The 72,089-nt window shown below is 34.5% G+C and overlaps 2 protein-coding genes and 4 pseudogenes across 2 annotated transcripts; 5 read left to right on the top strand and 1 right to left on the bottom strand.

Moving 5' to 3' along the window:
* Positions 1 to 7,666: 7,666 nt before the first annotated feature.
* Positions 7,667 to 8,619, top strand: LOC124228557 (olfactory receptor 8K3-like; annotated as a pseudogene).
* Positions 8,620 to 16,846: 8,227 nt separating this feature from the next.
* Positions 16,847 to 17,784, top strand: LOC124229338 (olfactory receptor 8K3-like; annotated as a pseudogene).
* A 9,255-nt stretch (positions 17,785 to 27,039) lies between these two features.
* On the top strand, positions 27,040 to 27,964 carry LOC124229444 (olfactory receptor 8K3-like; annotated as a pseudogene).
* Positions 27,965 to 34,716: 6,752 nt separating this feature from the next.
* On the top strand, positions 34,717 to 35,588 carry LOC124228556 (olfactory receptor 8K3-like; annotated as a pseudogene).
* An 11,088-nt stretch (positions 35,589 to 46,676) lies between these two features.
* On the bottom strand, positions 46,677 to 47,615 carry LOC124228488 (olfactory receptor 1052-like). The gene has a single exon (XM_046643027.1). The coding sequence runs from the start codon at positions 47,613 to 47,615 to the stop codon at positions 46,677 to 46,679; it is 939 nt and encodes a 312-aa protein (XP_046498983.1).
* Positions 47,616 to 64,859: 17,244 nt separating this feature from the next.
* Positions 64,860 to 65,749, top strand: LOC124229375 (olfactory receptor 8K1-like). Its single transcript, XM_046644563.1, is given in 2 exon segments — positions 64,860 to 65,703; positions 65,706 to 65,749. Coding segments are annotated over 2 exon segments (888 nt in total).
* Positions 65,750 to 72,089: the final 6,340 nt, after the last annotated feature.

The following is a 72,089-nucleotide window of genomic DNA, read 5'->3' as shown; positions in this document are numbered from 1 at the left end:
GGTTAAGTTTGTCAAGCTCCACTTTGGTGTTCAGGGTTCATGGGTTTGGATCCTGGGTGTGCACCTGGAACACTCATCAGCCATGCTGTGGCAGTGACTCACATACAAAACAGAGGAAGATTGGCAAAGATGTGAGCTCCAGGTTAATCTTCCTCAAGCAAGAAAAATAATAAAGAAGAAGATTGGTGACAGATGTTAGCTCAGGGTGAATCTTCCTCAGCAAAAAATGAAAAATTATGTCATGAGTACACCTATGGACAGACAGACCAATAAAAGACATAAAAATAGAGTCCAAAAATAGACTCGCATGTGTAATTTAACTTGATTTGAAATAAAGCCTCCACTACAATGTAATGAGGAAAGAAGGGCTTCTCAGAAAACTGACCCAATTGAATTAGGTCAATTCATTGAAAACATGAACCTTACTCATTTGTTTGAATTATATGTAAAAATTAATTGAGATATATTATGAATATAAATATGAAAGCTAAAACCACAAAATTTCTTCAAAAAAGGAAAATAGTATCTTCATGACTTGGGAAAAGCAAAAATTCATTAAGAAGGGTACAAAAATAATAACATTAAAGTTAGATAACTAGCACTCATCCAAAATAAAAACTTACATTGATTCAAAATGCAGTAAGGGGAGTGAAAAAGAAATCTTAAGAGAACACATTTGAAACGCGTACACCCTACAAAGTAGTGATATCAGAAATTTGTAAAAACAAAACAAAACACAACAACAGTAAAACAACAATATATTGCCTAAATCCTAAAATCAGTATGATCAAGACAGTCAATCTATTGAGGAAAAAAAAGGACAAGACACCTGAAGAAATATTTCACAAAAGAGGATATCCAAACAGCCAAAAAATACATGAATGTGTTAAAAAAATAATTAATCATTAGATAAATGCAGGACTATACTGTGATATCACTACACAATCACCAGGATGGCTAAAATTCAAAAGTTTGTTTCAACAACAATTCAAAGTGTTGATGAGAATGTAGAGAAACTAAAATTCTTTTCCTTTCTTGAGGGAGTGTACATTGCTATAAATCTTTGGGAGAAAATGTCATGGTAAATACTAAATTTTAGTATGTGTATCCTCTATGATGCAGCAATTCCATTCTTGAGTATTGATGGCCACTGGAGGATAATTAATAGAGTTTTCTTGGCAGATGTAGTCATCATAGATGTTCAATGCTTATCAAGGGTGGATTGGGTAAATATATAAAGGACTTTTCAAAAAAATGTATTCTACACAAGAATTTTAAGAAGAAGAGGGAGAGAAGGAGGATGAGGAGGAGGGGGATAAAGATGAATGGATGTCATATTAAGTGAAAGACACCAGTCTTCCTAAATATTACACCCATATATGCAAATACAAATGATCCTGAACTGTACTCATGAGATCTGGGCGTTTGACATGTTATACATTTTGTTTCAGAATGTGGTACAGTTAAAGAAGTATTGCATGTAAGCAAGAATGCAAGATTGATTTCATATTTGAAAACCAAATGCATAAATTAACTAAGTGAAAAGAAAAAATAAAATAGGTTTACAATAAAATTCAGCTCCACTTTGCAACAAACTGTCTAGCAGAGCAGAACAGAAAAATACAGTTCTATAAATGATATCTATAAAAGTCCTACATATAGGGGAAAGACTGAATAGTTTGAGCACAGAAGATATTTATGGCAGTTAAAATACTATGTATAATATTATGATGATGGATACAAATCATTGCATTTAAAAGACCTCCATAAAACCTGTAATGTAATGTTGAGAAATTGAAAATTTTCCGTCTGAAATTGGTCCCGAGACTAGGAGACTCAATCTCACCACTTATATTCAGTGCATATTGGACATTGTAGCTGGTTCACTACGATAAGATAAGAAATAAAACATATAAAGGTAGGAAATCACAAACTTCCATTTTCTTTTTGGTAAATGCTATGATTAAATACATAAAGAAAAATCTATAAATAACTTATTAGAAATTATAAGTGAATTTATCAAATTTTCTGAATACAAAATAAACTTAGAAAATCAACTTTATTTCTACATCCTACCCACAACTGCAAAATAAAATTGAAGGAAATATAACATTAATGAAACCATTAAAAAAAATAAACCCAATTTAGGAATATGTCTAATAAAAAAAATCTAAGACTTCGGTAATGATATGTATAACTTTTAGTGAAGTATTTAAAACAGATAATGAAAATCTACACAAAATATGTTCATGGAATGGATCAATGTCCAATATCTTTAAATACATCTATAGTTTCAATATCATCCCAACATAAATCGTTTGTTTTTGTCTTCTTCCCTCCTTTTTTCATCCTTCCTTAATTTTTTTATGTCTTTCTTCTTCCTTTTGAAGTTTGAAAACTGATTGCAAAATTTATTCATAAAGGCAAAACACCAAAAATAGCAAAGATAATCCTGAAGAAAGGGAATAAAGTTGCAGGAGTTACACTACCAGATGCCATAGACTACTATACAGCTATAGTAATCAAGAAAAGATTTTCCTGAGGACAGACAGGCTGATCAATGGAACAGAATAGTGACTCCAGAAACAGCTGCAGACATAAACTGATATCTAATTCATGATAGAGGCCTCATTATTTTTCAAAAGAATAAAGAATAATCTTTTCAGTAAATGCTATTGGGTAACTTGTATATTTGTTTTGAGAAAAAAGTAATGTAGACACCTACACATACCCTATACAGAATCAATTCTGCCAGGATTAAAGATATAAATGTTCAATGCAAACAATAAACCTGTTTGATGAAAACAGTGGGCATCTTTGTAATATTGGAATATGTACAAATTTTCAAACAGAACACACAAAGCAATAACTATGTAAAATTTAAAAAAATTAATTGAACAATTTCAAGAAACTCTGTTCATCAAAATTAATAATGTGAAAAGGGAAACTCTCATAGTGAGAGAGGATATTTTTATCAGACTGCATAATCAGACATATATCTGACAGAGAACTCATATGCAAAATATAAAAATAACTCTTACAGATAAATAAATAGTTGACATGAAATACAATACAAATATGACAAAAGACATGAACAAGCACTTTTCAAAGGGAAGTATCTGTTAAACACATGAAAGTCTCTCAATTTCATTCAGTATTAGGATAATGCAAAATAAAACCACAGTGATACCCATAAACATCATCCAGAGTGGCTAGAAGGAAAATAATGGAAAACATTAAATCTTGACAAAGATATTGAGCAATAATAGCTATTTGCACAGCTAGTAGGAATACACATTGTTGTAAACACCCTGGAAATTCATTTGAAAGTATTTACCAATGCTGAATATGCCTACCCTATGACTCAGCAATTTCACTGCAAACAATATACCCAAATAGAAATACATTCAAGAGTAAGCCAATCTAGATTGAATACTGTTGTGGGAAAATGGGTATGAAAGTAGCTGTTTGTAATTACCATTATCAGGAATTTTTCATGTATAACAGGGCAATAATTTTATAAATTGTAAATGATTATATTTAATAAATACTTGACAAAAGCCAATATTTATTTTATAAAGCCCCCAAAATGTGAAAAAAAGTTTTATGTTTATCAAAACAGAGAACGCAATAGAATGTCTATAATATCACTAATTATAAAACCTCCAAATTGGGGGGAAGGCCCTGTGGCCGAGAGATTAAGTTCACAGGCTCCGCTTTGGAGGCCCAGGGTTTTGCTAGTTCGGATCCTGGGCACGGACATGGCACTGCCCATTAAGCCATGCTGAGGCGGCATCCCACATGCCACAACTAGAAAGACCCACAACTAAAAATATACAACTATGCACCAGGGGGCTTTGGGGCAAAAAAGGAAAGCTAAAAAAAATCTTAAAAAAAAAAACCCTCCAAATTAGAACAAATTCTAATATTCAATGATAGAATAATAGCTAACTAATTGATGGTATACTCATAAAAAGGAATTGTACACAAAAATGAGAATGAACAACCTGGAACTGTGTATAAGAATATATCAAGTGAAAGAGCTCATATGCAAAAAAATAACATGTATAGGATTTCTTTTATACAAAGTAACAAAAATAGGTGAAAATAATCTATGAGGTTAGAAGTCAGAATAGTGGTTAATTGTGTAATTGTATGTGCGTGTGTGTGTGCATGTCTGTGCATGTAACGGGACAGTTTATGGTAGAAAGGGGAATGAAAGATTCTTCTGGGGTCTTGATAATCTTTTATGTTATTTTTGTTGTTGCGATTGCCCTTTAATTTCGATTCTGATTACACAGATATGGTAAGCTTTTAAAAATTTATTTATGATATATGTGTTTGTAAATATGTACATTAAACTTCAGTAATAAATTAAAACACCACAAAGGAGAAAAGAGCTACAAATATATATTATTTTCCTTTTTGACTTTTTAAAACAATGTAGTGAGCGTTGTTCAAACATTTCTTCATTATGTCCTCAGCCGTAAAGTCATAAAAGGCTACTGTATTACAAGAAGATGATTAAGTGTTGAAAGAAAAATTAAAATACCTGTCTTACAGATACAATATTTTAATTTAAGATCTCTGAGTCGCAGTAGGAAAGACTTAACAAAGAGAAACTATGGAAGGGTATCTAACATCACTTCATTTGTATGGATAACAAAGCCATCCTGTATAATTAGCAGCTATCCTATTGCCTTTGTTTGAAGCTTTCAAATGTGTTAGGCATAATTAACAAATTGCATTTTTTCTCCTAAAGGAGGGCCTCAAAGGAGAATAGAAAGCCATAAATTGTTCTCGTTGGGTTATGTTAAGGACACATGGGGAGCACAGAAGGATTGCTAGTTAGAGATGAGTAGACTACACCTGTTTCTGTGACTCAGCATTCCAGTGACTCTTCATGACCCATCTCTAATTTAAACTGTAGTCTCTGATACCCTATCTGGGTGATTTAGCCATGGCATTAACAATGTTCTTCGATAACTGAAGTTTCTGGGCTAGTATGTTGCTGTCAACACCTTTACTATGATTTTTTTTTTTTGAGGAAGATTGGCCCTGACCTAACTACGCCAATCCTCCTCTTTTTGCTGAGAAAGACTGGCTCTGAGCTAACACCCATGCCCATCTTCCTCTACTTTATATGTAGGACGCCTACCACAGCATGGCATGCCAAGAGATGCCATGTCCTCACCCAGGATCTGAACTGGCGAACCCTGGGCCGCTGAGAAGTGGAACGTGTGAACTTAACCACTGAGCCACTGAGCTGGCCCCACTATGATTTTTTATGAAAGCTAGACATTTATTTTGAAGCAGTTTCTTGGTATTCTTTGAATAGTGAAAAAAAATGCAACCTCTGAAAAGACGGTTGGTGTTGTTATGAAACTCCAGTTCTATGTCCTTAAAATTTTCATGATTATTTTCTTTCACTTGGACCCTTAATCAAGATGTCAAATATGATGCTGTTATTTGTAGTTATTCATAGTTAATCTGATTTGTTTCAGAAATTTTAACCTCGAATAATAACAGATTTCCATACTGTTTTCCAGTTACATCTAAATTAAAAGGATTACATCAATATTTTACAATCCTCAAAATTTCTCTGTTTCACATATGCCATGTGTTTCCCAAATTTACCAATATCATTGAAAGGATTAATCTCATTTGCAAATCCCCACTTTCAGTTGGAGGCGAGGCCAAAGCAAAATATAAGTATCCATTTCACTATCTAGATCCTCCATCACACCATAATGACTGATTAGGAAGAAGGCTGCCTATCCTTTTTTGGTTACAAGTCTTGGAAGAGTCTTTGAAATGTCATGAACTTATCTCTTGAATGACCAAATGCACGTTTATGGAGATTGGAACTAAGATTAAAATCTGCACAAACACAGATTTAAACAAAGAACAGTCTCTTCGAAATTATGAAAGAAGAATATGTATTTTACTTAAAATTAAGGTGTCTCTTCCACTCCATATTTATTTAATAGCTTTTTCTAATATTCTCTTTATTCCCAATCAAAAATTACTTTGGTGTTTAAATATATGCATTTAAATGCATATTTTACTGATCTCTCATTGTAGGAAACATATATTGTCTTTATTTTCATGTTGAAAGCTGTATTTAGCAGAGGAACAGAAGCAGGACTGAGAAATGATTTAATTTCTCTAACATCTACACTTAGAGTGGTTTTCCAATAAAAGCCCAATGCTAAGCTCTGCCCAGTGTATTTTTTACATGTTCTAAGAGTCTTGAAAGAAAAACAAAAGTTCGAAATACCAGAACCAGGTCATCCTCAATAATCATATAAAATAACGTAAATATAAATAGAACCATGTAAAAAAGTTTAGTGCTTTACATAGAATTCTAAAGATGGTGAGGAAAACATCTCATACCTTTTCTCACATGTACAAGATTGGTATTTATGAGCATGGATGAAGAAAAGACCACGGTTTTTTCAACATCTCATTTATTCAGTCAGATGAGATTTATAATGCTTTTTCTATCCACTAAAATTATGTCTTGATAATTTATTCAATGATCGTGAACAATCTACAACCAATCTGTTTTTTGTCACTATGGATTTGCCTAGTACAGATATTTCATATAACAGAATTGTACAATATATGGCTTTTTATACCTAGCTTCTTGCACTTAGCATAATGTCTTAAAGGGTCATTCTTATTGTGGCATGTATCAATATCTCTTTCCTTTTATGACATTAATATTCTATGTTATTGATTTAAAACATTTATTATCCATTCAATTGGGTGTTTAGGTTGTTTCTACCTTTTGATTATTATTAATAATGCTACTATGAAGATTTACCTACAAGTTTTTGTTTGAACATCTGTGTCTTTTAATGCTTTTGGGTATACACCTGAGAATGCAAATGCTAGATCATATCGGTGATTCTATGGCAAACTTCTTGAGTAAACATCAAACAGTTTTCAAAGTGACTGCACCATTTTACACTCCCAACAAAAATGAACAAAGATTCTAATTCCCCCCCTCCCTTGTCAGCACTTGTAATTTTCTTTTTTTTTTTTATAGCCATCCTAGGGATTGAGAGGTAGTGTCTCACTGTGATTTTGATTTGCGTTTCTGTAACTAATAGGATTGAGCATCTTTTATCTGCTTATTTGCAATTTGTGTGTGTTCTGTAGAAATGCCTATTGAAGTATTTTGCCTGTTTTTTAATTTGGTTTTCTTCTCTTTTTGTTGTTGATCTGTAAGAGTCCTTTGTATATTCTCTATTTTAGATCCTTACCACATACATGATTTGTAATTTTTTTCATTGTGTGGGTCATCTTTACATTCTTTGATAATGTCCTTTGATGAACAAAAAGCTCATCTGTTTTTTTTAAATTTTGATAAAGTGTAATTTATGTATTTTTATGTTTGTTTTTTGTGCTTTTGGTGTCATATCTAAAAAACCATCAAAAGCTTAGCTGACCTGGGAATGAGAACATTGAGCTGACAGGTGTTACAGTAGCCAATTAAAGCAACAAGCCATAAATGAAAGATTTAAGACTTTAATCATACGTTACAGCAGTAACCTCAATCATACCTCCTGCAAGTCAATGATTATTTTTATATTTATTCCCAGTATAGGTTTCCCAGTGTACTATATATATATATATATATATATATAGTATAGTATATATGGCCTGCATAAATAAAAATAATATGACCATGTTGAATAAATTCATTCTAATGGAAATCATGGGCCTCCCTCAGCTGCAGGCTCCATTATTTGGATTCTTCCTTATTGTTTATGTGGTGTCAGTAGTGGGCAATGTAGGCTTGATCATCCTCACCAAGATAGACTCTAGGCTGAAAACATCCATTACTTTTTCCTCAGATACCTGGCTTTCACTCATCTTGGCTATTCAAAAGCTGTGGGACACAAAATGCTAACAAATTTTGTTTTAGGTCAACATACAATCTCCTATAAATGGTGAGGTACCCAGCTCTCTTTTCTCAGTATGTTTATCACTAGTGAAATTTTCATTCTATTGGCAATGGCCTATGACTGCTATGTGGCCATCTGTAATCCTCTGCTCTACACTGTCATGTCATAAACAATTTGTCAGTTGCTGGTGGCAGTACCCTATATATAAAGTGTCTTTTCGTCTTTACTGACCACCATAAAAATTTTCATTTCATCATTTTTTGGATGCAATATCATCAAGCATTTCTACTGTGATAGTCTGCCCCTGATATCTTTGCTCTCCTCAGACACACGTGAAATTAAATTGATAATTCTGACAATTTCAGCTTTTACTTTGGTTTCATCTTTTCTGATAGTCCTTGTATCCTGCATGATGATCCTTGTTACCATTCTCAGGATGAACTCTGCAGAAGCAGGCACGAGGCTTTCTCTACCTGTGGATCTCACCATATTCTATGGTATTGTATTACTTATGTATGTGCAGCTCAAGTCCATTTATTCCATTGGTGCTGATGAAATGTCCTCTTTCCTTTATAGTTTGGTAATACATATGCTGAATATTATGATCTACAGTTTAAGGAACAAAGAGGTGAAAAATGCCCTACATAGAACCTGGAATATGTGTGCAAATATTTTATTTAAAATTACCTGTAGGATACACTAACAATAAATGATGAACTAGCTAATGTATACTATAGCTAACATTGTTTTAACTTTGTACTATTGCCCCCATGTAATGGACAAGAATCAATATTTGATACACGTGGAAATAGAGAAACGTATTTGCTATTTCCAAACCAAAATCTATCACCAACAGATGGCTAATTTTGGCCCATACTTCATACATTAACTTTTATTTAGTTTCAAATCCAGATTAGGTGCCATTCCTACATGTTCTCATGTGTAGCCTGTTTGTATGTCTCCTCCACTAGACATTTATTTTTATAAGGACTCAGACTCTGTACGTTGCACTCACAATTTTACATTTACTGCCTAGAACAGAAAAAGGCATAAGGATGCCTGATAGGTATTATATAAATGGATTCATTCAAGCAAGTAAATTGATATTGTTAACTTTAAGAACTCAAATCCTTCTCTTTATAAGACTTTCAGAAAACAGGTGGAGTGAAAAGTGAATTATACAGTACAATAGATTGTAATGAGCAACATGAAAATGAAATAGAGCAAGTAGTCAGGATGGAGATTAAATTTTAATTTTCAGGGACCCCTCTACAAAGATGACATTTAGACAAACACTTGAGAAATTAAGTGAGTAAACTATGTGGATATCTAGGGGAAGACCATACTAGGTAGAGAGAACTATCGATGCAACTGTTCCTAAATGAAAATATGACTGTTGTGTTGGGGAAAATCAGAGTCAGTGGTGGTTGGGGCATAAAATATTAAGTAGAAGAGATAATGATAGACTTGTAACTTAGAATTCAACATTGGAGGACTATTTAGGCCATTGTAAAACTTGCCTTTTATTTTGATTGATAGAAAAAATGAAGAATTTTGAACTAAGGGGTGATTTAATCTATCTTTCATTAAAGGACAGCTGTGACTCCTGTGCAAATAATAGACTCTAGGATACTAAGATTTAGAAATGGAAAATCTTGAGGGATTTAATTATGATAAATTTGGGAGAGAACTGAGGCTTAAGCTGGGGTGGGAACAGTCAGAGGATGAGAAGTGATTAGATTCTTAACATATTTTTTAAAAATGTCAATAATAGTTCTTCATATTTATTTGACAAGGAACAAATTTTAAAAAAGAATAATTAAAAGAATGGAAAGACTATTTGCAGAGCTCCCTTTATGATATCCAAATAGAGACCTTCCTAGACTTATAATAGAAGTACATCCCTATAAAGCCACCATAAGTTGAAAATATCATGTCAAAAATGCACTTAATACACCTAACCTACTGAACATCATAGCTTAACTTAGCACAACTTAAATGTGCTCAGAATACTTACACTAGCCTAAAGTTGGGCAAAATCACCTAACACGAGGCCTATTTTACAATAAAGTGTTGAATATCTCCTGTAGTTTATTGGATACTGTACTGAAAGTGAAAAACAGGATGGTTGTATGAGTACAGAATGGTTGAAAGTGTATCATTTGTTTACCCTTATAACGTGGCCGAAAGGAGGCTGTGGCTTGCTGCCACTGCCCAACATAAGGAGAAATTATCTTACCAAATATCACTAGCACTGAAGAAGATCAAAATTTGAAGTACAGTTTCTACTGAATGCAAATCACTTTTGCACAATCATAAAGTTGAAAAATCATAAGCTGAATCATCATTAGTGAGGGGCTGTGTGTATTCTTTTTGGTTTCCAACTAGAGTGGAGTAATAGAGACTGGCTTGACTTTCCCATTAAAACAATAAAAATATACCAAAATGAAAACAAAGACAAAATACAAGAAACAATAATTTTTCAAAGTAATGACATTGAGCAATGAAGGAATGTTTCCCTGAGAGATGAAAAACAAATGCGGCGAATCCTATGATTGCCCTACCTTCCAGTCTTAAAAGAGTTTCCAGGATCCATTTACAAAAGGGCAAACCAAAGTGAAACCTAGAAGAATCCTTGAGCTGAAGAGACAGACTTGAGAATACAGTGAGACCAAGGTAGGCAGAGTTTGCAAGACAGAGCATGAAAGAGAAAGAGTTGCAGGAAGAAAGGACACTGAATCTCTGTGGAGAATCCCCCTCCATTGCATCAACACATGCAAGTGGAAACCATCCAAAGATAAATAGACAATCATATGAAAGGATTAAAGACAGAGCTCCCAGAACTCAAACAGAGGCAGGAATAGTCTCCATTTGTTACATAGAGAGGAGAAAAACTCATAATTCAAGAGTCATTAGGTAGTGTACTCAAGAAGTTCTTACTTCAGTAGAGGAGGATAATTAACCCCAAACTGAGCACTGCTCTGGACCCATCTATGTCCATACAATAGCCTTTGCACAGAAGTTCATAGAAGCTTTTTTGTAATAGGTGAAAATTGGAAAACTTAAGTGTCTTACAATTGTTGAATGGTTGAACAAAATGCATAATCAGTCCCAAGAAATAATAAAGGAACAATAACAATAAAGCAATAATAAAGGAACAAACAATTGATACATAAAAATACAATGGACACCAAGAGAATTATGTGTACTGATAAAAGCCAATTGCGAGAGATTACAAACAGCACTTCATTTACAGCATTCTTGAAATGATAAACTTATAGTAATGGAAAATGGATTAGTTGTTGACAGGGCTTATGGACAGGAGGATGACAGAAGGGAAGGGGGCACGACTATAAAGGAAGAGCATGAGGGACCTGTGTGGTGATGGAGTAGGTCTGTGTTTGACTGTTGGGTGGTTACACAAATGTACACATATGAAAAAATGCAATAGAAATAGGTATATATGTATACACCCACACAAATTAATACATGCAAAACTGATGAAATCTGAACACAGTCAGTGTATTATACCAATGTTAATTTCATGGTCATGATATTGTACTGTATTTACGCAAGTTGTTACCACTTGGAGAAACCAAGTGGGACACAGGAATTCTCTTTGCACTTTTTTTCACAACTTCTTGTAATTCTATAACTATTCCAAAGTAAGAAGTTCAAAAAAATTCAATTTAAGTCTGTCTCAGACAGTGTGGGTCTGGAAGGAGCAGAACAGAAATATTACGTAGAGAGACAATAAGAAACTTTGGGGGTGATAGATATGTTCATTATATTGATCATTTTGATGATTTTCAGGTGCATACATATTTCAAAATTAGTCAAATTTCACACTTTATATATGTGTTGTTTATTTTCAATGATACCTTAATAAAGTTGTTTTACTTAATTAATAAACATGAAAGAAATCAAACCATAAACAAAGAAAAAGTCAATAATAGAAACACACATTTTGCACTATTATTCAGTTAACAAGAGAGAACATAGTTCAGTCACTTATCATAGATATGAAGATCCAAGAACCTCATCTATTTGCTGGTGAAAGAGGGTATTGGTACAACCAATCTGAAATATTTAACAAAATTAAAGGTCGTATTATATTTCCTGTTTCCAAGATATCTCAATTCTGTGTGTGCACTTATGTATGGGTATATGTGTATGTGTATCTGTATCTGCATGTACATTAACACACACACAGGGATAGATATGTAAACTAACTGTCAGGAATAATTTTGCGTACAGCATATTAACATGGTGATCTCAAGGTTTTTCATTGAACTGTAGTAGTGTTGGCAATAATTGAGGTTGGAGACAAATGTCTACCAATAAAGAATAGATCCATGAAATTGGTTATATAGTAATGACTGTAATCAGGAAAAAAGTGAAAACCACAACATGGATACATTACAAATAAGTATAGTGATTTAAAATGTAACAATACAATTTATTACAGCAAAATAATGTAACAAAATGTATATATAAAAATAATACTTTTTTCAGAATATATTGATCATGCAGGCGATATATCAAGTAGAGTAGAATATGTGTCATGATAGACAAGAAGAATAGGAATGAGTATCGGACATGATGGGAAAACAAGAAAGATTGAAATGTAATAAAGGCAAATATAGTGAAAGAGAAGATCTTAACAAATCATCACAACTCACTGTGAAATGAGAATGAGAAATAGGAATAACTAATTCCTCTCTCTACGGTCAAAAAGAAAAAAAAGTACAACAATCAAAAAATTAAGGAAGCAACACCTTATATACATAATATATTATTGTTTTTAATTCATCTCGTCATTTAAATAATGCAATAGGACAGCATTTAAAAACATCTCCATTATATCATCCATGTGAGGAGACCATTGTAGAACTGGAGAAATACTAACAAGCTTGTCATAGAGATGAAATAATCCATTTCCTTACATGATTGTATTAGTAAGGGCATTTCAGAGAAACAGAACAAAAAGTAGATGATTATATTTATGTATATAACATATATACTTATAATATACATCATGTATATATAAAGATAGATTTTTAAGGAATTGACTTCTGTGCTTTTGGGGACTGGAAAGGCAGAAATCTGCAGCCAGGCTGGCACTGCACGAGTTGATACTGAAGTCTTGAGAACAAAGGTGGGAAACTAAGGTAGAATTTGTATATGGCAGTCTGAAGTAGAATTTCTTTTCCTTGGGGGACCTCAATCTTTGCTCTTTAAGGCTTCAACTGATTGAATGAGACCCCTCCACATACTGTAGGGTAATTGTCTGTAATCAAAGTCTATTGATTTAAATCATAATCACGTGAAAAAAATTGTCACACCAACATCTAGACTGATGCTTGACCAAACAACTGGGTACCAAGCCTAGCCAAATGAACACAAAAATTAAGTATCAAGGCATAAAATAAAGAAAGTTAAATCAAGAGTAAAAGGTAGGAATGTAATACACAAGGAAATAAATCAAAGTCACTTGCTGGTAAATACAAATTGTTCTGAGCTACTAATAAACACACCCTCTGCTTTGTATTCTGTTAAATTTTCAAATGCTTTGGGGATAATCAATAAATTGCTCAGCATCTCCTCAGGGATATTCTCAGAAGGTGGAAAAGATTCCATAAATTGTTCTTACTATGCTATGTTATGAAGCACATGGAGAAGCCAAGACAGAGGTTTCATGACAGGTAAACAGAATATTCCGTGTGGCACCATATTATACCAATATCCAAATAGATTTTGTGACATTTGCAAGATAACCCTTTTTTTTTTATGGCCAAGCATAGCAAAATATTAGGATTTATGATTTACTTCTGTGTGCATTCTGCTACTGATAATGCTAATGATATTGATAATATCAATTATTATTGATAATCATCCTTCCTGTTCAGATTAATTGTTAAAATATTTCCAGAAATACTATTAAGAATATTTGAAATGTCAATGCCATACTGCTTATGCAGTATTAATATTTAAACAAATATTTAATCATATGAATAATCAAGAGACAAGAAAGCCCAACAAAAGAGTCAGGAACAAAACCTAAAAGTTTTGGCAGAGTTATAAAACTGTGGGTTTTATAATTTGATGTCTTCCCAAGTCCTACATTTAGTGACTCTAGACTCTTCTTATTCTCTTCTCAAAAATATTGTAATAATTAATAAAAATTTAAATCAATGTAAAAATGTGAACTTTTTCTAATCTCTTGATGAGCAAAAAGGAAGCCCCCACCTTACATTGAGATGTGAACAGAAATTTTGGGAGGTTAGGAAACCAAAATTTTAAGTACCCAGTTTTATGGTGATGGTACAATGAGCAGCATGTCTATTTCCAGTGGAATCTGTCAGAAAGCACATATAATTTTCTCAGGAAGTATAGCTTTATAAAATGATAATCTGATAAAAGAGATAGTAAACAAGGAACAAGTAATTTGATGCATTCCATAGAACTCTAAAGCTACGGATAGAAAGTCCTTCTATTCTCCCCCTTATGTTACAGGAAATTGGCACTTACCAATGTCATTTGTTTTCTTTAGCTTTTCATTGAGCCTAAACAAGATTTATATTGCTTCTTATTCCCTTGATTTAAAGTATTTTTCCTAACAGTTGTTCAGTATTCCTGACATGTGAATGTACATGGGGACAGGATAGGATGTCAGAAGCTCATAACTATATAAACAATGTTTACGTGGATTTCATGTAAACACGTTTATAATTTAACGTTTAAAATGTTGTATTTTTCTATTTGCTTTCTTAGAACTCACTCAAAGACTCTTGACAATATTATTTTCCTTGTAGCCAGATCAGTTCTCTTTCTTTCTTTCTTTGTTTTTAAGGAGGCATAAATACAATTTTTGAACCACTAATTCTTTTACCTTAGCTTGCCATTCTTATTTTAGTCTTCTATTACTCTGGCGTTTTTCTTAATTGGTGGCTTATTAGGGATGTTTCTATTCATCTTTATTTCATTATACTTATTTATGTCTGCATTAAATGTTATATCTTACTATGGAGTTCTTTGTTTCCTTAATGTCCAGACAGACTTAAAATGACATCATGAAATCCATACATGCATATATATACATATATATATGGTGTGTATTTTATCTTGCCAATATGATGTTGTGTAATGTAGTGATTTTCTGTAGGGGGTATCTTTATCCAAAGGGAATGTTTATGAAAGTTCATTACATAAAACCTATTCTTTCTCTCAATTTGCTCTATTTCCTAATACTAGCCTAGGTTCCTCCATGGCAAAATATACTTTATGTGTTTTAAACAACTTAGTATACGTCAGTTATGATGAAAATGCACCTGGGGAGGAGGAAATAATGTTGTTTCAGGTAAATTTTTATTAAATATTTTAGGTAAATATAGAAGATAATTTATCTAAAAGAATAGCACACTGATGTTGCAGTTGTAGTCATGAAGTTGGGTCATGGTCAGGAGGCAGGAACAAACTGGGGACAGTTAAACTGGGTAACACACTGCTTACCTATTTGTCATTATACCCCGATGAAGAAGCTAAGTCATACACAGAAAATGAATATGCACATGTGTAAAGATAATCCATTTCAGACAACACACTGTCTCCACTTAAAACAATAAAAACAAACGCACAAAATAACCCATATTGATGTGATATTTGAGGGATGTTTCCATTAGCCCTAAACACATTAAACATTTAATTCTCACTCCTCTTCCCAAAAACCCTCCAAGAAACAGCTGATTGTGCTGATGTGTATAGATATTAAGAAATCTTACATCATTTGCTAAGGTACTCCTTTGTAAATACCACAAATATAGGTATAGCAAAGACTGTATCAACCTATGACTATTTCCCTATATAAAAACAAAGAGACTCTACTGTGATCTTTTAGAGTTTCTTATTTATACACCTCTGTCTAAGATTGTTCACTAGTTAATTGCTTCATCCTGTACCATCTGTATTCACAACGACTTTCATAGGAATACGTTTTCCCTCTTTGATCTTTTTCGAGGAAGATTAGCCCTGAGCTAACTACTGCCAGTCCTCCACGTTTTGCTGAGGAAGCCTGGCCCTGAGCTAACATCCGTGCCCATCTCCTCTACTTTATATGTGGGACGCCTGCCACAGCATGGTGCGCCAAGCCATGCCATGTCCGCACCCGGGATCCGGGCCAGCGAACCCAGGGCTGCCGAGAAGTGGAATGTGCAAACTTTACCGCTGAGCCACCGGGCCGGCCCCGGAATATGTTTTAATGTAGGGGCTTCTAAATGTTTCCACACATAATTGTAAGTCGAATTTTACAAATTTTATTATGTAATTAACATAGGTATTGTCATATTGTGTAACTTTAATTTTGTAAATGTAACTATGTATTTGTCATTACATAAAAGGCAAATAAATTTTAACAAACACCTAGAAACTTAATGCATAAAATTTTTACAATTTTTAATTTTTGCTTTCTTTATCTACATTGACATCTGCCTGTATTTAATCTATTATTATATATCAGGTTTTGCCAACCTTGACCCATTGGCATTTGAGCTGTATGTTTCTTTGTTTTGGGCTGCTTCCCTAATATTGTAGGATAAATAGATACATCTCTTGACTCTAACCATTAGATGCCAGTAGCACCCCTCATGCAGGTGTGACAGATAAAATTCCTCCAAAAATCATCAAATACCTTTTGGGGACAGTTTCCCCAATTGAAAACTACAAGTCTCTCTCTATCTCCAACTTTACCCCTATTTCTGTTTCTATTATCAAATATATATATTGTGGGTTTTTTTTTTTTTTTTGCAGGAGGTGGATTATTTTATTAGAATATGAATGGTAAATTTCAATTTATTTTATTTATGCTAACTTTATATACTAAACTTTGCCTATGCTGATGTCTCTATCCAGAATAGGTTTTCTGATGAACCGGGATGGAAAAACATAATCAAACAATGCTGAATGAATTCATTCTCGTGGGGATCACAGACAATCCTGAGCTGCAGGCTCCATTATTTGGGCTCTTCCTCATCATCTATGTGATCTCGGTGGTGGGCAACTTGGGCATGATCATCCTCACCAAGACAGACTCCAGGCTACAAACACCCATGTACTTCTTTCTCAGACACCTGGCTTTTACTGATCTTGGTTATTCAACCACTGTGGGCCCCAAAATGTTGGTAAATTTTGTTGTGGATCATAATACAATATCCTATTATTTTTGTGCCACACAGCTGGCTTTCTTCAGCATGTTCATTCTTAGTGAACTTTTCATTCTGTCAGCAATGTCCTATGACCGCTATGTGGCCATCTGCAGCCCTCTGCTCTACACAGTCATCATGTCACAAAGGGTGTGTAGGGTGCTGGTAGCAATTCCATATCTTTACAGCACATTTGTTTCTCTTCTAGTCACCATAAAGATTTTTAATTTGTCCTTCTGTGGCTACAATGTCATCCATCATTTCTACTGTGACAGTCTCCCCTTATTATCTTTACTGTGCTCAAACACAAGTGAAATTGAAATGATTATTCTGATATTAGCAGGTTTTGATTTGATATCCTTTCTTATAGTTCTTGTGTCTTACTTGCTCATTCTTAGAGCCGTTCTCAGGATGAACTCTGCTGAAGGTAGGCGCAAGGCCTTTTCCACCTGTGGGTCCCACCTGACAGTGGTCACAGTGTTCTATGGGACTTTGATATTTATATACACGCAGCCCAAGTCCACTCATTTCTTTGACACTGATAAAGTGGCCTCCATATTTTACACGCTCATTATCCCCATGTTGAATCCCTTGATCTATAGTTTGAGGAACACAGATGTTAAATATGCCGTAAACAAGCTGTGGAAAAGTTATGTAATATCTTTTCTTAAGGTTCACTGTTCAATGTGATTCCTATAAGTTAGGTTATGACTTTAAGCTTTGTTCATTATGCTTTCAGAGGGAAAAGTTAACACTAGTAAGTTCATCATATATTTAGAGATTGTATCCATTGAGCCAGTCACATTTCTAAGTGTTATAAACACATTAGTGAACAAAACAGTAAAAATCTTTGTCTTCTTTGAAGGAGAGAGATAAAATTTAGCACACTAATTTAGTAAATTTTATAGTACAATAGAATGTGTTGGGGGCTATAGACCATAAAAGCAGGCAAGGAGATGGCTTTGCTTTGTGGATTGAGGAAGAATAGTAGGTACAGAAGGGGAGTTCAGATGACTCTTGTGTTGTTCTCAACATTTAGAACAAACTTTCAAGTTTTTCTGTGTGCTTGTGCATGTGTGTTTTTGTGTTAGAGCATTTCTCTGTTTTAGCCTTCATACTCTTCTGTGTGGAGTGTTAAAATCAAACTTGGTTGTGGTTTCAAGGAGGCTCATTGTAGTGTGATGACTTGAAGGCAACAGTCATCTGAATTTGCTCAAATGCCCCCATTCCACATGGGAATCTTAGAATCCGTTCTTTTCTCATATAAGCCCTAGAGAGTCAATTAACTCAACACACTTAGCATTTCAGCAACTCAGAAGGTCTGCACTGCATCTAATTGTGTCCAAATCAGTGCATCTGTCTATGATAGTGGATATATCAATTAGGATAAATTTCTTGAGTTCTCCCATAGAAGCTTTCAAGTTTGCACAAAATTTTCTTTTTATATTTTTACCAGCTTGATCTCAATTCTTAAATGCCTGTTTTTGTGTAACAGATTCTTACTTTTCCCTGCTTCTCTGGAAAACAAGAATAATTTTAAAGGCAAGCTTTAAGTGTTTTTATATCTTTGCATAGGAGGTCTACTTTATGATAAATTAAATTAATCATACTTCTGACTTTTCTCAAATTTGGTTCATATGGATGTGTATTATTTTTGGATTAGGATCCATTATTTAAAAGCATCGTTTTGATAATTCCTCTTTTAGGAAGTAGAAGGAGACAATTCCATTATTTGTCTATGCCACATTTCTAGCAAAATTGTAGTATGAGATGAAGCAATTTATATACAAGTCTTCTGAATAAACTTCCTCCCAACCCTAACTAAATTCCTCCTTGTTTTTTTGAATTTTTAGAATTTTAACATTCACAGAACTTTATTTACATCATAGAGGGACTATACTCTTTCCTTGTCTACATCAAGGAATAAAATTTTCTATGTAGTCAATCAAATTTGAATGAAATTAAGTCATTAAAATAAAAAATATTAGTATATTATCATGTGAGGATAAATATTACTAAAAAATTTATAGTTTTTAATTAAGAAAAATTATAAACCAAAATAAGAACTATACATATATACGTATAAGAAATTACTTTTGTTTCCTAGAAAATGCATAATGGCCAAAAATACAGTGAAATATTAATCAGCTATTGGTGGATGCTGACATTATTAACTTTTTGAATTTAATATATTTTCTTATCTGTTTCCCCCAAAATATCTTTTGTGAATAATTATGACTTTTATAACAGAAGAAGGTAAATTTTCAAATATTTGGATTTTAGAAAATGAACTACTGAACATGACTCAATATCCTGGTACTAAAATAAGACTTTGCTAGTCCTTTTGATTGTCCTTCAAATGATAAACCAAAGAAAGAACAAAATATATCGAGATTTACAAATATTAATAATATATTTCAATCATTTTAAAGCTTATTCTCTGCATCATTATTAAGAGGACATATGTTATTTCAGAAAGTTAAATATTTTCTATAGATATTAAAAACTGAAAAATTGGGGCTGGCCCAGTAGTGTAGTGGTTAAGTTTGTGTGCTCCACTATGGCAGTCCAGGGTTCACAGATGTGGGTCCCTTGCACAAACGTATGCACCACTCATCAAGCCATGCTGTGGCTGCATCCCACATACAAAATAGAAGACGTTTACCACAGATGTTAGCCCAGTGACAGTCTTATTCAAGTAAAAAGAGGAAGATTGGGATTAGATGTTAGCTCAGTGTCAATCTTCCCCACCAAAAAAAAAGAAAACCAAAAAGATGTGGATGAATACGTAGTCATACTGAGATGATCAATTTGAAGAGTAAATGTAGTAAAGATATCAGTTCTTCCTAGAGTGATCTATAAGTTTAATGCAAGGCCTGTTAAACTTCCAGTAAGATTGTTTTTTCAGATATAGCTGAGCATATGCTAAAATTTATATGAGAGGAAAATGACCTGGCATAACTAAAACACATTTGAAAATGTAGAATAATAAGGAAGGAAATGCTCTACTCCACATTAAGACTTACCATGTGGCTACAGCAATCAAGACTGTGTGGTAGAGGTGGAGAGATTGAAACATAAATCAATGGAACAGTATTGAGAACACAGAAATAGATCTTTGAAAAGTTTGATAAACTCGTGATGGTACAAAGATAATTCAATTAAAGGATAGCCTTTTAAAAAATGGCGCTGGAGTAATTGGACATATATAGGAAAAACAAATAAAGATATAAACTTGATCTAAGCCTATACAACTCAAGCTAATGTGAACTAACTCAAAATTGAACACAAATATAGAATGTAAAACTGTAAAATATTCAGACAAGTACGTAGGGGAAAATCTATATCTAGGACCTACGTCTAGTGGCGAGTTTATAGACATGACATCAAAGCACAATCCATAAAAGTAAACATGGATAAGCTGGACTTCACCAGAATTAAAACAACCTATCAATCACACTTTTGGACACTTACCTTAGAGAAATGAAAACTTATGTTCAGATAATCATCTTTATGAAAATGTTTATAGAAGCTTTATTCGTGATAGCTGAAAACTGGAAACAACCCAGTTGTCTTTCAGTGGGTGAATGGTTGAACAAACTCTATCATCTGTACCATCCAATACAACATAACAATAATAAAGGAACAAACAATTGATACCCACAAAAGCATGCATGGACCGCAAGAGAATTATGTTGAATAAAAACTGCTTATTGCAGAAGGTTACAAATGGTATTTACTTTATAAAACATTCTTTAAAAGATAAAATTATAGCGATGGGAAACTAGGTTAGTGGTTTGCTAAAGACTAGGGAATGAGAGACTAGAAGGAGGTATGACTATCAAAGAAGGGCGTGAGGGAATTTTGTGGTGATGAACCAGGTCTGTATGTTGAGTGCTGTGGGAGTTAAACAAATATACACATGTGATAAAATTGCTTTAAATTACGTATGCGCAAACAGAAAAATGAATGCATGCAAAACTGGTGAAATCTGAACAAACTCAGTGGCTCGTCCCCATGTTAATTTCATGGTGGTAATATTGTTACTGTATTTATGTACTGTTATTATGACATTTATTACCACTTGGGGAAACTAAGTGGGACACGGGAATTCTCTGTGGTCTTTTTGTTTTTTGGAACTTCTTGTAAACCTATGATTACTTAAAAAGAAGTTAAAAAAGCAAATCAAAGATGCCTGGGATAGTGTGGGGAAAGGAGTAGAAGGAAAGTACTGCATAGACACTAAGAAACTTAGGGGTGCAGATAAATTCATTATTGTGATTGTTTTAATTGTTTTTCAATGCGTACATATGTCCAAATTAATCAAGTATTAGACTTTGTGTATGCACTGTCTATTATTTTAGTGATACCTTAATAAAGTGTTTTAATTAGAAAACATGCTAAGAAACAAAACCATACATAAGAAGAAAAGTCATTAACAGAAACATGTATCTTATAATAATACCAATTAACAAGAGAGAATATAATTTAGGCTCTGGTCACAGATGTGAGGATCCAAGAAACTTTATGAATTTAATGGTGGAGGAACGTATTAATAAAATCAACTTGAAATATTTAACAAAATCACCTGGTGTATTATACATTCTATTACCAACATTTTTCAATTTTGTGAGTGCATAAGTGTGAATATGTGTGTAGATGTAAGTATAGATATATCAATGTCTATATCCACATAGACACACACACAAGCAGATATTTGATATGTCTCACATGGAGAATTTGTTCACAACATATTAACATGACAAGCTCAAGATTTTTCATTGGACTGCAAATGTTAGTAGTGTTGGTGAAAGCCAAGGTTACAAACAAAATATCTATCAATAAAATATGGATCTATGAAATTTTAATATATTTATTGACTGTAATGAAGAAATAAGAAAAATGTCACAACATGGATTCATTGCAAATAATTAGAGTGAATTAAATTCAACAACACAATTTACAGCAAAATAACATAGTAAAATATACATAAAAATACATTTTAGCAGAAAGTATTGATAATATGTGTATATATCAAGCAGAGTAGGATATGTGTGAAGGTGGACAAGAAGGATTGGAATGATTATTGGACAATATGGAAAAACAATAAATATTGAAACATAAAGGCAAGGGGCTGGCCCGGTGGGGTAGTGGTTAAGTTTGTGTGCTCCACTTCAGCAGCCTGGGGTTCACTGGTTCAGATCCTACGTGCAGACCTAGCACTGCTCATCAGGCCATGCTGTGGTGGCATCCCATATATAAAGTAGGGGAAGATGGGCATAGATGTTAGCTCAGGGCCAATCTTCCTCACCAAAAAGAGGAAGATTGGCAGTGGATGTTAGCGCAGGGCTAATTTCTTCTTCAAAAAAATAAAAAGTAAAGGCAACTATAGTGAAGCGATGCCCTAAACAGGTGATGACAATTCACTACGAAATGAGAATGAGAGAGAGGAGTAACTAATTTCTATCCCAATGTCCCAAAGCAAAAGTAAAACAATTAAAAAAAGAAGAAGAAAACAAACAGCTTATATAGAAAATGTATTATTTTTAGTTCACTTATATTTTAAATAATTCAATATGACCATGTTTAAATACATCTCTCCCATGTCATCTATTTGAGGAGTCATTGTAGAACTAGAGGAACACTAACAAGCTTGTTGTATTGAGTAAATATATTTAAGCCATTTCTCTATGTGGTTGTGTTAGTAAGGCTAATCCACAGACACAAAACCAAAAGGAGAATACACACACACGCATGCATACACACACGCACACACACAGATTGATGTTAAGGAATTGGGTCATGCAACTGTAAGGGCTGTTAAGGCAGAAATCTGTGGGCAGGCTGGCACTGTAAGAGTTGATAACTGCGGTCTTGAGTACAAAGGTGAGAAACTAAGATAGAATTTCTATATTGTAGATATTGCTGTCTGGAGTATAATTCCCTTTGCTTTGGGAATATCCGTTTTTGCTCTTCAAGGCTTAAACTGATTGGATGAGGCCCACCCACATTCCGGAGGGTAATTGGCTGTACTCTAAATCTCTTGATGCAAACATTAATAACATAGAAAAAATATCTTCACAGCAACATCTAGACTGATGTCTGACCAAAGAACTGGCACCATAGCCTAGCGAAGTGGATACAAGTTTAGTCATCAAAGTGGAAAAAAAGAGAAAGTTAATCAAGAGTAAAAGGTAGAAATATAATATACAAACAAAAAAATGAATCTAGCTAACTTGCTCATAAATACAAGTTGTTCTGGGCTATTAATAGACACACGCTGTCCTTGCATTCTGTTAAGCTTTCGAATACTTCAGGGACAATCATGGAATTGTTTGGCCTCTCCAAAGGGAGAGTCTCAGAGGGTGAAAAACAATCCATAAATTGTTCTCACTATTCCATGTTATGAAACACATGCAGGATCCAAAACAGAGGTTTCATGACAGGTAAACAGAATATTTCACGTGGTGCCATATTTTACCAATATCTGAATAGTTTGAGTGACATCAGCAAGAACACCTTTATTCTATGGCAAAGCATAACAAAATATTGAGATTTCTGATTCACTTCCGTGTGCATTCTGCTATGATAACGCATGAGCTGAATAGGACTGCTCTTCTTTCTCTTCAGATTAACTGTTAAAACATTTTCAGAAATACTATTAAGAATATTTGAAATGTCAATGCCATATGGCTTATGTAATATTTATGTTTTTACAAATACTTAATCACATGAATATTTGAGGCCAAAAATAAAGAAAATAAAGCCTAACTAAGGAGCCAGGAATAGAAAAACATACAGATATGGCAGAATTATGAAGCTTCAAGTATTAAGTTTCTAGTCTGAAACCTTTCTAAATCCTTAGTCCTTTAGCGACGCTAGGCTTTTCTTATTTCTTTCTCAAAAATATTGTAGTAATTAATATAGATTTAATTTAATGTATAAATGTGAATTTTTTTCTGATCTCTTGATGAATGAAAAGGAAATTTCCACCTTACACTGAGATGTGAAAAGCAATTTTTGGAGGTTAGGAGACTTTCAAGTACCCAGTCTTATGGTGATAGTACAATGGACAGCGTGTTCAGTTTCCAGTGGGATCTGGCAGAAAGCTGATGTAATTTTCTCAGAGTATAGCTTTAGAAAATAATCTGATAATCCAGATAGTGCACAATGAAAAGGTGGTTTGATGCATTCTGTAGACGTCTACAGCTGCTGAGAGAAAGCCCGTCTATCCTCCGTCATGGTCCAGGAAGTCAGCGCTTCCCAATGTGCTTTGTTTTCTTCAGCTTTTCATCATTGCACGTAAACAAGAGTTATATTGCTTCTTATTCCATTGATTTAAAATATTTTTTCCAAACATGGAAATATGTTCAGTATTTCTGACATAAGAAGAGTAAGTACATGGGACAGGGTAGGATGTCAGAAGCTCACAAACTTGTAAGCAATGATTTATGTGAGAAAGTATAGATTTCCTGTGAAAACCTTTATAATTTAATGTTTATCTTATAAAGATTAGTAATTTAATGTTATAAAGATTTTTCTATTTGCTTTTTTAGAGCTCACTCAGAGACTCCTGACACTGTTATTTTCCTTGTAATCAGGATCAATTCTTTTTAAGTATGTATGCATGCATTTCCTTTTTTGCGGAAACATTTACACTCACAATTTTTTAAAACACTAATTCTTTTACCTTAGCCTGCCATCCTCATTCTACTCTGCTATGTTTTAAGCTTGGTGGTTTATTAGGCACATTCACATACGTATTTATTTCATTATACTTATGGACATCTGCATTAAATTAAATGTGTAGAGAAGTTCTTTGTGACCTTATTGTACAGACAGACTTCAAATAACATCCCAGAATTTATAGTCTGTGTATTTTATCTTCCAGCACGCTATTGTGTAATATAGTGATTTTAAACCTGTTTTTTTCTTTAAAGTAAAAAATCTCTTTATCCAAAAAGAATGTATGTGAAACATTATTATATGAAACTGATTCCAGTGACCTCACTTTTGCCCAATTTGCTTATGTCTTCATACTATTCTAGGTTCATCCATCACAAAACATATCTTTGTGTTACAAACAAGGTAGTATTCATCAGTTATAATAAAAATGCACCTGGGGAAGAGGAAATATGTTAGTTTTATTTAATTTGCTTTAAAGCATTTTATTGGAATCCTTTGATTAAAAAATGTACTTGTTTAAGACAAAGTTAAGAAGTGAATCCTGACTGATATTTAAATTCCCCAAAATTTCTAGTCAGATTTTTCCCCCAACAAGTTGACAGCAGTTTCTCAAGCTAATACAAGAAAGATGCAAGTTCCTAGGATTTACCCAACACCAGAGAAAGGACATTCTTTGTGTCAGCAAAATTCATAGTAGCCAAGGAGAAGGGGCATGACTCTTCACTTTTTGTCATAGCCTCTAGATGAAGTCACAGGAATCATTACCTAGGCAACCCAGCCATCCTGACAGCACTTCTCCAATAGGGTAAATTCCAAACCTTAGCCCTTCAGTCGTGAATCTAGTGCTCAATCTCTGTGAAGGGGCACTGCCTCTGGCTGGGCTTCCAGATCTCTAGAAATATGTTAGTTTTAAGATAAATGTATGTTAAATATCTTAAGTAAGGTAGAAGATAAATTATCCAAAAGAAGAGCACATTGATAGTCAAGTTGTAGTCACAGAGTTGGGTCATGGTGGAGGGGTACTGGGGACAGTTACCTGGACAACACACCGCTCCATCTATGCATCCTCATACCCCTGACAAAGAAGTTAAGTCATACAGAAAGAGTTTATACGTACATATCTAAAATAATCCATTTCAGGTAACTCACTCTCTCCACCAAGAAATTAAAACAAACACACACAAAGAATCCTATGTACTTGACATTGAGGGATATTTCCAGGTACCACAAACACACTGAAATGTATAATTCTCACTTATCTTCCCAACAACCCTACGAGAAACAGTTTATTTTCCTGGTGTGAATAGAGATTAAGATAATTTACAACATTTATCCACAGTACTGCTTTATCTACAACAAAAATTTAGGTGTAGTAGTGAGTATATCAACCTATGTATATTTCATGAGATGTTTCCCTATGTAAAGAAAAATAATCTACTATAATCTCTCTGAATTTTCTTCTTTTTACACCTCTGTCCAATACCGGTCAACACATTAATTTCATCCTGTACCATCTGAAGGCATAAGGGCCTTCACATGAATATGCTTTAAAGCAGGGGCTTCTAAATATTTCCACACATAACTGGAATTTGCATTTTAAAATTTTGTGATATAATTAACAGATTTATCATGTCATATTATGTAATTCTAATTTTGTAAGTGTAATTATGCTATTGTCATTATATAAAAGACAAAACAAAAAGTTTGTCACCTCTAAAACTACCAGTTGCAATTTATATCATTTTTATTCATTTTTGCTTTATTACACTTATATCTATATTTATGTCTATATCTATACATATATGAGGGTTTGCCAATGTTGGCACTGTTGACATTTTGAACTGTAAAACTCTTTGTTGAGGGGGGCTACCCTAATATAGGAATATAAGTAGCAGCATCACTGGACTTTAACCATTAGATGCCAGTAGCATCCCTCTTTCAGCTGTGGCAACTAAAATTCCTCCAAATATTATCAAATGTCTTTTGGGGGACAAAGCTTCCCCAGCTGAAAATGACAAATCTCTCTCTATCACCAATTATATCTCTACTTCGGTTTCTATTATTAAATACATAAGTTTTATTTGCAGGGGGTGGATTATTTTACCAGAGTCTTAATGGTAAATTTGGATTTATTTTATTTATAGCAACTTTGCATATTAAAAAATTACCGTATTATACTACATGAAAGCTATTGAGTATGCTGACATCTCTACCCAGAATAGGTTTTCTGATCAACCTGGATGGAAAAACACAATCGCACAGTGCTGAACAAATTCATTCTCATGGGAATCATAGATCACCCAGAGCTGCAGGCTCCATTATTTGGGATCTTCCTCACCATCAACATGATCTCAGTGGTGGGTAACCTAGCACGGTCATCCTCACCAAGATGGACTCCAGGCTACAAACAACCATGTACTTTTTTCTCAGATACCTGACTTTTATTGATTTTGGTTATTCAACAACTGGAACCACCTAAAATGTTACTAAATTTTGTTGTGGATCAAAATACAATATATTATTATACTTGTGCCACACGGCTGGCTTTTTTCATCATGTTCATTATTAGTGAACTTTTTATTCTATCAGCAATGTCCTATGACCACTACGTGGCCATTTGTGACCCTCTGCTCTACACAGTCGTCATGCCCCAAAGGCTATGTCAGGAACTGGTGGCAATCCCATATCTCTATAGCACATTTGATTCTCTTGTAGTCAACGTAAAGATTTTTAATTTATTCTTCTGTGGGTATAATGTCATCAGACATATCTACTGTGACAGTCTTCCCTTGTTATCTTTGCTCTTCTCAAACACAACTAATTGAATTGACTATTCTGATTTTCTCAGCTTTTAATTTGATTTTCTCACTTCTGATAATTCTTGTGTCTTACCTGTTCATCTTTGTAGCCATTCTCAGGATGAACTCTGCTGAGGTTAGGCACAAGTCTGTTTCTATCTGTAGTTCCCACCTGACAGTGGTCACAGTGTTTTATGAACCTTTAATGTTTAAGTCCAGTCATTCCTTTGACACTGATAAAGTGGCTTACATATGTTACACCCTCGTTATGCCCACATTGAATCCCTTGATCTATAGCTTGAGGAACAAAGATGTCAAATATGCTTTACAAAGGATGTGGAAAAAACTATTCAATATGTTTTCTTAAGGTTCACTGTCCAACGTGATTTCTATAAATTAGGTTCAGACTTTAAGCCTTGTTTTGTGTGCTTTCAGAGGGAAAGCAAATACAAAAAAGTATATCATATATTTAGATAATATCTTCTATGTGCCAGTCACACTAAGTGCTGCAAATATATTAGTGAGAAGAACAGTAAAAATCTTTGCTTCTTTCAGGGAAAGAGATGAAATATAAGATTAGAATTAAGTAAATTTTACAGCACCGTAGAATGGTTAGGACACATAGGACAAGATAAAGAGAATGGGCATGCTGTGTGGGAGTAAGGGAGAATAGTTGGTAGAGAAGGGACACTAAAATGACTCGTGTTATTCTCAACTATTAGAATAAATTTCCCAGTGTCTATGTGTGTGTTTGTGCATGTCTTTGTGTGTGTTTGCGTAAGCACATCCTTCTGTTTTAGGCTTAATACTCTTCTGTGGCATGTATTAAAATCAAACATTGTGGTTTCAAGGAGGCTCAGTGTAGTACAATGATTTAAAGTCATCCACCATGTGAATTTGCTCAGATGCTCCCATACCACATGGGCGATCTTAGGGTCGTGCTCTTTTCTCATCAGCACAGTTGCTTTCATATGTGAGCCCTAGAAAGTCTATTAACTCAGCATACTCAGCAATTTAGTAACTCACAGGATTTTCTGAATCAGTCCATTTCTCTATACAAGAGGATATACCAATTAGGATACATTTCCTTGATTATAGTTAACAATACTGTATTTAATACTTGAAAGTTATTAAGAGAGTAAATAAATCTTCTTACAACAAAAAAATAGTAAATGTGAAGTGACGGAGATGTTAGGTAATGCTAAATTCTAATCATAGTACAGTATGTGTGTAGCAAATCAACACACTATACACCTTTAACTTACACAACGTTATATGCCAATTATATTTCAATAAAACTGGAGAAAAAAATTTCTTGAAGCTTGCCATGGAAGCTTCCAATTCTTTTTTTGTTTTATAATTTATTGGGGTCTTGATTCTGAACTCCTTGTTTTTGTCTAATAGATTGTTACACCTCCTTATCTTTCTGATAACCTAGAATACTTCTTGTTTAAAGTTAACACTATAATTGTTTTTGTTTCTTTGCAAAAAAAGTCTACTCTATGTTGAATAAGGTTTGTTGCCTCTTTATAGGGTGACTTTCCTCAATATTGGTTCTTATGAGTGTAATATAATCAAGAGCAGCCAAAGGCATTATAAGAAAAGAAAACAACAGAGAAATATCAGTCAAGACAATTTATGCAACAATTCTGACAAAAATTTTAGTAAATTTAATCTAGCAATATGTAAATACAAGAATGCACCATGTTATGTTTACTCCAAAAATGTACAGTTGGTTTAATATTCAAAAATGAAATCACATTAAGAAACTAAAAAGGACAAAAAAATTGACATCTCAATAAATATAGCAGACAGATCATTTTAAAGTGTCAATATCTGCTAGTAATAAACATTTTGACCAGACAAGTAGTAAGTGGGACTTTGTAAAAGTGATAAAGGGCACCAATGAAAAATCTACAACTAACATCATGTAGCATATTAAAAAATCAAATACATTTCCACTAAGATTAGGAGCAAGATGAGTAGGATCTTCTTCCTAATTCTAGTCAACTTGTACTGGAGGTTGTATCGAGCACTACATGGAAAAGAAAAAAAAATAGAAAGTATTCAGTTGGGAAAGGAGGAAGTAAAACTGTATTTATTAGTAGACGACATGATCGTGCAGGTAGCAATCTACTGGAACCTATGGAAAAAAAGTCTAAACTAAAAAGTGAATTCAATGTGGCAAAAGAAAGATCAGTATACAAAAATTTTATTTCTCTACACTGCCAATAAAAATTAGAAGTAAAATTTTTAAATACCTGTTACAAAGGCATCAAAATGGTTAAAATACATAAAATAAATCTGAAAAAATATAAAAAGCCCATACAATAAAAATTAAGAAACATTTTTGAAAGACATTAAAGGAGACCTAAATAAATGAAAGATATACCATGTTCATTTGCTGGAATGTTTAATATTGTTAAAATCTCAAACTTCCCCAAATGTACCTCTAAATTCAATGCAACTCCAATGAAAATCCAAGCAGGTTTTATCTTTTGGTAGGAATTGGGAATCTGAAACTAAAATATATAAAGAAACACAAAAGATCTTGTATAGCTGAATTAACTTTAAAAAGAGGAATAAAGTTGTCATACAAACACTAAGACAAACACTAATTTCCAGTTTTATTTTAAAGCTACAGTTATCAAAAGAGTGCACATCAATGAAATGATAATGATAGACCAGAAATAGACTCATGTATATATGAAAAATGGATTTTCCACAAAGCAAAAGAAAAAAAAGGTCATTTGGTGGGGAAAAGACTTTTTAAGAAATCATGATGAGCTAATTAGATATATAATATGCAAATATTGAACATTGATCAATAACTCATACAAAGATTTACAGAAAATGGATTACAGATGTAAATGTAATACCTAAAAGTCTAAAAATTTCAGAAGAAAACCCAGTAGAAAATATTCTTCACCTTGGGTTGTGTAAAGATTTCTTAGATTCAACACCAGAAGTAAAACTGATAAAATAAAAATTTGATACAGTGGTCAACATGAACATTAAATCTTTTACTTTTAAAAATATATTCTTAAAAGGATGTAAAACAAATGCACATTCTGGGAGACAATATCTTCAAGCAATGCATCTCATGAAGGGCTTGTTCCACAATACATACAGAGATCTCATAACTCAATATTAATAATATTAATAATAATAAAGAATAGGCAAAACAGCTGAATAATCTCTTTACTAAATAACATATAAAGATGGCAAATATGCACAGAAAAGTTGCTCAGCATCATTATCCATTAATGAAATTCAATTTAAAACCTCAATGAGATAACACCATATATCATATATTGTGTGTAAGATATATATTTATACACATAGGTATATATATATATATATATACACACACACACACATACATCTATCTGTATATATATAAATATGGGATCTATATACCTGTTTATATATATATGTGAGATAAATTTTATCATATTTGTTAATTTTTGTATAAGATTTTGATCAACATTGTTTATTTTTTGCCTCTGTACTCCTAATTATATCAGTGCAACGTTTTTAAAGGCTATCTTCCTTCTGTTGAATTACTTTCATATTTTTATGAGAAATTAATTGAACTATTTGCCAAGGTGTATTTCTATGTTGTTTATTCTGTTCCATTGATTTATGTTTTTGTATTTCCACCAGTATCTCACAGTCTTGATTATTGTGGCTGTATTATAAACCTCAACGTAGAATACAGTATTTTCTTCATTTCAGCCACAATTTAAATTTGTTTTCCCCATGCTAGGTCCTTGACCCTTCATATAAATTTCAGTTTAAAGTAGCCTCTACAAAAAAATCTCGCTGGAATTTTATTTGGATTTGCATTAAATCTATAGATCAGTTTGGAAAGAATTGACTTCTTTAGTCTGTTGAGTTTTCTAATCTACAAACTCAATATGTCTACTAATTTATGGGGCTCTTTTATTTCTTTAGTAAGTATTTTGTACTTTTCAGCATACAGATCTTATATATGTTTTATTAGTTTCTATCTACACATTTTACTATATATGGGGTGAATATAAAGAGTTTTATTTTTTAGTTGGTTTCTGTATGTCTTTTAATCATGATTCATGACACTTTGCTGAACTCATATTTTTTCCTAGACTTATTTTCAGATTTGTGGAAAATTTTTATTAGACAATATATCATTTGAATATAGGAAAGATTTCATTTCTTCCTTTCCAACTGCATGTATTTTTATGCCCTTTTCTTGCACTGTCTGGAAATTCCTATTTGATCTCCATTGAGTACCTATAGATGATTTTGCATTTTTAGATGTCTTCTGAATATGTAATTATAAATTATTTAGTCCTTTTATTCTGGCGTCCTTCACTCAGCATAATTCTTTTGAGAGCATCTATATTTTTGTGTGTACGAATCATTCATTACTTTCCATTGCTAGTGACATTCATTTGCTTGTATATCCTACAATCTATTTTTCCATTCTCCAGTAGATGAACATTTGGACTGTTTCTGGTATTTAAAGCTTCAATAAAGCTGAAGGGAAAGAAAAATTTCTACTTTACTCTTATTAGGGGTTCTAGCCAGGCATAAGAATTGAACTGACATAAGACAGATAACAGGACAAAAGCAAGCATATTTTATTTAGTAATTTTTGTGTGTATGTGTGAGTCCTCTCAAGAGTAATGAAGACCCAAAGAAGTGGCTAAGCCTAAGTGTTCATATGTTAGGTTGAACTGAGAGTGTAGAAAAGTAACTAAAATATATGGTATATGGGGAGACTCCCAGCATATAAGATATTTTAACCACGTGTTTGCACAGATTTCTCTTGACCTCAAGTCTCCATCTCTGGTGGAATGCTTCTTTTCTCCTGGTATAAGGAGAGCATGTTTGATGTGATAGTTTTATCTCTTGCTTTTAGGAAAAAAAGTTCAGAGTTCCCTTCTTGCTCCTGTTGTTTCTCCTATCTTTAGCTCAAAATAATCAATATGTCCAAACAGCATATTGTGGAGTGACATGTGCTAAACTTCTGTTACTATGGACATTTGTATACATGTCTTATACGGAAATATGCTGTCATTTTTCTTGGGTAAATACATGGGAATGGAATGGTTAAATATTATGTCACATGCATGTCTAAATGTTAAGACACTGGTGCTTATATCAAATTGCTTTCAAATATTTATACCATTTTACTTTCCTACCAACAATGTGTGAAAGTTCCTGTTCCTTTAGGAAGAATATATATACATATATAAGCAAATGTCATGTGATAAATTTTATCATAAATACCATGGAATACCTCTCACCAACAATAAAGTAACAAATGATTTATACACACAAAAGCACAAACACATCTCAGGAGAATTATGTTGCGTGAATAAAGCCAATCCCAAAAGATCACAAATGATATAATATTATTTATAAAACTTTTTTAAATGACAAAAACTATAATGAGGGCTTAGGAACAGTGGCAGAAGAGGAGGAAGGGGGTGTGGCTGTGAAGGGACAGCCAAAGAGAACTTTGTGGTGATGGAATAAATCAATATTGGAGTGGGGGTTGCACAGAATGGAATAACTGAAATGGTGCAATATGCAGTAAAGGAAAAAAGCAAAAGTAAAGGAGAAGTGGTAAATAGATGAAAGAAACTCACAGTGAAATGAGAAGGAACAGTAACTAGTTTCTGTCCCTGAGGCAAGAGCAAAAACAACATGAGGAACAAATCAAGGAAGCAACACCTCATATTTGCATAATGTATTATTTTAATTCCCTAAAACTTTTAAAATAATGTAATAGGACAATTTTTAAACATTTCTACACTGGGTGACTCATTTGGGGAGCCCACTGTGGCAATGCAGACTCTTGATGATCATGCCCTATAGGTACAATATCTTAAACAAGAGTCATTTGTGGTACAAAAGGAAAGTTCACCAAGAGTAAAAAAGAGGAAGCTAAGAAGAAAGGAAGGAAGGAAGGAAGGAAATAGCGGAAAGAAAGTAGGAAGTCAGAAATGAAAACCTGAAAGAAAGAGAGAAGGAAAAGACAGTGAATACAAATTGTTCCTGACAATTAAAGGACAACCTACAGACATTTTGTTGTGCTCTCAAATACTTTAGGGGTAATCAACAAATTGCTTGATGTCTCCTTAGGGAGAGTTTCAAAAGGTGAAAAAAATCCATAAATTGTTCTCAGTGTGCCACAAGTGAAACACACGAGAGAGCCAAGACAGCTGCTTCTTTACAGGTAAAAAGATAAAATATTTCATGTGGTGCCTTAAGTTACCAATAGTGACAATGTTTCAGCGACATATGCGACGTTCCACTTTAATTAAATGGCAAAGCCCTAGCAAAAAGCAACCATTTCTGCTTCAGTTCCCTTTGCCTTCTACTACTCCATATGCTTGAGCAAGAACAGGACTCCTTTCCTTTTTATTTTAATTTTTTGAGTATTTTCACATAGGTTGACAGACTAAATGCTCAAAAGCATCTTTGAAATATCATCATGCTATTGCTTATAAAATATTCATTTTATAAGACTAATTATATCTCTAATACAGGCCAAAACTTAGAATGAATGAAGCATAACTAAAGAGGCATGAATTTTTAAAAACTGGAAAAGTTGAGAAGCTGCTGGTATTCAGTCTTCTGATATCCTTTTGACATCCTTTCACATTTTTAGTTACTTAGTTAAACTTACCGATATCCTTTTGATATCCTTTCACATTTTTAGTTACTTAGTGGCTCTAGGCTCTTTTTTGTGACCCTCTCAGTATAATTTAATATTTTATGACAATTTAAATAAATGTATAAATATGATTCTTTCCAGATCATTTGATGAGGTAAAAGTGGATTTTCACCCACACTGAGATGTGAGAAGTATTATTTGGATATTAACAGACATTTAGGTACCCAGTTTTATAATAATGGTACAATGTTCAGCAGATTCTTCACTTTCAAGTGGGGTCTGAAAGAAATCAGCTATAATTATTTCAAAGAGCATAGCTTTAAAAAAATAGCAATTAGTATTCAACAAAGATGTTACTATGAAAAAGCAATATGATTTTTACACAAAATGATAAAGGTTGTGAGAAAAAAAAAAACTTCTCTTTTTCTTTACCTTACAGAGAAAACTGCATGGAAACACAAAATCTAACAATGCTAAATGAATTTATTTTAATGGGGATCACAGACAAACCTGAGCTACAGGCTCCATTATTTGGGCTCTTCCTCACCATATATGTGATCTCAGTGGTGGGCAACTTGGGCATGCTCATCCTCACCAAGATGGACTCCAGGCTACAAACACCCATGTACTTTTTTCTCAGACACCTGGCTTTTACTGATCTTGGTTATTCAACAACTGTAGGACTCAAAATGTTAGTAAATTTTGTTCAGGATAAAAATACAATATCTTATTATTTTTGTGCTATACAACTAGCTTTCTTTCTTATGTTCATTATTAGTGAATTCTTTATTCTGTCAGTGATGTCCTATGATCGCTACGTGGCCATCTGTAACCCTCTGCTCTACACAGTTATCATGTCACAAAGGGTATGCCATGTGCTGGTGGCAATTCCATATCTCTACAGCACATTTGTTTCTCTTTTGGTCACTGTAAAGATTTTTAATTTATACTTCTGTGGCTACAACGTCATCCATCACTTCTACTGTGACTGTTTCCCTTTGTTATCTTTGCTCTGCTCAAATACGCATGAAACTGAAATGATTATTCTGATTTTAGCTGGTTTTGATTTAATTTCATCCCTTGTGATAGTTCTTGTATCTTACCTACTCATCCTTGTAGCCATTCTCAGAATGAACTCTGCTGAGGGTAGGTACAAGGCTTTTTCTACCTGTGGATCCCACTTGATTGTGGTCATAGTATTTTATGGAACTTTGATATTTATGTATGTGCAGCCCAAATCCAGTCATGCCTTTGACACTGATATAGTCGCTTCCATATTTTACACCTTCATTATCCCCATGTTGAATCCTTTGATCTATAGCTTGAGGAACAAAGATGTAAAATATTCACTAAAAAGGATGTGGAAAAATCTATGCAATCTTTTTGCTTAAAGTTAATGCACAATGTGATTTCTGTACATTAGGTTATGAGATTTAATGTTTCCTCTATGTGCCTCTGAAAGAAACAGCAAGCACAAAAGAGTTCAACATATATTTATAGTTTTTCTTCTCTATTCCAGGCATGTGTAGTTCCTGGAGTTAGATTAATGCCCAAGATAGTAAAAATATTGGACTTCTTTGAGAAAGAAAGAGAGATTAAATATATAAGTTAAGTAGATGTTACAATACAGTAGACTGTAGACAGTAGACAGAGTGGATGCAGACAAAAATAGTTGTCAATGATTCTGGTGTTTTCCTCACCTAGAAGAATAAAATTATAGAATCTGTGTGTGTTTGTGTGTGCACCTGTATGTGTAAGTCTTGTCTTTTCCTTCTGTTTTAGCCTTCATACTCTTCCTTGCTATACTTTAGAATTATGCTTAATATTGACTGTTCTGTGACATCTGATAACTTGAAGTATTCAATTGTATTAGTTTGCTCAGGGCACTCAGAATTTCCCAAGTTTGTACTCCCCCTTGAAAGTGGTTAGCTTGCTTAATATCGGGTGTTTGGTTTAGAAGATTCTAACATTTCCTTTTCTTTTTGAGAGAACGTAGTTATCCATGCTTAAAAATTAGTTCCAGTTGTTTTATTTGGGTAAGAGGATTATTCTGTGTTGAATTAATTATGTTGCCTCTCTGCTTAGGTTGATGCTTCCCAATTTTCCTCAATATTGACTACGCACTGTATTTTAATTGACTTTCAGTGCTTAACTATTGCTCCAACTCACTATCCACATTTCCCCATATGCTTGCTTTCATTTTTTAAATTTCTCTTTTTCTTACTTTCATTGATCTTAATATTTCTGGGATTTCACTGAAACTATTAGTCTACAATATTTGCTCTGTTCACCATGATGAATCAATATTCTCTGTTTAGCCAATGGACATTTAATAAAAATATTTTATTGAAATAAAATTTACAAAGTGCGTGATACAGCATAACCAAGATGTTCTTCAGTAGGTGTATGAGTAAATAACCATGGTACATCTAGAAAATGGAATGCTATTTAGCACTAAAAAGAAATGAGCTATTAAGCTTTGAAAAGATAAAATGGAACCTTAAATGCATGCGTCTAAGTGAAAGAAGCCAATATGAAAAGGCTGCATACTGTATGATTCTAAGTCTATGACATTCTAGAAAAGGTAAAATTATGGAGATGGTAAAAAAGTCAGTGGTTGACAGGAGTTGGGGCAGAGGAAGGGACAAATAGGAGGAGTACAGAGGATTTTTAAAGCAGTGAATCTACTTTGTATGAAATTATAATGGTGGATACAAGTCATTATATATTTGTCCAAACCCATAGAATGTACAATACCAGGAGTGAACGCTAATGCCAACTATGGAGTTCTGCTGAGAATGATGCATCAATGAAGGTTCATCAGCTGTAACAAACATGCCACTCTGGTGGGGGGCATGGATAATGAGATGGGGGACTCTATGCAAGTGTAGGGGAATGGAGTTTATGGGAAACATCTGTTCTTAATTTTCCCGTCAAGTTAAAACTTCTCTAAAAAGTTTCAAAGTACAAAAAATGTGCATGATACAGTGACATAGGAGGTAAATATTATGAAAATGTTGATGCAGTTAAAAGGAATATTTGCAATGGTCGTAAAGACTACCAGGTAATAATTTCTGACACTTTTGAGTACTATATGACAGACATTCCTCATGTCTTGATGAATTTAGTCATCAGAAAGTCTGTGTGAGACAGGTTCAATTAAAATTTCCATTTTTCTCATTATAAAATGATGATTCAGAGACGGTAAGTAAATTGTTAGAATCCACAAACGTATTAGGTGTTAGAGCCAGGTTTAAAAGACAGGTGGTTTAGTTCATGCTTGAGGATTCATGCTGTTAATAAGTACCCTATATTGTCTCTTATGCCTTTTTTATGCTTTGCTGATGTCATCCCAGAGATGACAGAGAGTAGAACGTCACTTTGGTAGATAACATATTGGAAGAGGAGAAGCAAGAGAGAGATTAAAAAAAACACAAAAAAACAAAAGCAGTGAAGTGCATGTCTGGCACAGAAAGTGAATTCAAGAAAGATATAATTAATTAAAAATAGATAAATTGAGTCACAGAAATATAAATGAATTAGACCATTTTGCATGAGTTATTTGCTCAAATAAAAAGCCATAACAAAGTGAATGCAAGGCAAAGTCTGAGTAGACCTATAATAAATCGGGGAATGGGCAGGAATTGCTATTAGGTCATCAGAAATATGCTGAAAAAGAAATAAACAAGGAGGTTCCCATTTTAAGAAAGAATTTCTGTTCTAAGAAGTTCAGTTGTCTTTAAGAAATGAAAATTGAGAAGAATCAGAATTACAAAAAATTCAAATATCAATTGCTAATGATTTGTAGGAAAAATTCTACCAGGGACAATATAAGATATAAATGTTCTTTCCCAAAAAAGACAGGTCTGTGTAAGGAATATTCATTCTCCATCACTTTCTGCTTCTCAGAATTTGAAGGAACTTTTTATATGAGCTTCAGCCATTTTAGAAATTAATTTGAGGACAAGAGAATATATTGATTCCAATATTGTTGAGTTACTGAAACAGTGAAAGACATGAGGCCCAACAGGTGATCACTTATTTTTAATTGTCCTCTTCCTTGAACCAGTATTTGTTGAGTGACACATTAAATGGGAAAAGCATTCCTAAGTGATACAATAGGGAAAAGATTAATGCCGCATGCAGTTGTGAAAGTTAGGCATCATGTTATTTTAAGATGTGCCATTCATATGGACTAAGATTTGAAAAAACCTCCCCAAAGATGTACAATATATTAAGCATCCCTTTGATTCATGTAAACGTCCAAGGGCTGCCCACCACAGTGATTAGACAGATAAAAGGACCACCATACATCTCAAGAATATCTATCAACATCCTGAAAAGAAAGTTCGCTAATCAACCTACACAGTTTGTCATTGAAAGAGATCCTGAAAACAGGAAAGAAAAAGAATATTAATTGAAAAGTTTGAAGATGAGAGTTGAATGTTATTATCTTTAGAATAAGAAATAATCTGATTCATTAAATAAAGACCCACAATAATCCTAATACTCCCAAGTGTCAAATTGCACATACATATGGTTTTATAATTGGAGAAACATACCACTGGGAAAGGAGTGTACAGGAAATGACAAATTGGTTTCACATATATCTCAGGATTCCCTGGAGAAAAAGTAATCACTGGAGAGGTGAATGGGAATGCTATGAGATGGAAAGGTCTCAGAATCATATAACAGGAGGAGTTCTATTCTAATACTGAGTATATGTGTGTGGCATACCCTGGAACTATCGGGGGCATGCCCGTCCGAAGGGGATATGATATTTCTTATATTTGAGCAGAAGTATAGTATTTATTATGTTATTAAGTACAATATATATTAAATACAGTATTATTAAATACAATATATATTATTGTATTTATAGTCAATATTACCTTTATTAGTTCCTTGATGATAAGTATTAACATATTCTGTATGATATTCTTTAAATCCCAACAAACTTGCATGACATAATACATGAAATAATAACAAATTATGTGATCAGATGCGTCTATATAATTCATGTATCAATATATTGGTTTATAACTCAGAGTAATAGAGATCAGTCAACCATATAGGAGACAAAGTAAAATTTCAGGTTTTATTCTGTCATAGAAAATGTTGGCATTTTTAAAACTCACCTCTCCATGGAATTATTCCTTGGCTATTATGGTCAACGTTGATTCTATAAAAATTATGGACTTATTAAAAAATGATTTGTAAATAGAACAATACAGAGATTTCTTTCAAGGCTTTATATTTAACAAAGACATTAAATTCTCATAAATTTTGTCTAGACATAAAGAATTTAATACCAATGAGTAAATGTGGTTTCTGATTCTTGCAGGGTTGCTTATACACAGCTTAACCCCTTGATTCCACTGTGTTGTTCCTCGGGTTCCAGGTTCCCTGGTAGTCTGCCTTCTTTCCACCTTTCAGTTTCTTCTTAAGTTCCTTTTATATATCATGTCTAGGAATACATGGCAGTTGAATATGGAAACTAAAGCATCACTGTGAACACCAAGTGAGCAGCTCAAAATAACTAGCTCGGCATGGTGGAGGTGTTTAATAAAAATATGCCTTGCATCTAAATCAACGACTATTCAGTTAATCACAATGAGGCTGGGTGTAAGGCCACAAGCCCAGCTGGGCTATGGTGGCAGGATATCTTGCTGAGAGACCAAAGAAATGACCCAGAGACTGTGAGCGAGGCATGTAGGTTTATTGGGGCTTACTTACATGGAGAGTGTCCAGTGGCGGCCGGACGGAAGTGTGCACCTACACCCGGCCCCTAATAGATGCTTGCTTAAGTAGGCAGAGGAACAAAGGCTGCATGCTTGCCAAAGGGCTGTCGTTGGTACAACCAGCATTCCCAGGAACAGTAACTCACATGGAGGGGCTTTGTGTCCTGTAAGATGCAATGTTCTGGTGGGATAAGGGAGGATCCAGGCTGGCCAGGCCCAGATCTTTACAAATCTCCATAGCTGGGCTGCCTGTCCAGAAAGGAGCCAGAAATACACATGGTTGCAATGGGCCTGGGGGTTTCTGCTGAACAAGTTAGGCCCAGGCCCTACACTGCTTCCATAGCCAGAGACGTATTGAAGCAAAATATAAGCAGAGAGCACTATCATTAAAATTCCACATTGTTATAAAGTCAAAGTTTTTTTCCTTGAATAGCACACACCTGGAAATTGTTGATGGCTCCATAGTTGTTTTGTTTCACATTTTTATATATTAAACCATTTATTTTTTCTTTTAATTTTCATGAATATCACTTGCTTTACAGAATAGATTTTTTTTTTTTTAAAGATTTTTTATTTTTTCCTTTTTCTCCCCAAAGCCCCCCGGTACATAGTTGTGTATTCTTCGTTGTGGGTTCCTCTCGTTGTAGCATGTGGGACGCTGCCTCAGCGTGGTCTGACGAGCAGTGCCATGTCCGCGCCCAGGATTCGAACCGACGAAACACTGGGCCGCCTGCAGCGGAGCGCGCAAACTTAACCACTCGGCCACGGGGCCAGCCCCCAGAATAGATTTTTTAATCACACTCATATATTTAAGTTTTTTCTTCTGGATTGCTTTATACATATTTTACCCTTTTGCCTGATTATTGTTTACAAAAATCAATGTCCTCTGGAAAAACTCGTAAAATGCCCTTGCCCCTGTAATCTGATCTGATGAGTCATTCTCCCTTTTAAAACTTCAATCACATCCATGGTTAAATTATTTACAAAATGTTAAAGTATTCCTTAAATAACTATATTTACTTAAAATAAAGAGCAGCGACATCAACATATTAGGTAGTTGGTTAACTAAAAGAGGAAGGAGCCTATGAATAACTTCAAAGTAACAATATAGCGTTGTCAAATGGCTACGTATATCCCATGACCACAGAGTGTGGATTATTTTGAGTTCAATATTTTCCTTTGGATTAAAATCTCGGCATAATTATGAGTTTATTTAGAATGATATAAAATGAAATCCATAGTGTCTTAGCTTTTAAAGTTTGAAAAAGAGCTCAGATAGTGGTAGCCTTATGCATTCTGCCTTGTGCTGGGCAAATTTTACACAACCTATGGCAAAGCCTATTGGTTTGCCCTATCTCATTTATAGAGAACAAAACTTATATGTCTTCTTGATTCAAATCCCAATATCTCTATGATGTAAAAATTAAGAATAAAATGGTGAGACTAAAAAGAAAATGTAACAATGAAATATTTAATTCAGAAGAAATCAAGAAAAGAAAGAAAAAAGAACATGGAAAAGGTGAGACAAATAGAAAGCACTAGGTAAATGGCAGCTTTAGGCCCAAATATTTCAGTTATCATGCCACTTATTACACTACATGTGAATAGAATAGGACTCCACTTAAAAGACAAACATTATGACTAGATAAATGAATAAACTTTATCCTATTGTGGGAAGCCTTGAATTGTACCTAGGAGTTGAACATGTGCTTCTCATAATCTCTGATATGACATAATACTTTTTTTATGCTTTTTTTTTTTGGTGGGGAAGACTCGCCTTAAGCTAAAATCTGTTGCCAGTCTTCCTCTTTTTTTCTCTCTCCTCCCCAACACACCAGGACATAGTTGTGTACTCTAGTTGTAGGTCACTCTAGCTCTTCTTTGTGGGGTGCCATCACAGCATGACTTGAGGTGCAGTGTGCAGTTCTGTGCCCAGGATCCAAACCTGTGAACACTGGATCACTGAAGAGGAGCGTGCAAACTTAACCACTAGGCCACAGGGCCAGCCCCATGATATGACAAAATACTTCTGAGTGCATCATTAAAATCGAGTTGCTCCTTTGCTGCAAATACTCAATGGCAACACCACTTACAGCGGCTTAACTGACTGGCTGCAGCATTCTAAGAGGGGCTTGAGGCCCTTGGGGGCCAGTCATCTTATGCTGACTCCATCAGGAATCTTGTTCTAAGAATTCACCACCATAAGAAAAACATGTTTATCCAGGTAGAGACAGAGAAACTAGAGCAGGCTCTCATCCAGGAAAACTGGCCATGCTTAAGTTGACTTATAAAGTTGATGAGGCAATGTACAATTGTCCTGCAAGTGTTATTAAACAGATGAATCAAAATGTGTACAACAAGCCCTCAGGAAGGAAGGACTTGCTAACATGTTGATTGCAATGAAATCTGATTTAAGTGTCAGACTTAGGCTAATGGGGTATATGTGTATATATGTGGGAAGACTATGGGCAGCCTACACTCTGGCAAGACATCACTTGCTCCCTTACAGCCAAAGTGCCACAAATTAAAAAGGAACTCACACATATACAATAGAATAATTTTTGTAATCAGATAGATTCAGAATAAAAATAGTGATGTCCCTGTGGGAAGCAGATGGGTAGTGCTTCACACTAACAACTGGAAGCCTGAGCTGCTGAGGACTTTGTAAAATTATTTCCAACCATAATAATGACAATCATAATTATAATATTATTGATAATGCGTAATGGCAATATGCATGCAGAATAAAACACTTCAGATTTTGATACTGACAAAATCTCATTATGCTCTGATAACCTCACGTTATGATGTCAGGTAGAGAAACTTGTATGTAAAATTTAACCCTCAGGTAACAAAACATCAATTTGCTCAATCTCTTTGGATGTCTTGGAATCTATTTCTGTTCCTGGGACTATTTAGTTTTACTATGTTGTTATGTTTTGAATAATAGCTGTGAGTTTGCCTTACTCTAAGCGTGTTATTCACATACAACAAGAAAAAAAATAAAGGGAGAATGTGAGTCATCTAACTTTCTTCTTATTTTTTTCAGAGTCTTTAGTCTATTCTAATTTCTTTACCCTTCTGTTTACATTTTAGAAACAGCTTGTTGATTTCTCCAATTCAATTATTAGATGCTTCACATCTTAACAATATTGTGTTTTCCAATCCATGAGCAAAATATAGTTCTACATTTACATAGATTTGATTTATTACATCAGTGTTTTGCAGTGTTGAATGTGTTGATCTTGTGCATATTTTGTTAGATTTATAAACATTTCATGTTTTTTGCCTTTATAGTTATAAGTTATACATTTATCTAAAATTCCAGTTGTTTATTGCTTAAATACAGAAATACAATGGAATTCTGTATGTTGGTCTTGCATACTGTGACCTTGCTATATACAATTGTTAGTTCTAATAACTTTTGCAGGTTCAATTTATACATAAACAATCTTGTCATCTACAAATAGAGAGAATTTCATTTATTTGTGTCAAATCTATATGTCTTTTTATTTATTTACTTCATCTTAATGCAAAGGCTGGGATCTCCTTTACGTTCTATAATAGTTGTAGTGAGAGAAAACAGCTTTGCCTTTTTCCAAATTTGGTACGAAAACATTCATCTTCTCATTTGTCTATAATAAAACTATAAGTTTTATAGTATATGTTCTTTATCATTTTTTAGGAAGCTCTTTTCTGCTTTCAGATCACTGAGGGTTTAATTTTATTTTATACTATAATTGGATACTGAATTTCATCAAATCCTTTTCTTCATCAATTGAGAAATTTATATATTTCTTTCTTCCATATTCTGACAACATGATGAATTACATTATTGATATTTGAATGTTGAACTGATGAATCAAAATGTGTACAAGAAGCCCTCAGGAAGGAAGGACTTGCTAACATATCCATCTCATATACACTCCAAAATCTATTTGTAAAAACAATCATTTTACAATTATATTTTATATTATAGGAATACTTAAAACTCTTTTCTCTTTTTTATGTAGAGAGATTGTTAGCAGGCTCAATGTGCATGACCTAACAACTATGAGCTAGCAACAATAAACTTATTTGAATATTTCTTCAACTGTCTCATGGGCTTTAAGAATTCCAGACTGCCACTACTAATCTTGACAGTAATGGAGCTAAAAAATACAGAAAATGTATTTAATTCCATCTAATTTTAATGCAAATATATTTCTTCACATTTCTTTTTGTTTGTTCATGGTAAATGTTGACATTATTAAATGAAGAAAAACTATATAATCATAGAGTGAATACTTACAGAACTAAGTCAGTAAGTGGGTGTCAGCTTATGTAGTCTAATTATAAGTGTATTCAATGGCATTTCTGTAAATGATAAGTTTCCATAATGTGAAATACCTGCTTGGTAATTTTTTAAACATCATGTGGAAAGAGGAAGAAGATGCCTAAAAGGAGAGGAGGCATTGTTTTTGAATTTTAAGTACTCCAAATTACTCTTTAACTCATCCTACATTTGTAGGTGAAGTTTTAAAATCTGAAGTTTCAATCTTAAGGCTTCTGTTATAATCTCAAAAGTAAACATAGGGAGAGCCACCCTCCCTTTTCAGAGATTAAGACCTAGAAAAAAAAGAAACTTTAATCAAATAGCATGTTTTTGGAAGAGCTGAGGTGGACAGCTCTCATTATATTTGCATGGGGGTCTAGCACTAATGATTCTGCCCCCCAAATTTCAAAGTGTGCGGGAGGTTCCAACATTTTTTTTCACAATTAAAGGCTTTATGTAATTTGCAGCCAGAACATCACATACTGGTGGTCAGAAATGAGCACTTCTGAAATTGCTCAGATAGGTCTCGGCAGCCTGAGAAGTCTTTCATACTTTCCTTTCGGCCTCCATTGTTGTTCTCTTTATGCTGCAATCCAGGCAGCAGGGAATGGTGAGCCTGATTCTGCTGAGGTTAGTGGCAAGAAATTCTCTTACAATAGCTAGGAGTTCTACAGTTCGACTCAATTCTGACAATATCTGCAAAGTTAGCATCAGATTCCATAGACTGAGGGCTCAGTCCCACAAGACTGCCCTGCATTTCAGATGCTAATCACAAGTCCAGCTTGTTACTTATGCCTCTGACCTGGTGAGCATAAATCAAAGGTTTCCCTGACCTCCCTCCTTTGCTAGAGCAACTCACAGAACTCAGGAAACCAGGTTACTCACTAGATTACCAGTTCATTACAAAGGATATCAAATGATGCAAATCAACAGCAAGATGGAAACATACATAGAACCAGATAGGGAACAAAGAAGCTTCTGTTCTCATTGAGTTGGGCCTGGCACAGGGGCACGTGGAAGCGTCCTGGTTCAACATACTGGATCTCTCTGAACTCATGTCTTTTGGGTTCTTAGGAGGCTTTATTACATAGGCAAGATGGATGAAACCATTGGCCATTGATGATTCATTCAATCTCCAGACCCACTCTCCTCCCTGGAAATCAGGGTGTGGAAATGAAAGTCCCAAACACCTATTCATGGTTGCTTCCCCTGGTAACTAGCCCCCATCCTTAGGTGTTTTGCAAAATCACTTAATTAACGTAAAAAAGATACCTTTATGACCCTCATCACTCAGGAAATTCCAAGGGTTTTAGGAGCTCTGTGACATTAGCTGGACAAAGACTAAATATATATTTCCTATTACAAATCGCAATATCACAACCACTCTCTAGTTAAAATGTCAATGAATGCAAATTTCAGCTATAAAATTATATCCATGTTCTTGGAAACTTGAGAATCAATTATTTTTTTCTTAATAAGTACTATGTTTTTATGTCCTTAAATTCAGGTATTATTATACAATGTTTCCTATAAATAACAAAAAATATAAATGTAGTACTGTATTTTGTATTGATTCAGAGATTCATAAGCTAGATTATCAGAAGGCCGATGCAATAGATTATCATTTTTGTGATGCAGCTGTATGAATTAAACCACTTTGCCTTTCTGGCTGCTTTTTCGTATTGACAAATAAAAATGGCAAGCAACAGGATATATTGGAGTACATGAGGAAGCCATTTGGTATAAACCTAATTCGGCCTGACTTTGTTTTTCCACAAGGGCCTGACTGTGGTCATTGAGCATGCATTGTCTATCTGCTTAGACATTTTGAGATAAAGGTGCAACTTCCCTCCCCCTCCCAACATTGGCATCTCCTTAAAGATTAGCATCTTTCTTTAGGCTGGGAACTGATTGCAGTGCTCATTTGTGACTGCCCAGCTCAAGGCAACAGACCTGCCACCCTGCGGCGTTCACTGAGACAGCAGACCTATCTGCTATTTCCATCAATCGCTGTTCTGACAGAGCAGCCTCATGACTACTGTAAAAGGGACATTTCAATCATATGTGAAATATACTCTTTGAGGGTATATAACCATCCTGTACACCCCCACTTCTTTGGAGTGCTCTGTTCCTTTGTGGAAAGACTCTCCTGGGTTATAATCCTCAGATTAAACTCAGAATAAACTCACCCAAATTTTCATTTATAGATTGGTTATGGATTATTTTCGTCTACAATATGACAAGTGCATAGAAGGAAAAGATCTGTACAATCCTTAGAAGCTTTAACATTCATGGAATTCGTGGAAGTGAGAACCAATTGGTGGAATGTTTTAGGATTAACAGGGACTTGAAATTAGCAGGGGAAATGTTTCATTTCTATGGCCCTTCTCACAGCATCCTTTACCTCTTTGTTTCTAAGACTGTAAATCAGTGGGTTTAACATGGGAATCACTAGTGTATAGAACACAGAAACCACCTTCTCCTGTTCTACAGAATACTGGGAATTTGGCTGAATATAATTAAAACTTAAGGTGCCATAGAATATGGTCACTGCAGTCAGATGAGAGACACAGGTAGAGAAAGCTTTCCGTCTGCCTGCTGCTGAGTGGATTCTCAGGAGAGCAATAGCAATGAATACATAGGAAATGATCACAATCAAGAAGGTGGCTAGGGCAATGACTCCAGAGAAGGTTAAGAGCAACAATTCATTCATGGAAGTGTCAGAACATGACAGCTTTAGCAGTGGGGGAACATCACAGAAGAAGTGGCTGACAACATTAGACTCACAGAAGGACAGTCTCCCTAAGCTTATTGTGTGTGTCAATGAGTTAGTCATTCCACCTATGAATGACCCAATGACTAGCCCTACACACTTCCTCTTAGACATGGCTGCAGTGTAAAGCAAAGAGTTGACAATGGCCACATAACGATCATATGCCATCACTGAGAGCAAGAAGCCTTCCGTGGTGATGAACACACCAAAAAACAAATGCTGCACTATGCAGGCAGAGAATGATATGGTTTCACTCACAACCAAGAAGTTGATCAGCATTTTTGGTGCAATAACTGATGAATAGCAGGCATCTACAAATGAAAGGCAGCTGAGGAAAAAGTACATGGGTGTGTGGAGTTTGGGAGTGATTTGGATTAAGAAGATCATGGCCAGATTCCCCACCAAGGTAACGGCATATATCACTAGGAATAACACAAAAAGCATAACTTTCAGTTCTGCAATGTCCGTCAGTCCCAAGAGAATAAATTCAGTAACAGCCGTCAAATTCTCTTCAGCCATTTGTTAATTCTTTATCTCGAAATCTAAAGTGATAAAAATAAAGAAATTACAATGGACACAGGAGAATCCAGTATTTAATAAAAGCAAATAGAAACACTTATACACGTGTCCTTGGATGAATATGTTATTTTGCTGAACCTAAGTTTCCTCATTGATCATGCATGGTAGGAGCTTGACTTGATTGTCTCTGTTTTTTTAGTGCTAGTTATGATTCTGTCCCATAAGGAAATATGTGAAAAATCATTCTGGTTCTCAAAAATTTTGGTCTGTCTCTAAAATGCCTATCTCTGTATGAAGACAATACTGGCCAGGGGGATAATGATGGTGAGTGAAAGACATTTTCAAAATTAAATTTAAGTCCTTTTTTGAACTCTTCATTTTGGAAATAAAAGAAGTAAATTACAAGAGGTCTAAAATCAACTGTACTGTAAACTATGTAGTTAAATCACAAAAGCACTATGATATAACAAGAGAATTGGCAAAGATTATGGGTCAGTGGGGCTGACCTCCAGAGATGATGGCATGATACTCTTCAAAGTGCATAAATCTTTGTTCTCTAATGACAACTCTTTATCAGCAATATGCAAGGAGCCCTCAGTGGAATCACTCAGCCCTAAGAGCATAGAAAACTATATTTTGCTTAAATGGAGAAGTTAGAGATTTCATAAGATATCTGACGCCCTGAATAAATAAATTAAATATTTATTTTTTGCTATAAATTTGCTGTTATATAAATGCCTACACAGGTAATGTATAATATTTAACATATTCATTTATTTGCTGTGTACATGTGTATATAAATATAAAGATAATTATATGTCTATATACACTCACACACATATATAGGAAACACAAACTTTTAAATGTGGATAATTACAACCACCTATTGATCTGGAATACTTATTCATATCCTTCCTATAATGATAACTATATATGACCATTATGGTTTTTTAAATCCAGTTTCCATTATGTAGTTCAGTTATTTATACTCTTTATTCAATTGTATTATATTTCTAGAAGAATTAATATGTCCATAATAGAACTCTTTCTCCCATATTCTATGTTTAGTTAATAGATCACATTTTTAAAAATAAAGAAATACAAACAATGATAAACTTTGGCCTATGATAATTCTATAAATTAATTTTAATTAATATATTTCAGTTGCCACAAAAGGGAAGTGTTTGGCATTAGCCCAACCTGGGATTAAAATATGTTGCTGTCACTTATTGACTTAGTGACTTTGGGAAATTCTTTCATCTTCTTTCGGCATGTGTATAATTACACCTATATCACGTGATCCATGGAAAGAAAATAGGAGATATTGCAAGTAAAATAGTAATTGTCACTTTGGGTATATAACTACTCAAATATAGATAGTAAGATAGATAGGTAGGTATATAAGTAGGTAGATAAGCAATATATTGATAAACAATTCATACATGAGTATTTTTAGGGGGGGCATATGTGAGTATACATCATGAAAGAAATTACTTTAGTCAATTACTTTTCCTCTATTTTAAATCTCTGGTCAATTTTATTTAAACTGATAATTAAATGAAAATACAGATGGATGGCTTACAACTTTCTTTGATAAATTATTAGCATATACATTTTCACAATTTCTCATATGCAGCTTAAAAACTACCAAAATATCTACCAAAATGCATAAGTTCTTTCAACAAATAATGTTAAGGCATTACATTTCAAAATTGATTATTACATCAGTTCATCACATCTAAACTGTCCAATACTGTAGCTAGTAACTTCATGTGAATATTTAAATAGAAATTAAAACTAAATCAAATTAAATCAAATTAAATTTTACTTTTTGAACTAGTCCCAATGCAGTTGCTCATTAACCATATGTGACTAGTAGCCACTATATTGAACAGCACAGGTTACGGATCATTTCCGTCACTGCAGAAAGTTGTATTAATAAGAGCTCTCATCTAACTCTCTGACTTATCTCCTTAGAATACCAACTGAATAGCAATTTCTTAAGGAAGGATTATCTATTTTAAGTAGTTTTGATTGCAAGCATAATTAAGCAAATGGAATATCCAAATGAAATTTAGAAATTCAATTATATCATTTATTCGAGGATGCCCATTCTCTGCAAAATTTAAGGTGATGTTGTAAACAGAAATGAATGATAAGATATGGAGTTAGAGTAAATAGCCTCTAGTATTCATACCAGTCATATGATTCTATCAGGTTTAAAACAAACTTTCTGACTAATGTACTAAATATGAGGAAAATCAAATAAAAGGGGAAAATCAATTTTAACAGCATAAATTTAACTTACCAAAAAATATTTTAAAATTTCAGCTTTAGAAACTTCCTGTCCTTTTCCATAGTTTCTTACCCTTTACTCAAAAAAAATTCAGTTAATAATTATACTATATGCAACATTATTAAATATATGAATAGTATGTAGCTGGAGATAACTCCAGGCAAAATTATTGAAAGTAAATCTTAATTATTAACACACAAAAATCAGAATAACAAACTAACGAATAAAGTTTTAACATATTTAATTTTTTGTTCCTCTAAGAGGACAAATATAGATAGAAGGGACAGCTATATATATATATATATATACATATACACATATATATATAAACATTTAGATCAGCCTCTAATGAGCTCTGTCACAGCTTAAATGTTATACAGCAACAAATGAAACCTTCGGAAACACTCTATTTCTTAAGGGATTTCGCATTTTCCCATGACTCATATATCTCCCTAGAGGGTACAGTTAACTAAAATGCTATAAAGTTAAGAAAATGTCAAGTAAATGATGGAGGAATTCTTTAATTCAGTAAAATATAATAAGAACAATAATTTAAGAGAATTTGCTCAATAGAATAACCAAGTGACAAGTGCTTAGATATTACTAAGCTTGTTACAAACTTTGTCCTTGGAGTGATAAGAGACTGGTTCTTAGTTCTCCTGCTTCCTTCTCAGTCTTCAGAGAGTTTTGTTTGCCTTGTGTTTGGCTGTATTAATTTTCTGGCCTCCCCTACCCACTGCATCCCTACATACAAATCTGTTTTTTTTAATTAAGATTATGATAGTTAACAACCTTGTGAAATTACAGTTGTACATTATTATTACGCATGTTATAGGTACACCATTTCATCCTTAGTGCCCTCCCTTCACCCCCCCTTTCACCTGGTAACCACTGATCAGTTCTCTTTGTGTATATGTTAACTACCACCTATGAGTGGAGTCATACAGAGTTTGTCTCTCTCTGTCTGGCTTATTTCACTCAACATAATACCATCAATGTCTATCCATGTTGTTGTGAATGGGACGAATTTGTCCTTTTTTATGGCTAAGTATTCCATTGTATATATATACCATATCTTCTTTATCCAATCATCAGTTAGGCTGGGCACTTAGGTTGATTCCATGACTTGGCTATTGTGAATAATGCTGCGATGAACATAGGGGTGCATGGGATTTTTGGAATTACTGATTTCAGGTTCTTAGGATAGATACCCAGTAGTGGGATGGCTGGGTCATAGGGTATTTCTATTTTTAACTTTTTGAGAAATCTCCATACTGTTTTCCATAGAGGCTGCACCAGTTTGCATTCCCACCAACAGTGTATGAGGGTTCCTTTTTCTCCATAGCCTCTCCAAAATTTGTCACTCTTGGTTTTGGATATTTTTGCCATTCGAAGAGGTGTACGGTGATATCTTAGTGTACTTTTGATTTGCATTTCCCTGATGATTAGTGATGATGAGCATCTTTTCAAGTGTCTATTGGCCATCCATATATCTTCTTTGGAGAAATGTCTGTTTACGTCCCTTGCCCATTTTGTGATTGGGTTGTTTGATTTTTTGTTGTTGAGCTGTGTGTGTTCTTTATATATTATGGAGATTAACCCTTTGTCACATAAATAACTTATAAATATTTTTTTTCCAATTAGTGGGTTGTTTTCTTGTTTCAATCCTGTTTTCCCTTACCTTGAAGAAGCTCTTTAGTCTGATGAAGTCCCATTTGTTTATTCTTTCTATTGTTTCCCTTGTCTGAGGGGTTATGGTGTCTGAAAAGATTCTTTTGAAGCTGATGTCAAAGAGTGTACTGCTGAGATTCTCTTCTAGAAGACTTATTGTTTCAGGCCTAATCTTTAGGTCTTTGATCCATTTTGAGTTTATTTTAGTGAATGGTGACAAAGAATGGTCAATTTTCATTCTTTTACATGTGGCTGTCCAGTTTTCCCAGCACCATTTGTTGAAGAGACTTTCTTTTCTCCATTGTAGGCCCTCTGCTCCTTTGTCGAAGTTTAGCTGTCCATAGATGTGTGGTTTTATTTCTGGGCTTTCAATTCTGTTCCATTGATCTGTGCACCTGTTCTTGTACCAGTACCATGCTGTTTTGATTACTGTAGCTTTGTAGTATGTTTTGAAGTCAGGGATTCTGATGCCTCCAGCTTTGTTCTTTCTCAGGATTGCTTTAGCAATTTGGGGTCTTTTGTTGCCCCATATGAATTTTAGGATTCTTTGTTCAATTTCTGTAAAGAATGTCATTGGGATTCTGATTGGGATAGCATTGAATCTGTAGATTGCTTTAGGTAGTATGGACATTTTTAACTATATTTATTCTTCCAATCCATGTGCATGGAATGTCTTTCCATCTCTTTATGTCGTCATCGATTTCTTTCAAGAAAGTCTTGTAGTTTTCATTGTATAGATCTTTCACTTCCTTGGTTAAATTTATCCCAAGGGATTTTATTCTTTTTGTTGTGATTGTGAATGGGATTGAGTTCTTGAGATCTTTTTCTTTTAGTTCATTGTTAACATATAGAAATGCTACTGATTTATGTATGTTGATTTTATACACTGCAACTTTGCTGTAGCTGTTGATATTTTCTAATAGTTTTCCTATGGATTCTTTGGGGTTTTCTATATAAGAGATCATGTCGTCTGCAAACAGTGAGAGTTTTAATTCTTCTTTCCCTATTTGGATTCCTTTTATTTCTTTTTCCTGCTGAATTTCTCTGGCCAACATCTCCAGTACTATGTTGAATAAGAGTGGTGAAAGTGGGCACTCTTGTCTTGCTCCTGTTCTGAGAGGAATGGGTTTCAGTTTTTGTCCATTGAGTATGATGTTGGCTGTGGGTTTGTCATATATGGCCTTTATTATGTTGAGATAGCTTTCCTTCTATACCTATTTTATTGAGAGTTTTTATCATAAATGGATGTTGGATCTTGTCGAATGCTTTCTCTGCATCTATTGAGATGATCATTTGGTTTTTGTTTCTCATTTTGTTAATGTAGTGAATCACGTTGATTGACTTGTGGATTTTGAACCATCCCTGTTCCCTGGTATAAATCCCACTTGATCATGGTGTATAATCTTTTTGATGTATTGCTGTATTTGGTTTGCCAAAAATTTATTGAGGATTTTTGCATCTATGTTTATCAGTGATATTGGCCTGTAGTTTTCCTTCTTTGTGTTGTCCTTGTCAGGTTTGGTGATCACGGTGATGTTGGCTTCATACAATGTGTTAGGGAGTGCTCCACCTTCCTCAATTTTCTGGAATAGTTTGAGAAGGATAGGTATTAAATCTTCTTTGAATGTTTGGTAGAATTCTCCAGAGAAGCCATCTGGTCCTGGATTCTTATTTTTGGGGAGGTTTTTGATTACTGTTTCTATTTCTTTACTTGTGATTGGTCTATTCAGATTCTCTGTTTCTTCCTGATTCAGTTTGTGGAGGTTGTATGAGTCTAGGAATTTATCCATTTCTTCTAGGTTGTTCACTTTGTTGGGATATAGTTTTTCATAGTATTCTCTTATGATCCTTTGTATTTCTTTGGTATCTGCTGTGATTTCTCCTCTCTCATTTCTAATTTTATTTATTTGAGACTACTCTCTTTTATTCTTAGTGAGTCTGGCTAAGGGTTTATCGATTTTGTTAATTTTTTCAAAGAACCAACTCTTTGTTTCATTGATCATTTCTATTGTCTTCTTAGTTTCAATATCGTTTATTTCTGTTCTAATTTTTATTATTTCCCTCCTTCTATTGACTTTGGGCTTTGTTTGTTCTTCCTTTTCTAATTCTGTTCAGTGTCATTTGAGGTTGTTTATGTAAGAATTTTCTTGCTTATTGAGGTGAACTGGTATTGCAACGAATTTCCCTCTTAGGACTGCCTTTCCTGTGTCCCCAATCATTTGTTACAGTGTGTTTTCATTTTCATTTGTCTCCAGATACTATTTGATTTCTTCTTTAATTTCTTCAATAACCATTGTTTGTTCAGTAGCATGTTGTTTAGTCTCCACATCTTTGCCAGCTTTATTCTTATAGTTGATTTCTAGTTGCATAACATTATGATCCAAAAAGATGCTCAATATTATTTCAACCCTCTTGAACTTATTGATGCTTGACTTGTTTCTCAAGATATGGTCTATCATTGAGAATGTTCCATGCACACTTGAGAAGAATGTGTAACCTGCTGTTTTTGGATGAAGTGTTCTATAGATATCTATTAAGTCCATCTGGTCTAATCTTTCATTTAATTCTGTAATTTCCTTGTTGATTTTCTGTCTGGATGATCTATCTATTGGTGTTAATGGGGTGTTGAGGTCCCCTACTATTATTGTATTGTTGTTGATTTCTCCTTTTAGTTTTGTTAATGGTTTCTTCACAAATTTTGGTGCTCCTGTGTTGGGTGCATATATATTTATAAGTTTTATGTCATATTGGTGGAGTGTCTCTTTCATCATTATATACTGACCCTCTTTGTCTTTCTTTATCTGTTTTGCTTTGAAGTCTACTTTGTCTGATATAAGTATGGCACCACCTGCTTTCTTTTGTTCATTATTAGCTTGGAGTGTTGTCTTCCATCCCTTCACTCTGAGTCTGTGTTTGTCTGGTGCTGAGGTGTGTTTCCTGGAGGCAACATATTGTTGGATTTTGTTCTTTGCTCCATCCTGCCACTCTGTGTCTTTTGATTGGAGAGTTCAATCCATTTACATTTAGAGTGATTATTGAAATGTGGGGGCCTAATGCTGCCATTTTATCACTTGTTTTCTTGTTCTTTTGCATTTCCTTTGTTTCTCGTCCCATGATTTTTGGATTCCTAATTCAAGTAGGTAAATTTCTGTATTGGCTTTCTTCTTATTTGTAATTTGTGTCTTTATTCTTGTTATTTGTTTAGTGGTTATGAGGTGGTTTGTATAACACATCTTGTAGATGAGATAGTCCTTTTTCTGATAGCATCTTATTTCCTTAAATTAAAATGTTCCATTCCTTTTCTCTTCCCCTTCTAGTTTGTTATGGTCAGATTTATTTTTTTCCTCTTCCTTTTTGTGTTGTGATTTGTGGTTAAAATGACTAGGTATATTTATTCTTGGGGTTTCCATTCCATTTGTCTTTAATGTTTTATTTAACTTTTGCTAACCTGTTCTGATGGAGAGCTGCTACTTTCTGTTATTGGCCTTCTTCTTATCTCCTTTGTTCTGGATTTTGTAACCCCTTTCCTTTGTTTTTGATTTTTCAGGTCTGATGTTCTTCCTGAGCATTTCTTGAAGAGGAGGTCTTGTGGCAATGAACTCCCTTAACTTTTGTTTATCTGGGAAAGTTTTTATTTCTCCATCATATTTGAAGGATATTTTCACTGAGTAGAGTATTCTTGGCTGCAGGTTTTTGTCCTTCAGAGTTTTGAATATTTCATTCCAATCTCTTCTAGCCTATAAGGTATCTCCTGAGAAATCTGCTGATAGCCTTAAGGGGGTTCCTTTGTAGTTTATTTTCTTCTGTCTGGCTGCCCTTAGCATTTTCTCTTTGTTGTTGACTTTTGCTAGCTTCACTACTATATACCTGGGGGTTGGTCTTCTTGCATTAATAATGTTTGGAGATCTATTGGCTTCTGTCACATGAAGTTCCATCTCTCATCCCAAGTTTAGAAAGTTCTCAGCCATTATTTCTTTGAACAGGCCTTCTGCCCCCTTTTCCTTCTCTTCTCCCTCTGGTATACCTATAACCCTTATGTTGCATCTCCTAACTGAGTTGGATAATTCTCGGAGAATTTCTTCATTGCTTTTTAGTCTTAGTTCTCTCTCCTCCTCTGTCTGCAGCATTTCTATATTCCTACCCTCCAAATTGCTAATTCTGTACTCCATATTATCGACCTTACTGTTCAAAGAGTCCAGATTTTTCTTAATCTCCTCCATTGTGTTCTTCATCTCCAGTATTTCTAATTGGTTCTTCTTTATAGTATCAAGCTCTTTTGTGACATAGCTCCTGAACTCATTGAGTTGTCTATCTGAATTATCTTTTAACTCGTTGAGCTTTTAAATAAGGGCTGTTTTGAAATCATCGTCATTTAGGTTATAGATTTCATTGTCTTTGGGATTGTTTTCTGGGTACTTATCATTTTTCTTCTGTTCTGGAGATTTAATATATTTTTTCATACTGCTTGATAGCGTGGATTTGTGCCTCCACATAGAGATAGCGTTTAGTCATTGCTTTCACTTGTTGCAACTGGTGTGGGGGGGAGCAGCTGTTTACACTGCACCAGGCAGGAACCATATCAGCTGTTACTGACTGGATCAGGGCCTCTTCTCATAGTCAGTGGTCCTGTGTGGTCCCTCATCAGTTGTGGCAGCAATCCCAAGGGGACCTCAGGCTGCTGCTGCCTACTGTTGCAGACTACCTAGACACGCTCCCTCCCTGGGGTCTGCAGCAGTGTTATGGGCTTTCCCAACAGCCGGGAGCAGGATCACCTGTAATTGAAGCTCTGTCACTGGCAGAGCCCACAAGATCACACTTGTCCACTATAGGCCCCAGCAGAGCTATGGGTATCTTCTGCAGTCTGTGGTTAGCTCACCTAGCTGTGCTACTTTTGCCCCAGGGCCTTCCAGCCTTGTGATTGCTGGTTGGGACCTCTCCACTAGTGCTGTGCAGAGGCTTTTGCTGAGGTTGCTGTGGGAACCTGGAGTTCCCCCTGGGCCATGTAGCCGCTCCACTGGAGCTCTACCCAGCCCCAAACCACTCCCACAGAATCTCTGGGAGCCCCTTGCCCCATCTGGGTCATGGCCAGAGTCCACGGGCCTGGCAGCGGCTGGTAGGCTGCTGCCTTGTGGGGAATTCTGCTCTTTGGGAGCTTCCTCATGTTCTGAATGCTGGGCGGGGTCTCTCTGCTAAGGGTGAGCAGAGGCTTTCCCTGCTAGTGGGTGCAGGGCACTGGAGATTTCCCTTGGGCCATGGAGCTGGGCACTAGGGCTCCACCTAGCCCCCAAGCACATCCACAGGAAGTCTGGGCACCTCTTGCACCATCCTGTGCACAGCCGGAGTCCATGGGCCTGGCAGCGGCTGGTGGGTTGGTGCTCTGCCGGGAAATCAGCTCCCTGGGAGCTTCCCTGTGTTCTGATTGTTGGGCGAAGGCTCCCTGCTAATGGCGAGCAGAGGCTTTCCCTGCCAGCAGATGTGGGACCCTGGAGTTTCCCCCTGGGCTTAGGTGTAATTGCAGGGGGCTTTGGTAGGGCTGTTGTCACCTGTTTCTACTGTTGCTCCGCAGATGAGTGCACACTCCCACCCTTGGTGTGTGGCAATGCTATGGGGGAGTCCACTGGAAGAGAGCCTCTTGCAGGTACTAGGCTGTCGGGGGCTCAGGGGTCGGAGAGTTTTCACCTATTTCCACCTCCTCCTGGGGGTAAGTCTGTCCGCCTTCTGATGTATAGCAGCATGGGTCTTTCGGGCATCTTGTGGTGCTATCTGGATATCCTTTGTTAACCAGTGAATGTCCAATTAGTTGTGGATTCGAAGGGGGAGACTCAAAGAAGACCACTCACTCTGCCATCTTGGTCCCGCCTCCTCTGATCCAAATCTGTTTTTATATGTAGAGCTCTCAGGCGGGAGAGAGTTTTGCCCTCCTTAGTGGTAGCACAGCTCTATTTTGTATCACGGCAAGATCTTGGGCCAAAGAACTAAACATAATGACCAAAACAATGAAACTTCTAGAAGAAAACTTGACAAGGTAGTTTTAACTAGAACACATAAAAATTCAAAAGAATCAATAGAAAACCCAAATTAAAATGGACAAAAGTTTAGACATCCTACAAAGAAGACACATGAATGACCAACAAGTACAAAGAGAAATGTTCATTATTGTTAGTCACCAGGTAAATTAAAATTGAAATTATAATGAGATATCATGTTACACCAATTTTTACTTCCTTTTTCTTCTTTGTAAAGATTGTCACCTGAGATAGCATCTGTTGCCAATCTTCTTTCTGTTTTTTTCTTCTTCTTCTCCCCAAAGCCCCCTGGTACATAGTTGTATATTTTATTTTATTTTTAATTTTTTTCTTAAAGATTGGCACCTGAGCTAACAACTTTTGTCAATCTTGGTTTTTTTATCCTGCTTTATCTCCCTCAACCCCCCCGTACATAGTTGTATATCTTAGGTATGGGTCCTTCTAGTTGTGGCATGTGGGACACCGACTCAACGTGACCTGATGAGCAGTGCCACATCCGTGCCCAGGATCTGAACTCTGGGCCACCGCACTGGAGAGAGGGAACTTAACCACTCAGCCACAGGGCCAGCCCCAGTTCTATATTTTAATTGTGACTGCCTCTGCTTGTGCTATGTGGGACGCTGCCTCAGCATGGCCTGATGTGCGGTGCCATGTCCATGTCCAGGACCTGAATCAGCAAAACCCTGGGCCACTGAAGTGGAGCACATGAACTTATCCACTCAGCCACAAGGCTGGCCCCCATCATTTCTAAATTAAAATTGTTTAAAATAATAATAATAAAATTATTTTCTTTAAATTACAAAAAAGTCTACACCAAATATTGGCAAAGGTGTGGAGAAAATTACACTCTCATACTTAGCTATTGGAAATGTAAAATGCTACAATAAGTTTGGAAAGCTGGTAGTTTCTTAGAAAGTTAAATACGCATTTACCCTATGAACCTGTTATTCCACTCTTAGCTCTATAGTCAAGAGAAATTAATACATGTGTCCACAAATACACTTAATAGGAGTGTTTATTCTAGACTTTTCATAATAACACAAAACTCAAATATCCATTGATAGAATAATGGTTAAAGAATTGTGGTATATTTATCCAATGGGATATCATACAGCAATAAAAAGACAACATGGATGAATTTAAAAATCACTATGCTGAGTGAAAGAAGCCAGATTGACTATGTATTGTGTGATTAAACTTACATGAAATTCAGAAACAGGAAAAATATTTCTAGGGATAGAAATGAAAGTGGTAGCTGCTGGGGGTGGGAGGATATTGTTTGAGAGTTATGGTATGAGGAATATTTCCTTATGATGGGAGTGGCCTAGAGTGTGGGAGGAACAAAGCTTTAGGGAACTTTCCTTCGTGTTGAAAATGTGTTCTATCTTGATTTTAGTATTAACAAAAAATGAAATACACTTTTCAAAGCATCAATTTGTACAATGTAGGTTCATGTTTATGTGTGTAAATATCCCTCAATTCTTATAAGTCATAAGAAGAAGACATGGATAAAATTTATGAGATTACCTTATACTAGACTTCACTCTCAGTGAGGTTGTACTGAACATTATCCAAGAGTGGTAGGATCTGAGTTAAGATTATACTATGGTTGAGGCAGTCATTATAATAACATGTTGCATTGCAACAATTGTTATGGGTTAGCCATATGAAAGAACAAGGCATATATCTCACTCATTTAAAGATGAGGGATTAATTTAAAAATCTTCTACTTATCAATCATATGACTTTGGGCAATTTACGTGGTCTATATAATCCTAGTGCCCTCTGAATAAGGGAATAATAATATCTATCTCACATAGGTTCAATGAAATGTTTCTAACTCAGTGCCTATTACATATTTTTATTGGAACAATAACTTCAAAGAAAAAGTTCTATGTGATGATAATAACGCCATTTGCAATTTGGGGACTGTTCAAGTTTTACTGGGATAAAACCAATGTTAAGGTATTTTCTATTATTATTTTAATCATTGACTCTGTGCAGATGAGTGAGTACCATTACATCATGTGGGTCTCCATGGAACTGTACAGATCATTCATGTCATTTTGTCCCTTTCCTTGAATTGTCCCTTATATTTTCTCTTTTGGGAATTTGCAGAGTGTTCCTCATAAGTATCAGGCACCAAAAGGCAATTTTTAAAAATCTCTCAGATGATTTGGGCATAATCATCTGAATGAATTAACGTGCTACTTCCTCAGGGAATATCATTAAGAGAGAGTACATGCATAAATTCTCCCTCCCCAAAGAAAAGGTAAAGTAATTTAGGAGAATAAAATCCAATTTTTCATTAAAAGCGAGTGAATAAGAATTGTTGATTTAGATTAACACATGGGCGTTGGTAATTTCCCATGACTCCTGGCTTCTGACCATGAACTCTCTTATAGTCACTGGCAGCTGATTCTTTACACCACAAAAATTCATTATTTCCTTTGCTAACTGGATTTCCTGTAGTAGTATGTTATTTTCAGGTCATGAAATCCTATGAATTAACTAGATGCCATAGATACATTTGATTTGTGAGTCAATAGAAGCATTTGTATATTGCAAGTGAAGAAAAAGTTAGAAATAGCTGAAAGAATTATTACCGATCTCATCTATTAGAATCTAGTAAGGTTAGCATTTCCAGATAAAACACAAGATGCCTGGTTGCATTTGCATTTGAGATGAACAACACATAATTCTGAGTATATGTCCCATGTAACACTTGATAAAAATTTTACATGAAATGATTGAAAAAAATGTAAAAATATGCATTACCAATGCAATATCTTACCAACAGAAAATAATTTTAATATAAAGATTCATATCTGCTTTTGCATAAGGATAAACTCCCATGCATGGACATGTGGATTTTTTAGTTGTTGTTTTCCCTACAGGGCTGCTTATTACACAGTATACTTTTTTTTTTTTTTTTTTAGAATAAGCTTTGGAGACTGATTGAGTAGACTTTCAAATAAATAGAATTATTTTTAAGAGTCATGGAGAAAGCCGTGAACCTCAAAAAATTCCTAACCGATACCACCATGTATAAATGTTGAAAAGTCAGTCACCATTCTGCATACTTTTTCTAGCCTGTCTTCTTTAACAGTTACCCTAAATGAAACTATTTAAAATGCATTCATCAAGATATTCAAACTGATTAGATATATTTTTCCAAATAGAAAGAATGAGCAGGATATTACCATCATTTTAAGATTCTGATAGCGATGCTTTTCAATAAATACCCAGAAGTGGGCTTGCTGGATCTTATGGGGAATTGCTAATTAACGGGTATAAAGTTTCAGTTATGCAAGATGGATAAGATCTAGAGATCCTACGACATTGTGCTTAATGTTGTGTACAGCATTGTGCCTATAGTTAACAATATTGTATTGTACACTTAAAAATCTTTTAACAGGGTAGAAATCATGTTAAGTATTCTTATCACAATATAATTAAGGTAAAAAAGAAGACTGGGCAGGGTAAAGGAATCTAGATATCTTCAGAGGAAGGTAGTAACTGACACTGAAAATGGAGGTAAACTCAATAAACACTAGAATAATTCTTAGGAAAGAGTTGAAATCTTCAAGGAGATAAGACTGGTACTGGAATTCTGAATTCCTTTGCTTAATCCAGTGTATCTCCCATTCTACAGAATATGAATGATAGCAGGCTCTGCAACTCTTAGTTCTTATTTGTGAAAGAGGGAAGGATCTGAAAGTAGAGTGGGACTCAATGGAGCAACATCAGACAACTTGAACTGGGAAAAAGGGATAGAAGTGGCTCACTGATCTCCAGTGATGCCTTCCTCCCCCAGCCTCATTTCTTGGATCAGACTGCTTAAATCAACACCAAAAATTAATAGATTTCTAGAATTCTGCCAACTGTCACAGGGTGGCAACAGAATATAAAGCTATGCACTGGGGGACTTTGGGGAGAAGAAGAAAAATAAAAAAGGAAATTCACACCAGATGTTAGCTCAAGGCCAATCTTCTTCACCAAAAAAAATAAAAATAACCAAATGAGATCTGTAGAGATTAAAATACAATATTAGATATAAACAAATATTTATTGAATGAGAGTAACAGTGGATTATACACTGAAAAAGAAATAACTACACTTAAACATATCACAGTAAAGATAACCCAAAGTGAAACCTATGAAAAAACAAAATACTGAAAACAAAAACCATGAAAAAAATCTCAGTGGTCTGTAGAACAATAACAACCTACATAACTGTACATTTAAACATAGGTTCAAGTGGAAAGAAGAGACTGTATGGTCCAGAATAAACTTTGAAAGAAATGTTGGCCAGAGTTTTTTCCAAATTAATTAAAAAGAAAAAAAAATTCCAATGATATAAGAACCTAAAATAATTCTAAGCAGAATAAGTAGAAAATGAAATTATGCCAAAGAACACACCTCACTACCAAGTTTTTGAAAACCAATAATAGAAATCCTTAAAAATAGAGATAAAAAATAGTTTATGAACAGATGAAGAAAAGATTTACCACTGATTTATTGGCAGAAACAATACAAGTCATAAGACATTGTCTTAGGCCAACTTATAATTATTTATCCAGCAAAAATATCCTTGGTTAATGGATGTTGTATTATCAGATATTACATAATCTTTTTCTAGGAAGACATTCTTTTATTTACTCACATATTGTGTCTATATGTGTGTATAATATACCTAATATGTACATGATATTTTGTAACTGAGATGCTGACAAAGACGTATTTATGATTTCCAGTGTTTAATGATATTATATAATTTATTTACTCAGACTTAGGCTTGAAATACTTTTGACTTTTCCTAGTGAGACATTCTGGGAATAATTAACAGATAACCAAACATTCACCCTCAGGTAACCATGTGCAATTTGTTTATCCTTGAATCAGATTAAAGCTTCCACAAAATGAGTCTCAGAGGGGTAGAAAAAAACTTAAATCCATTCTGCAACAATGGGTGAGGATTAAAACAGTAGCAAACCAAAGCAGATTCTCTATTAAAGTGAGTAGGAAACACTGGTCTCTGAAAATTTCTCTGGGCATACAGCTTAAACTGGATCATCACCAAAGATCTTGAAGGGCATTAAACTCTGAAACAGGTTCTTCCTTTGCAATATGCTTTTCTTTCATCAATAGGATTAACATGTAAGACAGACCTGTTAGAAAGTCCCTGATACTCTGTGTGTGCATTTAGACCACTTTAGGTTTTAAATAAATTTACTGCTTCAGTCATCTATGTTAACAAGGATCACTGTCTATCTTTATTTACCTGGTGAAGCCCCTGTCCCACTTTCCATTTCCTCTCTTCTCAGGGTGACCTTAATAGAGAGGCAGCATACCTCTCTATTATGTTTATGAGAAAATATTCTGATGACACAATGATTTTACTTGAATCTTGACTCCACTGCTTACTATCCTAGTGACCTTAGTTAAGTTATTTAACACCCTGTGCCTCAGTTTTTACAACTCTCAAATGGAAATGGTAACACTGTCTACTACCTAGAGTTATTGTGTGGATCATATGAGTTAATATTTGTAAAGTGCTCAGAAAAGTGCCTGGTACATAACTGATTCTCTATCAGTGCTTGATATTCATTTCTGTTCTTTCTACCGGGCCTCTACATGAATCTCCATCAAGAAGTCGTAAAAAATAAGAATGGCTAAGTCCTTTTTATGCAGAAGAGGGATGTATGATTGGAGGATCATTAGAAGAAGTGATTCAATATGCAAAATGACAGACATGGCAAATGTGGACAAGATATTAATAGCAAAATTGTAAAAACATAGCATTAGACTTTGTATTGGGTAAGCAAGCTGAACTTACAGTGAAAAGTATTGAAATATGTATTTAATGATCAGAGGTTTCCTAATCACCACCTGATTCATCACTTCACCAACAGTTTAGAAAGTCTTTTTATATACATCTGGCTACTTTTAAACATTTTGTTTTTAAAGATTGACACCTAAACTAACAGGTGTTGCCAATCTTCTTTTCTTCTTTTTCTTCTTCCCCAAATCTCCCAGTACATAGTTGTAAATTCTAATTTAAGTCCTTCTCTTTGTGCTATGTGAGATGCCACCTCAGCATGGCTTGAGGAGCAGTACTAGGTCCGTGCCCAGGATCCAAATCAGAGAAGCCGTGGGCTTCCAAAGTGGAGTGTGCAAGCTTAACCACTCAGCCGCAGGACTGGCCCCTAAACACATTTGAGGATTGCCAGTTATTTAAGGTTTATGGTTTAGGTGTAGATGTTTGTTTTATAAATTACTTGAAAATTTTAAAAAGTTGAAATATAATAGGTCTTTTGTCACACAAAATTATTTTGGGTCAAAAGAAATAGGTCATTGTAGCTGTATCAAAACAACCACTTCAAAATATTTTTCCCCTTATAAAGCGCACTTTACCAAAGTTTCAATGAATGTGTGGTTTGCGTCAGTCTCAGCCTAAGGAAGGTGATACTATCAGCTAGGAATGCCTGGGGGCACTCAGCTTGGCCTGTACTAGTTGTGGCAAGCCCCCACAGATATGTCCCCCAACCAAAGCCAGCGTTGAGACTGGACTTTGTGTGCTAGACAATGTTGTGGTCGTCATGGTTCTTATCATGATTGTAAGACACACCTCAGCAACAGCAATCAGGGAACCATGAACAAACAAAATTCATTACCTAGGTCATGGAGGGTACACAGCATAACTGGGGCCACACAGCGAGGTCACAGGTAGAGAGAGAGAGTATGGACCTGGTGTTCTGCCTTTACTGGGTTTGAGAGTCAGGGATTAGGGTTTTGCCCTGGGTTTACTCTTTATCAGTGAATTTAAAATATAAGAGCATGGATTAATGGACAAGGAGGGAAAAACAGGGTCATTCAAGAAGTCAGCTACCTAGGTCACCCAGGGATTTTTATAAGGGGAAGTTCATGGGTGGATCAGCCTGCCTCTTTATCTATTTATGTAGCTGACAATATGTTTATTAGAGATGAATATTTTTCAAATGGATGCCATGGCAATCAAAAGCTTAATAGCAGGCACTTACACTGTAATACAAAAAGCTAATTGTCAGGCACTTAGACTGCAATGTGAGTGTAGGTCTGTGTAGTTCTGGCCTGATGGGAAGAGGAGTCTGTATTTATAATTTGAGACAAAATGTCTCTATATCTCATAAATCATGTTTTAAATTCTCTTAGAAGATAGGATCTCAAATACAATAAGTATCTATTTTATACCTTACACAGGTTACCAAGATGAATCATATGGAGAACCAGAATCATACTGCAGTGACCAAGGTGACTGAATTTATTCTCATGGGGATCACTGACAACCCTGGGCTGCAGGCACCTCTCCTTGGAGTCTTCCTCATCATATACTTGGTCACAGTGATGGGTAATCTGGGCATGGTTATCTTAACCCATTTAGACTCCAAGCTACATACTCCCATGTACTTTTTCCTTAGACATTTGTCGACTACTGATCTTGGTTACTCCACTGTCATTGGCCCAAAAATGATGGCAAACTTCGCAGTGCACAAAAATACAATTTCCTACACTTGCTGTGCCATCCAGCTAGTGTTCTTTGAGATTTTCATCATCACTGAACTGTTTATTCTTTCAGCAATGGCCTATAATCTCTATGTAGCTGTCTGCAAACCTCTTCTCTATGTGATCATCATGGCAGAGAAAGTGTGTTGGGGACTAGTAGTCACTCCTTATCTCTACAGTACATTTGTTTCACTATTTCTCACAATTAGGTTGTTTAACTCATCCTTTTGTGGCTCTAACATCATCAGTTATTTTTACTGTGACAGTCTACCTCTGATATCCATGCTGTGTTCTGACACACATGAATTAGAATTGATCATCCTGATCTTTTCAGGCTGCAATTTGCTCTCTTCCCTCTTCATTGTTCTTCTATCCTATACGTTTATTTTTGTGGCCATTCTCAGAATGAACTCAACTGAGAGGAGGTACAAAGCCTTCTCCACCTGTAGCTCCCATCTGACAGTGGTGGCTGTGTTCTATGGAACATTATTATTTATTTACCTGAAACCCAAATCCAGCCACATTTTTGATATTGATAAAATGGCTTCTGTATTTTATACCTTAGTGATCCCTATGCTGAATCCATTGATTTATAGCTTAAGGAACAAAGACGTAAAAGATGCTCTGAAAAGAACTTTAACTAATCAATGTAAAATGTTCATTTAATCTGATCTTAATATTCCATTGCAAAGGTGGGTCCAAAAATCTTTGTACAATCTTTTGTCAGAGCAATTACAGCATCAAAAAGAAAGACTATTTTACAAAATTTTTTCCTCTTTTTCGAGACAAAACACTTCATCTTATATCTCTGTGTACTCTTCTCCACTTCAATAGAATAAATAAACATTATAGCCAGATCATATAAGTCTCAAGTGGCTTTCAAGGTCATATTTGTACCTATTTTATTTAGAAGTAAGGCAAATCATATCAAATTTTTGGTGAAACTCAGACTTGCTGAGATAAAAATTAAATACTCACAATAGAGCAAAATTAACCAGAATATTAATAATATGTATTTTATCGCAGTCACTGTGTATTAAAGATAAATAAGATTGAATCATGAAGACTATGTAGGCTAGATAGGAGATAAGTAAATGTGTGATTATAACACGACATGAAAAAACTGATCTGATAATCTAGGCTGAATAGAAAATAAAGCATGCATTTCAAAAATGAGATTGTAAATCAGATTGCTTTAATATTTTATATCTCAAGGATACAGTGGGCCTTTGGGATAATTTTTCATTAGGGACCATGAAAGAAATATTGGCTAATTCTAGGTCCCCTTTGACAGATCATCACACTATAACTAATTTCAGTTTATGATAGCCTCTTGATAAACAAGCTAACTTTGAATTTGCAAAGTCAAAATAAATGAGTTATCTGGTCATCTACTGGAATGACATCACTGTTTTGAATAACCTAGAGCAGTGGTAAATATTAAATGTAAATGATATACTCAAGGGTGAATTGCATTTTCTTTCATGTCTATTTGAATCTTTCATGAGTTTTATACACAATGATAATATTTTGCATGGATTCTCTGCTAACACAATGCTTCATTCACATTGTGTACTCATCCAGCAAATGAATAGATTCCTTACATCTTAGTATTCTCCTCATTTGAATAAGTGTTTTTTAGATTTTTAAAACTATATAGACCACCTCAAGCATGCTTGTTTCCATCTACCGTAGTCTTCTTATTGAAAATTGTGGGGAATTAAATCAGAGAATGAATCAGAGTCTCTTTATCCCAGACCCATGAATTTTGTTTATTTTTTCCCTTTTTTAACGCACTGAAGTTTACTTTGTGACAGAGAGTTAATCTTAAGTGCTCTCACCACAAAAAGAAAAAAATAACTACATGAGGTGATGGATATGTTAGTTAGCTTGATTTTGGTAATCAAATTTCACAATATATACATATATCAAAACATCACATTCAAGGCCATTCCATTGGCATAGAGTTTAAGTTCATGCACTCTACTATGGTGGCCTGGGGTTTGCAGTTTTGGATCCTGTGCACAGACCTATACACCACTCATCAAGCAATGCTGTGTCGGTATGCCACCTACAAAATTGAGGAAGATTGGCACAGACGTTAGCTCAGGGCCAATTTCCAAACAAAAACAAACAAAAAGATCACACTGTACACCTTAAATATACACAACTTTTATTTATTGATTCTAACCTCCACAAAGCTGGGGGAAATTTTTTAAAGCAAAAAATAAAATAAAACATAAATTGAACACAATAAAAGAAATACAAAATTACATTCTCCAATCACATCAATTTGTTTATCACATTAGCTTTGGATCCTATCCCTAATCATATTTATTGTTATGAATAAATTTTATTTTATAGAGTAACATTTTATATTATACTGCATAGTCTTTTTGGTCAGGATATTTTTTTCCAGATTCTATCTTTTCTATTACTATTCACAAACCAAAAATAAAGTTAAATAATATTGATAGCATTTTCCAATATCATCTGCATAGAAAGGGCTTTATAGAAACATAATACATCAACTTCCCTGTAACTTAGTTACATGAAAAGTCGTCATCAACATCTTTGTCAGCCAATGCATATTAAATATTATTTTTAATACCAGCTTGAATATCCTTTTTAATATACAGTAGAGTATAGATCAATCACTGTGTGTTTAGACATTCTTTGATAAATATTTGATCGTTTGCAGCTTTTTATTTCTTTTACCACTATAAAAAGGGCTGTAATAAATAGCCCTGTGCTAATAACATGATATACTATTGCTTTTTATTTCTAAAATAGATGTATAAGGTTTCTTCCACATGCTGATATGCTCTTGGATCAGTGTTTTACAAATATCCATAATAGTCTGAAATAAAAAAAGAAAACACAGAGCAAAAGTACTATGCATTGTAACTTTTTGCCATCCAGTATTTTTTTTTATTTTCAAAGAAAGGATATTAAGATTTACTGACATATTTTCATTGTGTGATGATAAAATTGCAAAATGATTGTAATAAGTGGGTAGCATCACATATTTGAAATCATAGATACAACAGGAAGGTTTCTAAAACATTACCTTCTTTTCTACAGAAAGTTTATAGCATACCAGACTTTACTGGGTAGGGCCATTGACACTAAATGCCACAAAGCATATTTTCTCATCATCATTATGATGATGAATAATTTAGAAATAATGCTGCCAACCTACATGAAAATCCTTTAATATTTGTACACTCTCAAAATCTTCCCAGAACTAGAAAGTTTAGGGTTTTTTTGATTACTTGTTTTGACTCCATATCTAATTAATGCCTTGATATACCAAATGCTTTTAGCTAGGAAATTGGAATATATTTGTAGCAATTCCCAAATGGCAATTCCTCCAAAGCTCTGATGACTCAATTGCATAAACTCAAGCTCTGATTATTTTTAAAAATCCTCAAAGTTGATTTCTTACATGGACTCTGCAATGATTTCTTCTATTCCTATCCCATGACTTCCTTATGAAGACAGCGAGATATACTCTTTCTTGAAGGGATTTTCTCGAAGAGTCAAAATTTCACACATGGAAAAGGAAGCCATTCTGGCTTTAAGATGATGGAGAGAGATGGCTCAAAAAATTATCTCTTTTAATATTTTATGCCAAGGTTCCAAATTATCCATCCCTCAATTTAACACCATAGTGTTGAGACCAAGGTGCCACTTTTAACGACTCAATTTTGAGTTACGGAACAAGTTTCAATATTAAAATAATTTAATTACCAAATGAGACTATTCTCACAGCAAACAGGTCTAGACTTAGGTTCCTTGCATACAATTGTTGGGCCCAGTCCGGGCCACCCTAAAATATTCCCAATGTCGTATTGAGTATTTTGAATTAAAGTTACTTGAAAAGCAGTTGACACCAAATTTTTTTAAAAAAGGCATTTTGACCCTCCTCTCTCTTCCCCGCTGAAAGCAGGAGATAAACCTCCCATGTGAGAGGTGCTTTCCCTACATTTTTATCACCAGACTGGGAAGATCAGGGCAGAGAAGCCTATATAAACAAGCATTGTTACTTGTTTACCAATTTACTACCCCAAACCCAGACTCTGCTTAAATTCCTTGCTAATAAAGCACCCAAACCTAAGTGTCTTTGTCCTGTCAAATCTTCACAAATTTATTGCTACTTTGCGTAAAAAGATATATAAGCTGCCTACTTTGTTTCCTCTCTGAGCATCATTTTTTATGATCTCCCCTGCATACATATTAAATTGTTTTTTCCTGTTGATCTGGACTTGTGTCACTTTTATAATTATTCCAGCCATAAGAACTCAAGAGGGGTAGAAGGGGAAACTTTCCTCTTCCCAACACAAACAAGATCCCCCATGTCTGCTTTCTGTCTGATTCTATACAATAGAGAAAAGATTCAGAATGGCTAAAGCATCTAGAAAAACAAAAAGTTGGAGAACTTATAATACAGATTTCAAGACTAATTGTAAATCTATAGTAATCAATACAGAGAAATATTCTATAAAAATAGTAAATAGATGAATGGAAAAGAATAAAGACGCTAAAACATGTGTACATGTGTATGTTAAAATATCAGATAAGAAGCCAAAGTAACTCAAAGGGATCCAAGATATATATAAATATTCTTTAAAAATTAATAACAAAAAGACAAACACCCTAATGAAAATGAGGGAAAAGACTTGCAAAAACATTTCACAGAAGAAAATATGAACTGTCAATAAACACTTTAAAAAGCCCAACATCCTCAGCCACTAGGAAAATGAAATTCCAGTACCAACGAGATATTACTTCCCACCCACTAGTTTGGGTAAAATTAAAAACACTAGATTATCAAATACAAAGTACCATATCAGCTACTATGTTCAGTTCCTGAAATTATCATACGTTGCTGATTGAGTGCTGATTGAAGTATCCAAAGATACTTCACTTTGGAAAAAAGTTTGGCAGTTTTAAGTAAAGTTAAACACATTACTACCATATGTCCCAAGAATTCCCCTCACGGATGCTAATGCAAAGTGAATGGAAACGTGTCCAGAAAAATATGTGTATATTAATGTTACTGGTGGTTTTATATATAATAGTACAAAATGGAAACATTTCAACTGTCCATCAAGAGATAAAAAGATGAATTGCGATATATAAATACAATGAAATATTACTCAGCAATAAAATGGAATGAACTGCCCATATATACAATAGCATGGATGAATTTCAATTACATTAAATTGAGCAGAAGAAACCACACATAAACATGCTACATTATTCCATTTGTATGAAATTCTAAAACAAGCAAAATAAATCTATGGTAAGAGAAATCCTAGCAGTTGTGGTCTGGGCTATATTGTGAGGCAACTTACTACAACGAGACGTTGAAGAACATTTTTCATATTGGGAATACTCTCTCATTGGACGCAGTAGTAACGCAGGTGAAATCATTTTTCAAATGCCATCCGGTTACACCTGACATTTTATTGTAACTAAAAGATACTTTAATAATTTGGTGTTTTAAAAGAAACCAATGCAATATGACGTTTTTAGTACTATTTTTAATTCATTTCTCAGAAGCTCTTGAATTTCTATATAACCCATGTGGACAAAGTTTTATAAGACATATAAGATTATACTAAATATATACTTCTATAATTTGCTGACTACATTTCCAAACTATGTATTTAATTTCCAGTATTTCAACATACTAATAATACTCTTATGAAGATTTTTGTATATTTTAATAACTTGTATTACTTATGCAGATTTCCAGGAGCAAGTTTGCTTCCCAATGAAGATATGCACATTTCAACTGTTTTTGGACATAATGCAAGAGATTTAGAATAATTATTTTCCTCAGTTTATGACACTTTATCATTATTGAGCCAGGCAAAGCCCCTATCTTATCTTAATTTATTTTTTATTCTGATTTGTTATGGACTGAATTGTCACCCACCAAATTCATGTGTTGAAACCCTAGTCTGCAGTACTTCAGAATCTGACTTACATTAGGATATAGGGCCTTTAAAAGGTAGCTAATTAAAAAGGGGTCATTATGTGGGCCCTAATCTAATATGCTTGATATTTTTATACAAAGAGGGGGTAAGGACACAAAGAGAGGCACTAGACTTGTGCACAGACCCAGCAATGACCATGTGAAGACATAGCAGGAAGGGGCCATCTGCAAGCCAAGGAGAGGCCTCAGAAGTAACCTAACCTGCCAACCCCTTGATCTTGGCCTTCTAGGCTCCAACTGAGAAAACATATTTGAATTGTTGCTGCCATATAATCTGTGGTATCTGATGATGGCAGCACTAGTAAAATAATACATCTCTCATCTTTGTTTCTTTATCCAGTCCCCTCTACCACCACCAGTAACCATCCCAATATATTTAATGAGAATCTGTTTATTTTCTTCTGTTCTTATAAAACACAGATTACTCTTCCGTGTGCATGTGTTTATACTTTTTATAAATGGCATTATTCCATATATGTCAACTTCCATCTCTAAATTTAAGGCCTGTAGAGGAATATCTTGGACAAAAAAATAAGAAGACTTAAGCCTGAAGGAAAAGAATTTTCCCAGGGAAATTTGAGTACTACATAATTCTATTAGTCATAGGTTTGTTTAAGCAACACATTTGCTAAAATCCAAATGATGTATAATTCTATTAGTCTTTGCATGGATAAAATGTATATTTCTATAATATTCAGCATTTAACAATGTGCTTTTTTGACAGGGAATTTATAGTCATATTCAAATATAACATAAGGTCTCCATTTTTAAATATTATGTTTGGTTCTTCTCTAGAAGGTATATTATCCATTTTTCACCTGAAATATAATGATAAAGAAAAGAATAAAATAATTTTTTTCTTACCTAATGATTGTTTTTCAGAGAACCCATCCTCATTTCAATATCCACTTTACCAAATTCCTTGAAAT

The sequence above is a fragment of the Equus quagga genome, chromosome 17 (genome assembly GCF_021613505.1).
Source record: "Equus quagga isolate Etosha38 chromosome 17, UCLA_HA_Equagga_1.0, whole genome shotgun sequence".
NCBI lineage: Eukaryota > Metazoa > Chordata > Mammalia > Perissodactyla > Equidae > Equus > Equus quagga.
The sequence above is the reverse complement of the archived record's forward strand: the minus strand, read 5'-3'. Positions and strand labels throughout refer to the sequence as shown.

Bases quoted from the DNA above. Each gene is read 5' to 3' on its own strand.
- LOC124228488 (XM_046643027.1), bottom strand. From the start codon at position 47,615: ATGGCTGAAGAGAATTTGACGGCTGTTACTGAATTTATTCTCTTGGGA.